The sequence below is a fragment of the Nicotiana tomentosiformis genome, chromosome 10, assembly GCF_000390325.3.
Source record: "Nicotiana tomentosiformis chromosome 10, ASM39032v3, whole genome shotgun sequence".
In the NCBI taxonomy this organism is placed as follows: Eukaryota; Viridiplantae; Streptophyta; class Magnoliopsida; order Solanales; family Solanaceae; genus Nicotiana; species Nicotiana tomentosiformis.
In genome coordinates, this window is record NC_090821.1 from 79,514,446 (window position 1) to 79,574,588 (window position 60,143).

A 60,143-nucleotide genomic window follows, 5' to 3' on the forward strand; every position below is an offset into this window, starting at 1 on the left:
TAAATCATCGAATGATAGTTGCACAAACAGAGGACAAAAACGCAAGAAAAGAGTCAAAGGCATCAAGTACCCAAATCGTGCTACAAACCAGGTTTCATGAAGTCTATTGCCAGGTTGACCATACTATAGACCAGGATTCGCAAGGTCTATAGCCAGGTCGACCGCGCTATAGACCAAGCTTCGCGAGGTCTATAGCCAGGTTGATCGCGCTACAGACCATGCTTCGCGAGGTCTATAGCACGGTAATTAAAAGTCGCGGGTTAAAAGACCCCAACCCGGATTTGGACCGGGGGATTGACATAAATACTCCCCAAACGAGTTATTATAGGGTAGGACATGATTTTGGAGGAGAAAAGGGCTGCAAAGCATTGTGGAGCAAGAATCAAACGAGTTTCCCTTCCTTTATCTCTTTACTTTGTAGTTTAATGTATTTGAACATTATGTTAATGTTGTTGTATTTTTGAGTAGCTAAACTCTCTTATCTAAGGTTTGATGGAACCTATTGGAGGATGATTTTCTACTGCATTTAATATAGATTTGCCTTTGATTTTTCTCTACGTGTTCAACTATATTTTCATTGTTGTTAATTGAAGAGCTGTCAATTAACTGAGCCTATTTAGTATGTATATTACTGAAGAGAGAGTACATATTTAGGTAATTGTTGAACAACACCACTCCTAACGTAGTTGAGAGATCGATACAAAGGGTTTAAAGGCGGTATTAGAGATAACGAAGCCTTTGTGCGATCGTAGTGAGTGGTAAATTAGTGCCAGCTGGTGTAGTTCAAGAGAACACGTCTAGTAAATTATCGTAGTTCTTCGAAAGAGAGCTACGACAATCAAAGTACTCACAATTGGTAGAGAATATTTAGGCAAATTCATAGAAAACGTAACGGAAAGAATCTGACAATAGGGGAAATCATAACCTTAGACTTTTCCAAATCTTGTCTACAACATTTGCTTTGTTACTTATACATTACTGCATTTTTAATTACTTTGATCTTAGTTAGTAAACTCTCAAATCGTTATATAATATTTGTGAAGGTTGATTACTTGAATTCATGCAAAACTATTGGTTGTAATTAGTATGTTATTTCCCTAAGGGATTCGACTCCGGACTTGTAAACCATATTATATTTGCAATGACCGCTAGACCTCTTAGCAGGCATAGTTAGGCGTGATCAAAGATCCTTGCATTTGTTTTCTTGCCAAATGTGGTAGACACCTCTTGCCAAAGTCATCCTATAAATCTCTTGGCTAACGTGTTTTCCTTTTGCATGCTTGATTGCCCATGTCACCTCATTCTGCCAGTTACTAGCATTTATGATAATCCCTTGAAATATCTAAACTTGAACTTCGATTAATACATGTTCATTTAGTAGAATCTTTTTGACTAAATTCGATTGGTCTCAATTTTCGTAAGTCCATTAAAGACAGTCTGGTGACCAATACTTATCACTTTACCATGACTTTCGATTTCATTTTATGGCATATTATGGTCACGCAATATGAATTTATGATTATATTCACTTTTTGTGTGTATTAGTACGTGCTGATCTTGTATAATTTTTGACGGACTCCGATTGGTCTGAAATTTTGTAGGTCCATATGAAACAACTTAGTAATCAATATTCATTACTTTGCCATGACTTTAGAGCTTATTTTATGGCATTTCAAGCTCATGCAATACGAATTTATGATTATGTACACTTTTCGTGCATATTAGAATATGTTGATTTTGTAGAATTTACTAGACGGACACTGATTGGCCTAAAATTTTATAGGTCCGTTGAAAATGGCTTAGTGACCAATACTCATTGCTTCACTATGACTTTAGAGTTCATTTTATGGCATTTCGAGGTCATATAACACGAATTATGATTATATACAATTTTTCATGTGTATTAGTACATGTTGATTTTGTATAATTTTTTTGACGGACTCTAATTGACCTCAAATGGACCAAATCAACCCTCCAAAACCTTCTTTTCTTTAGAAACCACTTTCGATTAGCTTGAATCTAGCAAAAAATAACTCAATAACGTTAAGCAAAGCCATAGGAAACAACCCCAAACAATAAAACTTTGATCTTTAATCAAATATCCAAAAGTCAACAAAATTCAACCCGTCCCCACACGATCAGAACCCGATTTAGTGGGTAGATCCCGACTATCCATAATGTCACGAGTCCAAATATATGATTAGATTTCAAATTCGAGTCAAAATAAATTCCTAAAATCCCAATTTTATTTTCTTAAATTATAGACACAACCCCCAAACTTTTCTTTAAATTTTCAAGTTTTAGGTGTAGAAATCCATGAGAAACCAAAACATAAAGTCAAATCCAAGTGAAAATTGCTTACCTACAATGTAGTAATGAATTTGCTCTCCAAAATCTCTACCTCTCGAAGTCTAGGGTATGAGAAGATGGATGAAATCCCGAAATTATATCACTAATGAGTCTGCCTAGTGATACACTTTGCGAACGCGGCCACTGCCTCGCGTTCGTGATGCACAAAAATATATTGCCTCAAATAACTCTTCGCGAACGCAGCCCCAGCCAGCGAATGCTAACACGAAGGCCAAGCCTTGGCCAAGCCCCCAACTGCCTCAACTCAATGCGAACGCGACCACTTATAGCGAATGCGGAGACCACTCTGCCTAACCCATCGCGAACGCGACCCCACTGTAGCTAACGTGAAGAAAAAAATCTTCCCATCACCAAAATGCCCTATGCGATCGCGATACACCTCCACGATTGCGAAGAAGGGCCTAACACCAGCAAAAACTTGTAACGCTCAAAATGCTCCGTGTGGTTTGAAACTCACCGGAGCCATTCATGACCCCGTCCAATCATACTAAAAACTCCATAAATAATACCCAGACTTATCCAAGCCTCTAAACACATGCGATATGTGATGCTCATGACGGAGGACGGGCCGATGTGTGTGGGTCAAGTAGGACTGCCAGGCTTCTAGGCTAGCAAACTTCTGAAGAAGAGGTGCATGTCACCTTAGACAAATCCACATCGGAGTGGGAGAGGAAAGTGAAGAGATATATAAGACACGAGTTAAGTTCATATGGTACGCGCGCCTTTTGGGGCTCGAGGTGGCGCAACCCAAATATACAAATCTGAGCGGGCCTAGGCCCAAAGCGGACAATATGTGCCATGGGCTTGGGTCGCGACAAATATGGTATCAGAGCCGAATCTCCCTTAGTACGGTGGTGGGAAAAACCTCAGTGAGGACGATAAGTCTCAAATGGGGGTGAATATGATGCCCATGAAGAGGGCGGGTCAAGCCGGATGTCACGACCAACTGGAGGGTCATGACTAGCACCCGAGCCATACTTGTCGAGCACCAACGTACATTTTATCTAACCTTCCTTATTCTCTTTAATAGCCGACAAGACCAATGCAAATGGTAGACATGGATCATGAACATCCAACAATGAAAGATAATGTCATGAACATACGTAACATGGGACGACAAGATTGTCAAGAAACTATATATAAGGTACGAGCTACCATGTTGCCATAAAAGACTATACAACAAAAAAATCAGCCGACAAGGCATTCCAAACCATATATGATTCGACACCTGTCTATGAGCCTCTAAATGAACATAAGTTCTACAATATTGCCGGAACAGGGCCCCGACATACCCATAGTGTCTATAACAAAAATGCATACCAAGACCACGGCAAGTCCGAAGAAGGGATCTCGCCAATAACCGTTGAACTGGACAGCCTACTGTGGTGGGGGAGCTGTGTCTACCTGTCTATCAGGACCTGCAGCACGACATGCAGCGTCCACAAATAAAAGGGACGTCAGTACGAATAAAGTACTGAGTATGTAAGGCAGGAAAGCATAAGTAAGAACAGTAATGTAAACAGGGATAGGGAATATACAACATGTGACATCTGGGTACCTCTGAGGGCTACTGACATGAAACACATGATACATACATATATATACATAAACTTTTAAAACATATGCCTTTGTGGGCATCATCATCATCATATCGTACCCGGCCGTAATAGGCTCGGTAAAACGTACCCGGCCATCATAGGGCTCGGTAGAATCGTACCCGGCCACGTGAAGCTCGGTAAAACCCAACTGATCAGTGGTTGCACAATAGGTGCCATACCCGGCCGACTATAGCGCGGCTCGGTAGAGTAAAATAGATACATATATATATATATAATGCATGCTGGACTCATTGGAGTGACATTTTGAACCTTTCGGAGTGACGTAAGGTCGGTATCTTTCGTACACGTTATTAGGATTAACTCTTCATCAAGAATATTATAAGAATAAGGAACTACCAACAACATTGATAATATAAGAATAGGAGAAGTAACATCAATATCAATCGTTTCATAAGAAGGGCAGCAATGTAAGTACTGCTAGCTTCTAAGAGTAGAGTATCTTTGGGAGCTCGTTCATTACATTATGTACAATCAGAGTCGTGCAAAAGAATGAAGGGGGTAGCCACACATACCTTGTATATACTGCCCAACCTCAAGCTATGCAAATGTCACGACTCCTTAGTCTACAATAAGATAAATGACACTATCATTATCGTTTAAGCGTCGTAACTATTATGTATCGACCACAACCTATTTTACGATGAAACGGACAGCACCTCCCCTATTTATATGACTTCCCACAAGTCAATACAATCATCAAACAGCCCAAACAACATCACTAATAATCATATTGAGCCTCCAAAACAGTCCACCAACCACAACATTACTACCAAGCCTTTCGATATATATTTCACAAGTTCTAGCTTCAATGACTTAGCTGCAACTTGGATAATCTTAAATATATATAGAGTAAGAGGTTCCTTACCTTTAAACAGAAGGAACAACTCCAATTTGACCTTAATATTCCACGAAATATCCCTTCAATTCTGACACAAGAACAAGGAAGCGAAACTAGCAATTAATTCGGGTTTTTCGGCACTAGAATTACTTTAGAAGACTTGAAATCACCTAGGGTTGATATTAAAAACTTGAAGGTGTATTTACAGAACATAAAGCACTTAAAACAACCTCCCACATGAGCTGGAACAACACAAAAATCAGCAACAACAAGAAAAATAAGAAACTTACTAGCACCACGGGATTCCCGACATTTGATTTGTGTTGTTTGCCCTTTGTTTGGGTCTTGGATCATGAGAGAACCTTGAGAGAATGTTTTTAGGGTTATAAGGTCTGAGTATAGTGAAAAATAATGACTTAAAACGGGGTTGAGTTATCTTATATATGTCCAAATGTCTTAAACCGCCTTTGTGGGCCCCATAGAGAGCAGCTTGGCGCACTCTCGCGAAAACGCGAATATCTCTCTATTCCGAGATCGTATCGACGAACGGTTTAATGCGTTGGAAACTAGACTCATAGATCTTCAATTTGATAGGTAGATCACCCCATAATTCCAAGCACATTGGGAGAAAAATGCAGCAACATTTGACCTAAAGTTTAAGTAAAATTATTAACCTAAGTTGCGACAACTTTTATCGACTTTTGTTTCATAACTTGCTTGACTTCAAGACTTATGATACGGATATTATATGATTCAAATACATTAAAACATGACCTCTTGGGACAATTAATCACCTCTAGTGTTACCCAAAAATACGGGTTACAACATCCTTGATTCATTTAACTTCTAATACTTGTTAACCACTCTTATACACTCTTGTATCGTTTAAGACCAATAGGATTAACTTCTTATCATCTCAAAGATAATCTCTTCTTGGATTTACGTCGACTAACTTACGGCGTGATCTAAGGTACGCGAATTTGGGTTGTAACATCCTCTCCCCCTTAGGAACATTCGTCCTCGAATGTAAGGGTTTATGGGGTGTCTAACCCATTGTGGATTCCGACGGAGATTTCCAGCTGAGTTTCCCCTATAAAATGGACACTAGCCAAACTTGCAAGCAGTTAAACCTAACATATGGCCTTACAAGACTATACAAAGCATTGTGGATATGTACATTATCTGCATATTACCATTTTGTATTAAAAAAAAAGTATTCACAAGCTATTGCTTACCTCATAGAGCCGTTTCACCTTATAATGCATCCTTCTTTCCCCCGGTATCCTCGTTATCTTCACTCTGGAATAGGTAAGGGTATTTAGACTTCATCTCCTCTTCTGCTTCCCATGTCATTTCTTCTATATTCTTGTTCCTCCATAATACTTTCACGGAAGCTACATCCTTTGTTCTTAGCTTGCGGACTTGTCGATCTAATATAGCCACTGGCACTTCATCATATGATAGATCCTTTGTAACTGGTACATCTTTGATAGGGACGACCCGAGAAGGGTCTCCAATACATTTCCTCAACATAGATACATGGAATACCGGGTGGACAAATTCCAATTCAGATGGCAATTCTAACTCGTAAGCAACCTGTCCAATTCGTCGAAGAATTTTGTACGGCCCAATATACCGCGGACTCAACTTACCCTTCTTCCCAAAACGCATAACACCCTTCATCGGCGAGATCTTCAGGAAAACCCAATCACCAACCTCAAATTCCAGATCACGACGTCGGACATCGGAATAAGATTTTTGCCTGCTTTGTGCCGTCCTCAGCCGCTCTTGTATCAGTTTCACCTTCTCAATGGCTTGGTAAATCAAATCTGGCCCATATAATTCTGTCTCACCGACTTCGAACCATCCAACTGGTGATCTACATCTCCTCCCGTACAGTGCCTCATACGGGGCCATTTTAATACTGGAATGGTAGCTATTATTGTAGGCAAATTCTATAAGTGCCAGATGGTCATCCCAATTCCCCTTAAAATCTAGAACACATGCTCGTAGCATATCTTCCAGCGTCTGGATGGTACGTTCAGCCTGTCCGTCAGTCTGCGGATGGAATGCAGTGCTGAGATTTACTTGTGTGCCTAAACCCTTCTGAAAAGACCTCCAAAAGTTAGCCATAAATTGAGCTCCTCGGTCTGATATAATAGATACCGGCACACCATTGAAGCCTAACAATCTCCTTGATATACAACTTCGCATAATCTTCAGCCGTGTAAGTTGTCTTAACTGGTAGAAAATGGGCAGATTTTGTAAGTCGATCAACTATCACCCAAATGGAGTCAAACTTATGATAAGAGCGAGGTAATCCAATAATGAAGTCCATATTAATCACCTCCCATTTCCAGGTCGGAATCTCTATATTCTGAATCAATCCACTGGGTTTCTGATGCTCGATCTTTACTTGTTGACAATTAGGACACTGGGCTACAAATTCTGCAATAGACTTCTTCATGTTGTCCCACCAATACTGCTCCTTAACGTCATGATACATCTTTGTCGAGCCAGGATGGATAGAATATCGGGACTGATGAATCTCAATCATAATCTTCTCTCGCAACCCTGCCACACTAGGCACACATAATCGGCCCTGGTATCTCAGTGTCCCATCTCCTCCGATCTTGAAAGCTGTAATCTTACACTGCTGAATTCCCTCTCTCAATCTTACTAAGGTAGGATCTTCATATTGCCGTGCTTTTACCTCGGCTACCAAAGATGATTCTGCTGTATTCTGTACAGTAACACCTCCGTCATCAGAGTCCAACAATCTGATTCTCATATTGGCCAGCTGGTGAAGCTCTTTGGTCAACCCTTGTCTACCTGCCTCAATATGTATTAAGCTTCCCATTGACTTACGGCTGAGAGCGTCTGCCACAACATTGGCTTTACCGGGATGGTACAATATCTCGACGTCATAGTCTTTCAGTAATTCAAGCCACCTACACTGCCTCAAATTCAACTCCTTCTGCTTGAAGATGTATTGTAAACTTTTGTGATCTGTGTAGATGTCAACATGGACGCCGTATAAGTAGTGCCGCCATATCTTCAAAGCATATATTACTGCAGCCAATTCCAAATCATGAATCGGGTAATTCTTTTCATGCTTCTTTAATTGTCTTGATGCATAAGCAATCACCTTCCCACGTTGCATCAATACGCACCCCAAACCTATACCTGAGGCATCACAATATACCACATAACCTTCTGTTCCTTCTGGGAGAGCGAGCACTGGCGCGGATGTCAATCGATTCTTTAGCTCCTGAAAACTATGTTCACAAGTATCAGACCACTGGAACTTGGTAGTTTTCTGTGTTAACTTAGTCAATGGTGCTGATATATAGGAAAACCCTTCTACAAACCGCCTATAATATCCTGCTAGCCCTAGGAAGCTGCGGACTTCTGACGGTGTTGTAGGTCTCAGCCAATTCTTCACTGCATCGATCTTATGAGTGTCGACACTAATACCCTCATCAGATATCACATGGCCAACGAATGCTACCGAGTTCAGCAAGAATTCACATTTAGAGAGCTTAGCATATAACTTATGATCCTAAAGGGTCTGGGCATAAGCCTGAATACGGGAAATATCCATGCCCTCTACTAAGGAGGTTGTTGTGCACTCATTTATCAGATGTGGTCCCAACCTGTTCACGAACAGGTGCACCCTATCAATCATCTCGGCCACCATATGGGGAGTATACCTTGCTAAAGAATCAAACTGTATACTATACTCTCGTACACTCATATTACCCTGTCGAAGGTTCAAGAACTTATCAGCTCTAGCTCGTCGTATCTCAACTGGCAAGTAGTGACGAAGAAAGGCCTCAGAAAATTCCTTCCACACGGCTGGAGGAGCGTTCGGACCCCTAGATCTCTCCCAACTATCATACCAGAAAACCGCTAAATCCCGTAACCGATAAGAAGCCAACTCTACTGCCTCCGTATCACTAGCATGCATAACCCGCAATGTACGATGAATCTGATCAATAAATATTTGTGGGTCCTCCTTGGGGTCTGATCCGGTAAACACTGGAGGGTCTAGATTAATAAAATCACGAACTCTCGCACTAACCGGTTTATCAGCAGCACCGGTATTCTGCCTCTGAGCCTGAGCAGCTACCAAGCTAGTCAACAATTGCACCGCACTGCACATATCGTGGTCTGTAGTGCTAGACGGAGGAACTGGATGTACTGGGTGCCTCCTAATATCCTCTGGAGGAGACAGAGAGGTATGAGACGGCATCTCACTCTGAGCCTCACTTTGGCATGCTCTGGCTGGAGGCACCTGAATGTTACCCTCTCCCACAACTGTATCAAGCCGTTTACTAATCGCTTGCGTCCTAGTCGAAGGCATCGCTAAAAGAAAGCAAGGTGAATATTAGATATGAACACTTACGACTCAACTCTACGCACGATCTAGATTCAGGAAGAAGGTAACAACCCTAGATGTCACGTAGCCTCCTGATTATAAATGTGGCGCGCTACACATCCATAATTAAAACTCTACTAGACACGGCTCATAGACAACCCCTAGGACACACTTGCTCTGATACCAAGTTTGTCACGACCAACTGGAGGGTCATGACTAGCACCCGAGCCATACTTGTCGAGCACCAACGTACATTTTATCTAACCTTCCTTATTATCTTTAATGGCCGATAAGACCAATGCAAATGGTAGACATGGATCATGAACATCCAACAATGAAAGATAATGTCATGAACATACGTAACATGGGACGACAAGATTGTCAAGAAACTATATATAAGGTACGAGCTACCATGTTGCCATGAAAGACTATACAACAAAAAAATCAGCCGACAAGGCATTCCAAACCATATATGATTCGACACCTGTCTATGAGCCTCTAAATGAACATAAGTTCTACAATATTGCCGGAACAGGGCCCCGACATACCCATAGTGTCTATAACAAAAATGCATACCAAGACCACGGCAAGTCCGAAGAAGGGATCTCGCCAATAACCGCTGAACTGGACAGCCTACTGTGGTGGGGGAGCTGTGTCTACCTGTCTATCAGGACCTGCAGCACGACATGCAGCGTCCACAAATAAAAGGGACGTCAGTACGAATAAATTACTGAGTATGTAAGGCAGGAAAGCATAAGTAAGAACAGTAATGTAAACAGGGATATGGAATATACAACATGTGACATCTGGGTACCTCTGAGGGCTACTGACATGAAACACATGATACATACATATATATACATAAACTTTTAAAACATATGCCTTTGTGGGCATCATCATCATCATATCGTACCCGGCCGTAATAGGCTCGGTAAAACGTACCCGGCCATCATAGGGCTCGGTAGAATCGTACCCGGCCACGTGGAGCTCGGTAAAACCCAACTGATTAGTGGTTGCACAATAGGTGCCATACCCGGCCGACTATAGCGCGGCTCGGTAGAGTAAAATAGATACATATATATATGATGCATGCTGGACTCATTGGAGTGACATTTTGAACCTTTCGGAGTGACGTAAGGTCGGTATCCTTCGTACACGTTATTAGGATTAACTCTTCATCAAGAATCTTATAAGAATAAGGAACTACCAACAACATTGATAATATAAGAATAGGAGAAGTAACATCAATATCAATCGTTTCATAAGAAGGGCAGCAATGTAAGTACTGCTAGCTTCTAAGAGTAGAGTATTTTTGGGAGCTCGTTCATTACATTATGTACAATCAGAGTCGTGCAAAAGAATGAAGGGGGTAGCCACACATACCTTGTATATACTGCCCAACCTCAAGCTATGCAAATGTCACGACTCCTTAGTCTACAATAAGATAAATGACACTATCATTATCGTTTAAGCGTCGTAACTATTATGTATCGACCACAACCTATTTTACGATGAAACGGACAGCACCTACCCTATTTATATGACTTCCCACAAGTCAATACAATCATCAAACATCCCAAACAACATCACTAATAATCATATTGAGCCTCCAAAACAGTCCACCAACCAACAACATTACTACCAAGCCTTTCGATATATATTTCACAAGTTCTAGCTTCAATGACTTAGCTGCAACTTGGATAATCTTAAATATATATAGAGTAAGAGGTTCCTTACCTTTAAACAGAAGGAACAACTCCAATTTGACCTTAATATTCCACGAAATATCCCTTCAATTCTGCCACAAGAACAAGGAAGCGAAACTAGCAATTAATTCGGGTTTTTCGGCACTAGAATTACTTTAGAAGACTTGAAATCACCTAGGGTTGATATTAAAAACTTGAAGGTGTATTTACAGAACATAAAGCACTTAAAACAACCTCCCACACGAGCTGGAACAACACAAAAATCAGCAACAACAAGAAAAATAAGAAACTTACTAGCACCACGGGATTCCCGACATTTGATTTGTGTTGTTTGCCCTTTGTTTGGGTCTTGGATCATGAGAGAACCTTGAGAGAATGTTTTTAGGGTTATAAGGTCTGAGTATAGTGAAAAATAATGACTTAAAACGGGGTTGAGTTATCTTATATATGTCCAAATGTCTTAAACCGCCTTTGTGGGCCCCATAGAGAGCAGCTTGGCGCACTCTCGCGAAAACGCGAATATCTCTCTATTCCGAGATCGTATCGACGAACGGTTTAATGCGTTGGAAACTAGACTCATAGATCTTCAATTTGATAGGTAGATCACCCCATAATTTCAAGCACATTGGGAGAAAAATGCAGCAACATTTGACCTAAAGTTTAAGTAAAATTATTAACCTAAGTTGCGACAACTTTTATCGACTTTTGTTTCATAACTTGCTTGACTTCAAGACTTATGATACGGATATTATATGATTCAAATACATTAAAACATGACCTCTTGGGACAATTAATCACCTCTAGTGTTACCCGAAAATACGGGTTACAACATCCTTGATTCATTTAACTTCTAATACTTGTTAACCACTCTTATACACCCTTGTATCGTTTAAGACCAATAGGATTAACTTCTTATCATCTCAAAGATAATCTCTTCTTGGATTTACGTCGACTAACTTACGGCGTGATCTAAGGTACGCGAATTTGGGTTGTAACACCGGACTTGCGGGCTTTTAGGCTAGCAAGCTTCTGAAGTATCACATGTCATCTTAGGCAAATCCCAAGTGAGAATGAGAGAGAAAAATGAATAGCTATATAAGACATGAATTAAGTTCACATGATACGCGTGCTTTTGGGGCTCGAGGTGGCGTAGCCCAAAAAGACAAATCCGTACGGGCCTAGGCCTAAAGCGGTCAATACGTGCCATGGGCTTGGGTCGTGACACGATAACATAATAACAACGAATCAAAGGCCAAAACGCAAATTGAACTTCTCTTAAGTTCAAGAACCTTCATACTTCAACCAAACGTCCAATTTAAGCCCAACAAATTCAGAATGAACCCAAACTTGGCACACAAGTCCCAAATGACAAAACAAACCTATTTCAATTTTCGGAACTAAAATTCGAATCCAATATCACCAAAGTCAACCCTTGGTCAAATTTAAAAACTTTTCAAACTTTCAAATTACTAACTTTTGGCAAATAGTACCAAAACACCTTAGGAACCTCCAAATCCAAATCCGAACATACGCTTAAATCCAAAATCACTATACGAACCTATTGGAATCATCAAATCACTAATCCGAGGTCGTTTACACAAAAGTCAAACCGGTCAATTGTTATAACTTAAGTTTCCAACAAAGTAAGTGATCCAATTAACTCCAAAAACTTTATGGAACCAAACCAACTATCCCCGCAAGTCACAAAATAACAACCAAACATATAAAAAGCATCAAATGGGAAAATTGAGCTCAAATACAAAAAAAGATTGGCCGGGTCGTTACATGAAACTTACCCGTGCTATACATTACCACTTGGATCCTACCAGTGCTAAAAAAATTAACGGACTACGATTTACCTGAAATTTGATAGGCCCATCCAGAACGACCTTGTAGCAATACTCGCCATAATTAACGTTATCTTTTTGGCATTTTGGATAAAATTTATTATTATGTCTAATTTTTTCGTGTGTTTATAAACATGATGTCTAATCAAATTGTTTGTGTCTTTCTTTTTTTGGTACAACTTATGTAAAAAAATAACTTTATAACAAAATGGAATTATGCATCTTTTTTTCTTTTTATTTGAGAAAATACCAAATTATTCAGAAAGGGTAATATGCAGCAATACCTTTCATTTTCTTGAAATGCTGAATCAAAAAACGCAAGCGGGGGAAGTCTTGTACACCAAAACTCTGTGATGGACACGCATACATAGAAGACTTGAGAATTGAATGTTCATATATCTTACAACAAACTAGCACTACGTCCCTACTGTTACCTACTTTACAAAGCAAACCCACAAAGTGATCAACAAGATCCTTTTCCCCTTTGTTCAACCTTAATCGATTTTGCCATCAGGGTTTTACAATATCATCCACGAAAATCGAATTTGAAGCCTTGAAAAATTGTGTCTTTATATTTTTCCGCAGGGAAAAAAAATTTGCATCTTGAAAGGTGCAAATTAAGTTCTGGTGTTATGGATGATGATGTGGTGCAGCGAGTATTTCAAGAAGGGGGCCGCGATTACTACCAACAGCAGCCTTCCACTTCCTCGTCTTCTCCTTCCATTCTTCAATCCCTTCCTCTTCATGTGGTATACTTTTTCCTCCCTTTTCCTCTTTTCATTTCCATGCTGATAAGCTTGGACCCTTGGAATCAAATGAGTAAAATGTGCAGAAGGGTGTCCATGTATATAAAATTATGGAAATTCTTTGCTAGTTTAGAGCTGTATAGTTTCCAATTTGTTGATTCTTCCATTTTAATTCAGTATATTTTGGTATTCGAAAATCATGAATATAAAGGAGATATTTTCCACTTGAATACCGCAGTTTGAAGTGGAGCTTGGCGTAACTGTAAAGTTGCTGCTATGTGACAAGGAGGTAAGGCTGCGTACAATAGACCCTTGTGGTCCGGCCCTTCCCAAACCCCGCGTATAGCGGGAGCTTAGTGCAACGGGCTGCCTTTTTTGGATACCGCAGTTTGGAATTTGTGGTATGTGTGTCTCAATGACATAGAAATGGTTATCTTTTTGCAATTTTGCAGTCCTTTGATCATGGCTATTACTTGTTGGTAAAATCTGTTCAAGAACTTCGTTCTAAGAAAGAGGGTGTTGTAACTGTTGGCATTGGTGGCCCAAGCGGATCAGGTAAAACGAGGTAAGCTTCATTTACAGTCCTCTGTTTGCATGCCATTGAGAATGGTAAATTCTGAGTGGAGCTTTTTCTATTGCTAATTAGTTACTTTGCTTGGCTTATGTGAATTCATTTGTTTCTGAAGCTTGGCAGAGAAAGTAGCATCTGTGATTGGTTGTATTGTTGTGTCGATGGAGAATTATCGCACTGGAGTGGATGATGGAAATGATATGGATTTAATAGACTTTGATCTTCTCGTCAAGAATCTTGAGGTACAGTGTTTTTTTCGTTTTCCATCTTTATCTATTAAAGTTGAATTTAACTGATGTAGTATTAAATGTATTAAAGCTCTTTGCTCTGAGGTCCAAAAATAGTTTTACTTTTTTTTGTGGTTTAGGATGGTAGAATTTTTGTTAAAGTCAGCTCTCTGTACATTTCAGTGCCAACAGCCTTGGAGTATGTTAGTCTCCTCAAGAAATTGTTCAATTGGCCTAATAATGTTAGAACAGTATTATCTCTTTAAATCTGTGTTGTGGTCCTTTATCTGCTCACTTAAAGTTCGTTTCCTGTTTGGGTAGGACCTGATAAAAGGTCGTGATACATTTATCCCAGTGTTTGATTTCCAAGGACGAAGACGCATTGGTACTAAAGCAATAAAAAGTAGCTCATCAGGAGTGGTGAGAATGCTTACTATTTGTTTCCCATGGTCCTTTTTATATCTATGTTTTAATGATCATCGTTTCTATAGGTAATAGTTGATGGTGCTTATGCTTTGCATGCAAGACTACGGTCTTTGCTAGATATACGGGTTGCTGTGGTAAAATTTCTATTTTTCACACTTCAATCTGTTTAACCATGGTGCGATTACTTCTATGTGACTCATACAACTATAGTATACTTTGTGCCTGTCACTTAGGTTGGTGGGGTTCACTTCAGTCTTCTTTCTAAAGTTCAGTACGATATAGGAGAATCTTGCCCGCTGGATTCCCTAATCGACAGTATTTTCCCTCTGTTCAGGAAGCATATTGAACCAGACCTTCATCATGCTCAGGTAAAATTTGAAGTCTCCCATTCTAATTTGTCTTCCTAAATCTTACTCTTGATTCCCTATATTTATGCAGATCAGAATTAACAACAGTTTTGTGTCATCATTTAGAGAGCCAATCTACAAGCTCAAGTGCAAAAGTGAGGTTTGTAAGATTCAGCACTAATTTCTAAATATTACTCCATGGAATTTAATAGTATGAGTTTTTACTTTCATGTGATAGATTGTCTAGTCCACACTACCTTAATATGAAATGTCATTTTGGCATGATTGTTGACATTTGTGCATTTAGCGTTGCTGGTCCTGAAACAATTGCAATTTCTAACATGAAGCAGGTGTTAGATGCTAGTTTTATCCTCTCCAGTGATAATACTACTTTTACTTGAGCTGATTTGTGCTTTTTACCTGGGATGTGCGCAGGGTTTTTTGAGTAGATTATACATTTGATCATTCTCAGATATGTGTTCAGTTAATAGGCTTCTTCCTGAGAATAAATAGCTTTTTTGCTACATATGGCCTTTTAGAACTTTTATAGTTACTTGTTAAATGTATAACCTATCCAACTTAGGGGATTAATCTTACAACTCAGGAGGCAGAGTTTTGTTTGTATAATAAACCCCCAGTTTGGGAGAACACTATCTCCAAAATAAAGGTTTGTGCTGCTTAGAATCATTCAGCGACCTGTACTTTAACATGAACAAGTGTATCCTTGTTTGATGGTGTAATCCAAGAAAGGTTCCTGTTTAAATTGTTTCTACTTGTCATGGTTCTTCAGAGTACTCTACCTTTATATATTGGCGGTGTTATTTGTATAAGAAACATAAGTCTGGCTCTGAGTTGAATTCCCTTAATGCAGCAATTAGAAGATGAACATGCATCTCATGTATTCCATGGAAAGGAAGCACAAGTCGACAAGTGAGTTCTAGACTCTAGGTCTTCCTAGCACTGTGGCATTGTTGCCATAGCAAATTCTGTCAACTATTCCTTCCATTGTGCTTGTAGTTTTCTTTCTAAGTGATGGTCACAGCTGACTTTCTGGAGCTTTGTTCATAGTTTTATTGAGATGTACCTGAGACCTCCATCTGCCAGTGAAGAAGCACGCATTAATGATTGGATTAAGGTGCGTCAATCGGGTATCAGATACTATCTCTCTTTGGGTGATCAACGGATTGTTGACAAAAATTTCATAATTCGGCCCAAAGCTGAATTTGAGGTAACTGGTCTCTTTTGATATTCAATAAGTGAACTATTTCTCAATTTTAAACTAGTTTAGTTATACAAATCATCTATATTGGTTATGCTCTATCTAGATATAATTGAATTGAGTTGTGAACGTGTGAGACTGTTTTTTATTTTTTATTATGGGATTTTTGGCTACATAAAATAAAGAAATCATAGATTACATGAACTAAAGGAACTTTAGACTAAGGATAATCACCGAAATTCCTAATATTGCGCGATCCTCTGTATCAATATTTCTTACCGAAGTTTAGACTGATGATCTAGGTTCATTAGTCGCGTTAATATTTCATACCGTTGTTTCTTAGCGTAATTCTCTGTGAGTGACCTAAAAGCATATGTCACTCGTTTTCCTCTTACCATATTTTAAATTTTTGTAGGTTGGACGGATGACCCTGGGTGGATTGCTGGCTTTGGGATACAATGTAGTAGTAAGTTACAAAAGGGCATCAACATCAGTTATTGAGGGCAGCTTCTCAAATTCGTTGGAAACGATCGACACTCTTGGCGAGACATATCTGGTTTTGCGGGGAATAAATCGGAAAGTATGTATTATTTTTATCTTGTTCTCTCAAGCTCTTGCTTCTAGGATGGTTAACCCATTGTATTCTTCTTCTTTGTATTCACGCTATCTTCTATATGTCATTTTTCATCTTGTTAATTCTGGACAATGGCATGAAGTCTGTATCAAAAGATTATTTTATAACCTATTGCAATTTGTGCTAGTCTATCTGGTTCCATGTTTATTTGGTGACATCTCTTTTTTGTAGATGGTTGGAGCTGAAGCATCAAGGATGGGTATTAATGGACCTTGGATTACTAAATCATATCTAGAGATGATTCTGGAGAGGAAAGGTTGTCTCTTGGATGTAGTTTTCATTGTTATTTTGATTCTTCCACTGGTTTGAGCAGTCATTGATTTATCAGTTGAAATTTTAATTGTTTGAACTCTTGGTCAGTTATAGTAATGAATCCAGCTTTACTGCTGAGAGAGTGAAATCTGAGTCCACAGTGCTTATGAATGTATAAAAGATTTTTGAGTTTGATTATGGTGGTTAAGCTATTGATTTTAAAAAATATGTTATAGATAGGGCTTTCTTAGTTTTGGGTTCTGGCTAGCTTTCATTTGCAATGACAAATTGACAAGCTACATATGTCCATTTTTTTTAAGGGAGTATCTTAGGAAAGTAATGGTGGGTAAGGGAATGCCACCTTCTAATCTTTTGACTATTGCATGCTTATGGTCGCATCAAGAGCTCTTTGATATTTACTTCATAGATGGAATGATTTTTAGAACCCTACCTTTTTCAACCAGAGAAAGTTAGTGGCATGACTTTTGTTGGGAAGGAGGGGGTGATGACATGTATTCTCTACTATCCCTTGGCAAGTCTTTCCAGCGGTAGAAAATTTATATTTCTCTCAGGGAGGGAGGGAGGGGGTGGTTAGTAGCACAAGAGAAAATGGCGAAAAAGGAGAATTCATTGCGACAATTGGCTAGTAGAAGCAAATTCTGAGTAGCTAGCATTCCTGATATTATCACAGGCTACAATATCATGGATAGGGCTAATGCGTGTTGCTCAATTATTGTTCCTCGGATCCACAAAGTTAAAACATGGGAAAAATTCACCTTCATAGGTTCTTCACTAACTTTACGATGACTGTGAGACGCTTGCACAAAATTCATGTTGATGTGACTTCTACAATCAGATATTCGTGTTCTGATAAAATTATTTTTCTCTCGCAGGTGTACCACGTCTGAATACACCACCGTTGTCTAATCCGCCTAATGCTGTTTTAGCTAGCAACCAAGAGAGGCTGATCACAGCTCCAAAGCCGCTTCGTGTTAGTTCAAACTTGGTCAACCGGCTAGAAGATTTATCTCAGCCTTGGACGCGTTCCCCCACAAAGTCCAAAATGGAACCTGTCTTAGCAACATGGCATTTTCTCTCACTGGATCCAGCACTAGCTCATGGCTCTGTTACAGGTATGTTTGTCTTACTGGGAACAAGCAGTGATCTACATGTCATCAATTGTCCATTTGTTTCAATTCCGCTCATAAAACAGCAACAGATCCTACTTCTTCCAGGGATGTCCTGCAGCTTGCTCCTATGCCTGATTCATATGATTTGGACAGAGGATTACTTCTTTCTGTTCAAGCAATCCAGGTTCATATTCTGTGATAGGCCATTTTTATATTTTCTTCGAAATCTGAGAATCTGCTCATTCTTGTCACAAACAGAAACTTAGTTTCATTACTTTTTTTTTGGCAGGCTTTACTGGAGAACAAGGGTCTTCCAGTTATAGTTGGAATTGGTACAATGCAACAAATTTCTCTCTCCTCCCCCTCCCCCAAAATATGTACTGAAATTCATCTTATCTGAAGTAACCTTGATCTTTAATTATCAAAAACTGTTGCAACTAAGAAATTTTGCTTTAAGGACCAAGGATAATATGCAGTTCAAAAATACTTGTTAGTGATACTTTTTTGATAACCTACTTGTTAATGATACTTAATAGGGGGGAAAAACCGCCGTTACCCCTATACAGCTTTTGGAACTTCCGTTTTACCTCCCTATGCATCCCTATGGTTGAAGAATAGGTTAGTTTACTTCTAAAAATCATGTGGTATATCTGTCTGACCAATCACATGCATGTTACAATTTTTTTTCCTCTAATACCTCATTGAAAATGTCTCGTATGCCCTTAATTCTTATGTATAGCAACTCCATACATGAAATTTGACTATGATGGTAATTGGTTCCTGCTTATTCCTAGTAACTATAGTTTTTGCTATAATGCAAATGGATCCTTTGGTTAAGAATAAATGTTGAGAGATGATATTTTCAGTCCTAATAGTCATTAGGTATCTTAAATTAAACAAAAATCAAGATATTTGTAAATTGATTAGCATCTTATTTAACCACCCTTTTCCCACTTTTTGTTTCCACGATAGGAGGTCCGAGCGGATCTGGAAAAACGAGTTTGGCTCGTAAGATGGCAAATATTGTTGGCTGCGAAGTTGTTTCCCTTGAAAGCTATTACAAGTCTGAACATGTAAAGGACTTTAAATATGATGATTTTAGCTCTCTTGATCTCGGTTTGCTGTCAAAGGTACAAAACCATCCTTTCTTCTCTTCTGCTCTGTACTCTTTTCTTGAAACTGCAGCCTCGTTTGTTTTGGAAGGTAAATAAGTTACCAGCAGAGTCCTTTTTTCTTTTCTCCTTTTTCCCCAGGAAAATCCATCAAATAGATTGATTAACTGTGTTAGGAAATTCAAGTCTTAGCTTTTTGCTCTGGGAAATGTCATGTGGATGCTAACTATTTACGCGGAATAAGAGAAAAAAGGAGAGAGATAGTTTACCTGAACGCTTATTTCATTGTTATACACCTTTTAGAGTTTGGAATTGAATCACATACTTATCATAGGGATATACTGGGTATGTTTTTTTTTTTTTTTGATAAGGTAAATTGTATTAATCAAAAAAGGGAGAAAAAACTCCCTTATACAAGTGGTATACCAAATAGTAGAGAATTTACATCAGAACATGATTCTCTACAAAAGACTCCCAATCTTCTACACAAGTAGGGGCTATATGGGTGCACCAAAAAGCGATCGAAGATAAAAGACTATTCTTAAGATGTGAAAAAGGAGATTCAATCCCCTAAAAAACTCTCCTATTTCTCTCTCCCCAAACTGTCCACATGAGAGCTAACGGGGCGAACTTTCACGCCTTTTGCTTGCTTCTTCTATGGAAACCGGCCCAGCTATATAGCATTTCCTTTACAGTGTTTGGCATCACCCATTGAACACCAAAAAGATTCAGGATTGCCCTCCACAAACCCGAGGACACAGGGCAATACAACAGAAGATGATCAATTTCTTCCCCAGAGCTTTTACACATGTAGCACCAACTAACAAGTGTAATGCCTCTCTTTCGTAGATTTTCAGCTGTCAAGATCACCCCCTCGCCGCTAGCCATGCAAAAAAGCACACCTTTGTGGGCGCCTTAGGAATCCAGATCGAGGAGTATGGAAAAGTAGCCTCCTCTCTCACCAACATACTCTGGTAAAAGGACTTTACGATGAACAAACCATCGTCACGCAACCCCCATCTCCAAGAATCGCAAGATGGATAGGGCCTGTCTTGCCCGTATAGTAGTGCTAACAAATTTTGGAGCTCCGCAATCTCCCAATTTTGCATGTTCCTTCTAAAAGAGAGGTCCCATACTACCCCCATCATGCTCCTTGCGAATCTGTTAGGCCATCCATTCCTTCTGGTTTGAAACTCTGAAGACGTGGGGGAAAAAGACTCTCAGAGTATCCTCTTCCCACACCTTGTGATTCCAAAAGTTGATTCTCCTTCCATCTCCCACCCTGTAAGTGATGTTGCCATAGAAAGCTTCCCAGTTCTTCATGATGCTCCTCCACATGCCACACCCGAACGGTGCTGTGATTGCCTTGGTCCTCCAACCCCCTCACGTGGAATCGTACTTTTCTACTATGACCTCCCTCCATAAAGCATGCTCTTCTACCCCGAATCTCCACAGCCACTTCCCCAGTAAAGCTCTGTTGAATACCCTAAGATCTTTTACTCCAAGTCCACCCCACTTCTTTGGGGAAGTGACTGTCTGCCAATTCACTAGATGAAACTTTCTAATTCCAGCTGCCGCATCCCAAAGAAAATTCCTTTGAAGCTGCTCCAGTTTTTTTGTGATGCTCACAGGAGCTTGCAACAGGGACAAGTAATAGGTAGAGATACTCGACAAAGTGCTTTTGATAAGCACTTCCTTACCGCCTTTTGACAAGTACTGTTTTTGCCAGCCTGCTAATCTTTTTTCAACCCTTTCAATGACTAGATTCCAAACCGTAGTATCCTTATGCAAAACGCCCAATGGTAGACCCAGGTAAGTAGTGGGAATAGAGCCCAACTTACATCTGAGAACATTAGACAAAGCATCAATGTTAGCGACCTCACCCACCGGGAAAATCTCACACTTGCCGAGGTTGATTTTGAGTTGTGATACTATCTGAAACCACTGCAGGACCTGCTTCAGGCAGGTCAACTGGTCTATATCGGCATCACAGAAAACCAGGGTGTCATCCGCAAAAAGCAAATGAGAGACTCTTCGGGCACTAAGCGCCCCGATTGGAGCTGAGAATCCTCTCGAGAAGAGGAAGGAGCTTGTATTGTTATCTCAGCACAGCTAAGCATAAGGGGGATGAAGCTGGGTCTATTAGAGGCGGGAGGCCGTGGAATAACACCACCAGCTTTAGCCGGTGCTGTCCCTGGAGCAGCGGCCCAAGAGGGGCGCAAGTCACTAGAGCTTGGTGAAGAAATACCACTGCGTGAAGCACCATTGGCAGAAGAAGAAGGAGTGACTACTCCCGTATGCTTAGGAGCCTTATCAGACACAACTTGATATAATCTAGGCCCCTTGGGATCAATTCTAATAGAATTGGGAAAAGTTGCTGGGCCTGTGTGGAGGCCCAAGCTTGTACTTGCTGAAATCTTGCCTGGCCCTATGATAGTTAAAAGAGGACCGGCCCATTCTGCCTTTCCAGCCCGCATCACTAACCCAGGGGCATTCACGTCTTTTCCTCCCGATAAAGTTTTGTCTTCTTCTCCCAAATTCAAACCCCCCGTTTCTTCTTGATCTAACGTCTGATTCCGGCTTAGTCCACTGATCCGGTGAGTCCTCCCCTCCCTTCAGAGACTGATTTCCCCTCCCCTTCCTTCTATTTGACCTTTCCTTTTCTTCCGCCACTACCACATGCATAAATATAGGGCGAAATTCAGGGCTCAACCAAACCCTGTAACTCAAGTAGCCATCTTCCACCACAATGGAGACAAGGATTCTGCCCCCTTTCCTCACCACAATCCTCACTCGCGAGAGATCGTGTAGGCTGCTAGTGACATCAATAAAACCCCCACAGATTTCCCCAATCTTCTTGAATAGGTCAAGACACCAAAGATGCACCGGGAGACCCACCATGTTGATCACCAAAGTTTCGCCGGGGAAACGAGGGTCGTGACACCCATCGTGCTCCACCTATCTGTCTAGCTTTAAGAAGTTCCCATCAAACCACATGTTTCCTCTGAGAAGAATTTCTGAAGCTTGAGACTCGTCGACAAATCGATAGAGATATTGTGTGTCCCCCATTTGCGATATTTTCAGTCCGTCCTTGATGTTCCATACCTCTGCTGCCTAGTTCCTAACAGCCTCTGGAGAACCAACCCATTTGGAGAAAGACCCAATCAGACAAGATTCCAAGAAACCCTTCTTGTGCCTGAGGGTGTGCTCCCGAGACAGCGAGAAGTGCGACTCCTGCCCTACGTCGAGCTTTCGATGGCATCTTCCCCCAAGTTCTAGGGCTGGCCAAGAGGCAGCTTTGATGAAAGACATGTTTTCCAGCTTTCTAGATTATAAAGAAAAGTAGGAGCTTCTCACTCTAGAGTCCATCATATCTAAATTCGGCTTTCCCAAAATACTATCCGTATCTCCGGTGCTGCATGATGTCGTAAAATTCCTAGAATGCCACCTAAATCTGAAGATTTTTGCCGGAAAATAGGAGAAATCTTCTGATTTAGGAGGAACTGGGATGGGAAGGCTCGGAAAAGCCTCGCGAAGAGGCTGTCTGAAGAAGAAGTAGTGAGGTCTGGTCGGAGAAAGCCTCACCCGTCGCCGGAAAATAGTAAAAGTCGTCGGAATTTGGATATTTTTTGACTGGAAGGCTCGGAACAGCCTCGCGATGAGGCTGTCTGAAGGGAAAAAAGTGAGATCTGGCCGGAATCTGCCTCACGCGCCGGCGCGTGGCTGAGAGGTCGCCGGAACTGGGCCGCGCGTGAGGGCGCGTGGGTGGTCGTACGCCGGAGGTTCTAGCTGGGTTTTGGTCGCGATAGGCTTGTCTCTTGGAGGGTGGTGGTACAATCCTAGGATTCATGAAGGATAATTGTCTCGGGGTAAGTGCCTGAGAGCTTTTTACTGTAAATCATTGTCCATTTTGGGAGAGCATCTTCTAATTATTTCATTTCTGTCTTTACTTTCCTCTTATATCTCACTTCAGAACAAATGGGATTTCCAATCCAGGTAGGATTAGGGGATCAGTACCGTAGAAAATCCTTGTGTGGCTGCTCAGTTAATTTTATTAAACTAGTTATAGAAGTAAACAGAAAACAACTCTTTCATCTGCCATTAAGTTGATCATTATATTGGTAGAAGTGGTTTACGGTGCTACACATTGATTTTTCGTGGTGATCATTTGGTTGGGAAACTTCAGCTTTCTTATCCACTCTGATATTTCTCTTTCCCATATGCTAATGAAGAGAATGGATGACCTTTAAATCCTCTACTATATGCTTTTAAGGGGGATTTGTTAGGGGATCCGGATTCATAGTTGTCTTAGTTACAAAGATATCTTTCTTACTTTTTTTTCCAGTTTATGAGAGTTTTATTTGGTATGCAGAAGTTCGTCAAAATCAAGACTTTCATTTGGTTGTCTTTGTGATAGATCCAATACCTAAGGCCAAATTTAGTTTCTCAGCAAGACCTACTTTCTACTGTCTCTGAGATTCTCTTCTGCACTGAGATCGTCTAGTCCTTTCAGGAAGCTTGTGATTTGTTATTCACTTTATAGAATCCTTTGCAGGTTCTAGTTATATTGGAAAAAAAATGTTTTACTTATTTAAAAAAAGAAATGATAAGAGCAGATACTACACTTGATCTTAGTCAAAAGGCCAAAATTGTATTACTTTCAAAAAAGAGCCTAACATTTTGTTAAGATGAGTGCGCCTCAGCTATGGTAATATGTATGTAACTTGAGCATAAAGCAAGAACTGTCAATTTACTCTTTGGCGTAAACCTATGAGTCTATTGCAGTATCTGACAGATCTGCATCTATATTGGAAGTCTTACTTTTGGGGCAATAACTTTGTACTACTTGTATTTGGCATAACTTGCTGTATGCCTTTCCTTCTGATAATAACTTTGGACTACTACTTGTATTTGGCATAACTTGTGCTATTCCTGTATGCCTTTCCTTCCCCGGCCATGTTTCTCTGTTCCTGAATCTGTTTGTCATTTGTAGAATATCAGTGACATCAGAAATTGCCGAAGAACGAAAGCACCTATCTTTGACCTTGAAACAGGCGCTCGTAGTGGCTTCAAGGAGCTTGAAGTTTCTGAAGAATGTGGAGTGGTATGATTAACCCCCCCCAAAACACATACACACACACAAAAAAAAGAAAAAGAAAAAAAGAAAGTAAAAGCCACGAAAAAGGTAAGTCTTTGCACGATCTAAATAAGAAAAGAGACGATGTATGTTGAATTAGGTAAGTAAAGTGAAGACAAAATTGATTTCCTTCTAAAAGTTGTGAAGTTTATTGTTGGTATAGCTCTTGCTTTTTGCTGTTTAATCTTCTACAGTAATCGGAGAAGCTGAGTAAGGTTTGCTTTTTTGGCTAGGTCATTTTTGAAGGTGTTTATGCTTTGCATCCTGACATCAGAAAATCACTGGATTTGTGGATTGCTGTTGTAAGTATGATGATGTTATACATGATTATCTTGAATTTGCTTCACTTTGTTTGTGAAAGTATTTAGGTAAGAAATTTATCACCAATGATTTTATTGCCTGTTTTGGAACAGGTTGGAGGTGTGCATTCACATCTTCTTTCCCGAGTTCAAAGAGACAAAAGTAGAGTTGGCTGCTTTATGTCCCAAAATGAAATTATGACAACTGTGTTTCCAATGTTCCAGCAGTACATTGAACCACATCTTGTTCATGCACATGTTAGTCTATTCTGGAAATATTTTTACTTTTCGTATTTCCTATATAATTTTCACTAGGTAGTTCAAATTTAGCAATAAATTGGGCTTTAGAATTTAGCGATCTTCTAAATCAAGCAGAATTTGCTACTAGAAATTTTAAGTAATTGTTGTCATCTCTTAGTAATGTTTATTTTGCATGGCTAGTATGTGGAAGTTTGTGTAATTACTTAATGATGCAAACCGCTTGATATTTTGTAACAAGTAGCGGTGCATGAGACAAGCTTTGTACAATATTGTGTAAATCAAAACTGCTTTTGACATAAAGTGGCAATAGAAATCCATTACTAAAATTGCAGTCATGGTAAAATCTTGGTTTATTTAATCATCAGGGACTCCCAAGCACACGAGTTTTCTACAAATAAAAATAGACTCTGTTATTAGTAAATTGCTAGTAATATTTATGGTGGTTTGGGATGGAGGAGAATGCACTTTGGAGGGGGTTGGTAGCGGAAAAGTATGGTATTATGGAAGAGGGATGGAGGACTAGAAATATCACAACACCGTCTAGATCATATTTCTTTCAGGGTTGCGGATGGACGCGGGGTTAGTTTTTGGGCACATGAGTGAAGCCTTTCCTAACATATATAGAGTATCTAGCCAAAGAGAGATGACAGTCCAACAAATCCGTAAGTCTCACGTTGAGATATTGTAAGGTGTATGGAGATGGCGAGAGAGTAGACATGGATTATTCTCTGTTAAATCTTATTATTAGAGGTTATTAGGGAGAGAGGAATGTATCTTCCCTCGTTACTCTGTTTAGATTTCCAGGGCACCAAGAAAGGTTTGTTTCTTCGCGTGATTGGCAGCAAGGGGAGTGATTTTGATAGCGGAAAATTCGAGAATGAGGAGGATCACCTATGTTGGTGTTTCATGTGCAAAAGTTCGGGCGAAGATGTAGATCATCTCTCATTGCATTGTCAAATAGCTAATTGGTTATGGAGGGTGGTCCTTAATTTGTTTGGTATGCAATGGGTGATGCCGGGCACAATAAAGGAGGCATTGTATAGTTGGGCTCATAGAAGGGGAAGAAGTCCAAGGGCATGGAATATTTCCCCCTTACAATCATGTGAGTTGTTTGGAATGAGAGAAATGGGAGAGCATTTGAAGGAGTGAAGCAAGATTTTGTAAAGTTGCAAAATAGTCTTTTGTTTCTAGTTTCTTTTTGGTGTACCCATGAGGTCCTGTATAGAAGATTGGGTCTCTTTTGTTGAGAACCATATTTTGATGTAGGCTCTCTTCTTTTTGGTCAATGGCTTGTGTACGGGGTTTCCCCCAATTGTTAATAAAATTATTTACCTTATTAAAGACCTTTTTAATACCATTCTGCAGCTAAAAATCAGGAACGACTTTGATCCTGTGCTCTCTCCTGAGAGTTCATTGTTTGTGCTGAAAAGCAATAAACAGGTCAGTTGCTTCCATTATGCTACTATGTAGGACGCAAAACGAGTCTTTTGCTTTTGTTGCTTTAACTAGAAAACTGTTTACAGGTGGCATATCAAGATATCTTGAGAATTCTTGACCCTACCAAGATATGTAGTTCTGTCCAGAATTTTATTGATATATACTTGCGGCTTCCTGGAATACCTGCCAATGGCCAGTTAACTGAGAGCGATTGCATTAGAGTCAGAATATGTGAAGGAAGATTTGCATTGCTAATACGCGAGGTGTGTGATTTGACATGCATACAAATGTATTTATCAAAGGACATGCTCTACCGTTCCTTTTTTTGAAACTTTTGTGCAAATGCTCGACCATAGTGGCTTATATTTTCTACTGCTACATCTGAAGCCTATAAGAGAAGGAAATTATATTATTCAGCCGAAAGTGGACTTCGATATCAGCATTAGTACTGTCGCCGGCCTCCTTAATCTTGGGTATGTGAAGTATTTGACAATGGAGCTGGTTTTTATTAGGCCATTTCTTGCATCATCCATCCTTTTATTTCCACGCTTCATAATTTCATTTACTTTCGGCAGATAATGTGTATGATTCTGTTGTATCAATAATTCTTGCTATTCAATTGCATTAGAAATTTTTCTTGTGTATACTCTGCTGTCTATTGCATGCTTGGCCTGCCTTGTATGAAATTGATCTCAAAGTTCGTGAAATAGACTAAAGGATGTACAACTGAAAATTTTTGTATGAGAACAAACATTGCCTCTTCTATGTAGATTCTGTAAATCCTTCTGAATTTGACATGTCTTGGATAGTTGATTGCTGTATTGCATGTTGAGTTTGTTTTCTTGTTATAAACAAGTAATGGTTATGAAAGGATAAAATGAAAGAAAGGGTTGCGGGGAGATTAGACAATATCTGGTACTTATAAAAGTTGAACACCTGCAGAGTTTAATTCTCAGCAAAGACAAAAAACACTAGGTGGTTTCTTCTCATCTCCCTAAGTTTTGGTGGACAGAGTTACCCTGTACCTGTGTTGGTGGGAGCTAGCAGGTATCCCGGTGGAATAGCGAGGTGCACGCAAGCTAGCCCGATCCTACCGTTATCAAGAAAAGAAAAGAAAAAAGAAGTTGATTGCCAGCTAGTGAAAGCAACAACCAGAATGGCTAGTCTTTACATAATAGAAAGACTATGGCGAGTTTTTACATAATAGAATGATTATGTTTGATGTCCCAGAATGGGTAGTTCAGATGGTTTTCATTGAAGAGGAGGAAGAGAGAATGCAGGGGGGGTGGAAGGGATGAGTCATTCTGGGGCTACCAACAACTTTAATGGAGAAGATGAGGGAAGCACCAGCAAGATGATGGTTGTAAAGGCCAAAATGGGTGGGGAAGTTCTTTAGAAGTCTGGCTTGGTTAAATGCATTTGTATGGACAAAATAAGATTCAGAAGCCAAGTACAACATATTCGACTGATATATGTTGCAGAAAATACCAAGTCTTTTCGTTTGATGGGTTTAACTTTTTCCCTTTAGTTGGTTTTTGGCTATGAAAGGACAATTGCTGGATGCAGCGCATTAATCTACCTATTCCTCACTAATAGCTGGGCCAAGCTTTGTCCTAACATTTTTTCCTCTTTTGGTGATAAGTAAATAAAATATTTCTTTCCCACATAGGACGCAGTCTGAGGGCAACCTACTTACTTGATAACCCCTAAAAAAGCCACAAAGAAAAAGCAAGAAAAAATGAGATACAGATAAAGGATAACAATCCCAGGCATGCTTTCCTCAAAATGACCCTAATGAAAAATACTGAATGTCTCTGTTATTGCTGCTTCTACGCTTTTTCTTTTCCATTTAACACTTTCTTATTCCATATTATATCCATCCTTTCTCATAGTATTAGTAAACATAACGCTAATTCATATGTGACTTGACTCGTCATCTGCATTTATATCTTTTCTACGTTCTTTCCTTGTCAGTATATTTTGAATCAAATTCGTTATGCTTCATAATTTCTGATTTCAGGTATCAAGCAGTCGCGTATATTGAAGCTTCAGCTTATATCTACCAAGATGGGAAGGTACTCTCAGTTTTCTTGATACTTTTTTATCATACTGAGACACACGAAAGACTTGTCGACATTACTTGAATTGTAATCTATATCATCTGTGAGGAATAAGAGAAAAGGAATTCAAGACACCTATTTCTAGGTGTTGTACAGAATTCATATCTTAAACCGACGAAAGACCGGCTTAATAAAAACACTTAATGCTAACTCAACCATTATAACATACCAGCACTTTACTTCTAACTCGTCCCTTAAACTCAAAGTGGAGAGTCAACTTGAGTTTACTTATCCAGAAACAACAAATAAATTGTTGCTGGAATGGTTTATAGAAGGCATGTCGGAAGGTCATTGAAAAAGTTTTGATTCGCTAGAATCTCGCCAAAATTATGATAGATGGGATTTCGGCAGAAAAATTTTGGTCACTGAAAGAGAAAAATGGCTGGAAATATGAAATGTCGCGGAAAGTGGTATGCTGCCAATGCAACTGTCACCAGAGAAGAGGCACGATTAGTCACGGGTAAAAGGTACTGCTCATTTGGAATTGTCACAAATAATTGGCATGGTATTGTTAGAACGTTCATCGAAAAGAAGCACGGCTGCCACTGGAATGGTCACCCAAAAGAGATTTATTCCGGAAGAGCAGCCACTGAGATTTGCTCAATACTACTCCTTATTCAAAAAGAAATAAGAGTGGAGACACCAAACTGGTCACCATAAGGAGGAAAGACAGTACAATCAGAAGATGGAAACAAAGAGGACTTTCGGAGATTAGAAGAGAGGAAGAAAAAGATCTTGGTAGAATCAAAGAATTAACAGTAATTGAACAAGTGGAAGATTTCTGAGATTTATCACAAAAAGGACCTCTCAAGAAGGATTTCTTTAATAGGGGAATAGGAACAAATAGCTACACGGAAGAAATTTTGTTGGGGGCAGAAATCATGATGCTTGTGGTCAAGTGAAAGAGAGAAAAAACACCAGATTTTTCCACCGACAGTACAACATCATTGTCAATTTGCTGGTAGAGAGGGAAGTAGCATATAGTATACAGTCATGATCCCTATTTGACTACTGATAGGAGGCTTTTCAGTTGCACTGCAGGTTTTCAGTAGTCTTCCTAGGTGTTGGTACGAATCTGTTTAACCTTTTATCGATGTGCTTTGGTTCTGATTCCTGATAATTTTTGTTTTCCTACTCATATGCTGCACTCTACCTCCTCCTCAATAATGCATTACGTCTTATGTGACTTGGTTTCGGGGAAGTAAAGGGTTCTTCTTTTTAGATTCTTATAGAGGTTGATCATCTACAAGATGTACCTAGCCCTTACATACAAATTAAAGGGGTCAATAAAGAGGTTGTGGCAGCTGCTGGTTCAACACTCAAATTAGATGGTTCATATACGACCAAGGTTTTGACATTCATCTTCTTTTTTCTTTCTGATTTGACATTACTATTACTATCAGAATTCTGTCTTACATCAGAAACAGTCCAAACCGATAGCTTACTTTTTTGAATTTCTTAACAGAGTTATCTTCAAATAATTTTAGAAAGGTTGCCTGCATTAGAGAGAAGTTCAAGTGGTATCCATTCTCAACAGGCAGCAAGGTTGCAAGAACTTGTGGAATACATACAATCTCAGGTAACCTTATTTGGTGGGCTGGCATACCTCAGTTTTGTAGTTTATCATTGATATATTGGTATGAGATGAAGGTAGAAGGGAGCTTCGGGAACGCTGACGCTTGGTTTTGCATATACCGACATGATAATCTACTGCTCTATCTTTCCTGTTATAGTTTGATAACTAGATAGAAGTGGCTGAGGGCCAATATTTACTTCAATAATTTGTCTTTCAAGTTCCTCGTTGTTCATGCGTTTGCTGAGAACATTTTTGTTCAACATGCTTTTAGTGTTATTTTTCACTCTTACAATTGAAATCCGAGATTGGCACAAGATAGCATTTGATACAAATATAGGAAGCATATAAGATTTGGCTTAACCTTCAACCTGAAAACTTGATTAGGCTGTTCAATTAATGATGGTAAAGCCCACTGGTCGACTTGGACGGTAGTCTGGACATGGTTGTTTAAATTGCTTTTTCTAATTAAAGAAGAATGGTTGTTGAAATTGGTTTGCCCTAGAAATTCTGCTTATAGTTCTTTCTTCCTCCAAGCTTGAAGTTCTTCAAGGCTATCTATGAGGTTTTCATTTTCTTGTTTTCTTTTGTTTTATTTTTTTCTCTTTTTCCTTTAAAACTTATAAAGCTCCTTCTTGGTTAACTTTTTCTTTTTCTTTTAATATGGAAATAAACATTTTTGGTCAGAAGAAACACATTTTCCAACAAATGAGGAAAAGTGTTTTCCTTCACAACATCTCAACTCTTAATTTCATATCACTGCTCCTACCAATAAGTAGACATTATTATGGATTTTAATACTCAAATTTTTTCATCAAACACTACTGTTACCCTTTTTAAAAAAAAAATAAAAAATCATCAAAACACTCTCCGGTTTGTTAAAGTTATCATCTATCTTTAATAGTATTTTCTTTGGAAATGTTTTCAACTATCAAACCAAACAGCAGAAAACATTTTCCAGAAAGTCATCTTCCAGAGAACATTTTTCAAAAAATATCTTCTGTCGTACCAAACGCATAAGATAATTGCAGGAGTACCAAGTTTTGACAGCGAAGGCCATATGGCTGACAGTGTCCAGTAAAGGAGTTTTTTTGCGTGCTTCCCATTAATTCATGAATCATGTATGCCTTCATGTGATACACCACCGATTTCCCTCAGCTATACATACTAGTTTGACATTATGGTATGCTTCTACAGTGTTATAGTATGTAGATTGAGCTCACTCACATACTACTTCGACGTTGTGGAATGTTGGTACACTGTTATAACATCCAGGTCGAGCTTACTGCATGGTATCAAGTCTAATGGTTAGTCAGCCTCTTATTGATTAGTGTTTTGTGTATTGCAAGCAGGGAAGCAGTTCATCTTCAGAGTCCTCGCCCAGAAGAGAGATTTCACCATTGGATGGTGTAATTGAAGACATGCAGTCAAGAATTAAAAGGCTTGAACGATGGCAAATGATCAATACGGTATTTCCATTCCTTTCTTGTTTTCTTGACTGCCTCTCACCGTAAAAGTTTGAATTCTGGCTTAAATTCTTTCATGTAATCACAGGTTCTATGGACATTTTTTATGTCTGCTTTTGTTGGTTATTCACTCTACCAGAGGAAGAGGCAATAGAAGGGTTAAAGTTGATTCAGCAAAGCTAATGCTTGACCATCAGTGACTGGCTCCTTTGAACAATCTCATAGCTTCCTGTGATCGTCACATTTTTATCGGGTGATTGATCTACTTCTAATTGACTTTCGATTTTATGCCCTGAAATGTATGATGTGTGGCTCCACATCTGTAAATACTAATCTGCAACTGCTCAAAGAAATGCGAGTCATCCGTAATCAATGTTGCAAAAGTTTTCTTAGGGATTGTTTGGTAGGATGTATTAGCTTTGGTATTATCAATCCCTTGTTTGGTAGTGTTTTTCAACCCATGTATAACTAATACCTATATTAGTTATACATCCTATTCAGGACTATTCTTATACATAGCAAACCATGGCATTAGCAATACCATGGTTTTCAATACATGGATAAAGCATGTATAAAGGCAACTGCTCTTTCAAATCCTTTTCCAAAGAATGTGAAGGGTATTTTTGTAAATAAATAATTTTAAAAAAAAATTATGCAATGCAATGCATGTTATTTTTAATACGTCAAACCAAACAGTTAATAAGAAATAATTTCAGCATAACTAATACCATCATTACTAATCCCAACATTAATAATACACCTATTCAGTACTATTCTTATACACCCCTATCAAACGTCCCCTTATAGTTTTAAAAGCTGAGGATCCATGCACTTCGTTTATTTATAAGGTAGAAATGCTGCTAATTAACTAGATAAAGTGGCTGTGATGGTCTGAATCTCATGTTTCTAGCTGTTTTGGTTGGTCAAATGCTGTTTGCTAGACGAGAAAACTTGAATAAGAAAGGTGAAGGGAAAGCAGAAAGTAACTTTATTTCAATTGCTTCTTGGCCAGATCACATAGGACTGTTTTGTTTGTTGTAAGTGAATAAATATAATCTGGCATAAAATTCTGCAATGTTAATATGACATTTGATTTCCCATATTAGACTTTCATTTCTTATTCTGCATATAGTTTCCAGTATAAAATTTCTAGAAATAATACTTGCATAACAATTCATGTGTTATTATTATTACTTGTTAAGTGTGGTAAAAAACATTTCGATGATAATAACCCTTGCATAGTTGTGCGAATAAGTGTCCTCTTATTTAGAGCGGTGATTTGGATAGCTTTGAGGGAATGTCTACATTACAGCAACGACCAGTGCAATACCACAAGTGGGGTCTGGGGAGGGTAGTGTAAATGCAGACCTTACCCCTACTCTGAAGGAGTAAAGAGACTGTTTTCGATAGACCCTCGACTCACGACGATGGTAAAGGACAGTGGAGCAGTAACATCAAAGGAAGTAAGAAAGATAACACCAGCAACGTGGCAACCAGAAAGCAGAAAGAAAAACAATAACAATAAGCAGTAACAATGACACAATACTATAGACACAATGGAAGTAATATGGACACAACAAGAGCCTCTAACATTCTAAGATAAAACACTATCAAACTAGCCTCCTACAACCTAACCTGCAACCCTAATGAGGTAATATAGACACAACAAGAGCTACTAGCAGTCTAAGACACAACTCTGTCATACTAGCCTCCTACCTCCTAACTTACAACCTTAATACTCGACCTTCACATCTTCCTATTAAGGGTCATTTATCCTCGAAAATCTGAAGCTGCACCATGTACTGCCTGATCACCTCTCTCAAATACTTCTTAGGCTGCCCTCTACCTCTACTCATACCCGTCAAAGCCAGCTGTTCACACCTCCTTACCGGGGCATCCATGCTACTCCTTCGCACATGCTCGAACCATCTAAGCCTAGCTTCCCGCATCTTGTCTTCCATGGAAGCCACGCCCACCTTCACCCGGATATCTTCATTCCTTATCCTATCCGGCCTAGTGTCCCGCACATCCATCTTAACATCCTCATTTCTGCCACTTATCTTTTGAATATGAGAATTGTTGACTGACCAACACTCTGCACCATACAACATGACCGGTCTAACCACTGCTCTGTAGAACTTACCTTTTAATTTTGTGAGACACCTTGTATTCTTTCGTTGAAATGAAAAAGTATTTTCTCAATCGCAAGCTCAATTCTACTCACTTCTAAATGGCATTATTAAACTATCTATTTATTTTTGTGAAACTTTTGTATGTGAATAGAATACTCAATTGAAAATATTTGTATAGACGACACTAGTTATTTAGTATAAAAGGTGTATTTATTGCTATATTATACTAGTTTTGGTCTTTGTTAGAACTTAGAAGTCCTTTATTCTGCATATGGACGTGTATGCTGGTGTAGTGATAAGCATGGTGTTAAAGAACCTCTAGTTTTTAGAGAACTTATAATATGCCTTAAGCAACAACAACAATAGCTCAATATCAAGAAAGATGGTATAGGATATATGAATTCTTGTTGAACATGTCAATTTTGTATTACGAGGATTCATCATAAATTGATTAATATGCTAATAGTCAGCATTGTTGTACTACTCCTTTATTCGAGTTAGACTCGCAAAAGTGGAGTTACCTTAAAAGACAAGGAGTATGTCTTCTCCACTTCAACTGTAGATGTAAGTTGTGGAAGAGATTGAAAATATAACGGTTGCTTGATAATGCTTTCTTAAAAGTCAACAATTCTCTTAGCTAATTTTGCTTGTACAATTCAATGATTGCATATCTAGTGAACCTAAGGGGAAAATAGGTTATTTTTTATGCTTTTGATTGAGTTCTTAATCAACCAAATAGAATTACAAAGGTAGAGATGAAAAAGCTAAGCAGCAGCAGCTGAATTTATCTTATAGTATGTCAAACATTGTCTGGTATTTGATATTTTATTGTTGAGGAAAGTGAAGCTACTGCTTCTTCGACTGTTAAAAAAAGGCAATCTGGTCTCATCATATCTTTAGTTTCATCAGCCCTCTGTAATTTTTCCAGTACTTCTCCTAGTGGATTCACCAATACAAACTGCAATGCCAAAATCATTAAGGAAATGAATATCAGAATAAATAAAAAAGAAAATGGTCTTGAGGATTTTGACTTCATCTGAAAAGAAATAGGGACTGTAAAAGCTTGTACACTTGCCTCAAGGCCTTTCTTTTCCAGTGCCATACTCAAATCCTTGAATAATGAGACTCCACTTGTATCAATGGCAGTCACAGCTGAAGATAAAAAACAAGCCACAATTACTTGTCAAGTTGAAATTAATTTGTTTTATTTGTGGGAATTTCTTGATGTCCTGACTGTTTCTTGGTATTATCTAAAAGGAGAGGGGGAAGGGTAGCCCGGTGAACTAAGATCCCGCTATGCGCGGGGTCCGGGGAAGAGCCGGACCATAAGGATTTACTGTACGCAGCTTTACCCTGCATTTCTGCAAGAGGCTGTTTTCACGGCTAAAACTCATAACCTCATCGTCACATGGAGGCAACTTTACCAGTTACACCAAATTGGGAATAAATGACAATATTTAGAACCATGTCTCTATGAACTTACCAGACAAATCAAGGACCACAAATCTAAGCCCTGATTGTTTCTTGTTTTTTCCTCCCTCTGCATCGTAGTCTTCTATCCATCTTGAAATCCTTTTTTTTTCCGGGGCAAATAAAAAGACCTAAATAAATATGGAAAGAAGAAAAAAAGAAGAAAAATGAAAGATAGAATGGTCAATGCAGCAGTTCAACTAATACTAACCTTTCTTTAAGATAAGTTGCATTGGCAAAGTTGATTGGAGCTTCAATACTTAAAATGAGAAAACCAGGAACACTCATAGCCTCCTTATAATGATCAAGATTTCTATAAATCCCAGTACCAGGTATATTTCCTAACATTACTGTTTTGGGCCTTGTAATTTGCAGCAACACCTTTAAAATTGATATTCCAATCTGAAATTCATTATAAAAGAAAGTCAAAAACCAAGCAAGTACAACAACAACATACTCAATATAATCCCAAAAGTGGGATGTGGGGAGGGTAGTGTGTACGCAGCCTTGTGCAGGCAGAGAGGCTTTACAAAAACAAAACAAAAAAGAAGAAAAGATGGAAACTTGAAGAGGGAGCTTACTGCAATGGCAAGACCATTTTGAACAGAAATAAAGATTACTCCAAAGAATGCACATAACAAGACTAGGAAATCGAATTTATCGATCTTCCAGATTTGGTAAGCAGCTGGGATGTCGATTAGGCCAACGACAGCAGTGACGATTATGGCTCCGAGCACAACATTGGGAGTATATTGGAAGAGGGGCATTAGGAAAAGGAGTGTCACCATTACTGTCACTGCCATTACTATGTTAGAAACTGCAGTTTTGCTTCCTGCATTGTGATTCACTGCTGACCTAGAGAATGCACCTGAAAATGTAGAGTTACATTTAAAGGATTCTGCAGTTTTAGAGATTCTACATCAACAACAAACAAACCCAGTGTAGTCCCACAAGTGATGTCTGGGGAATGTAATGTGCACACTGAGCTTACCCCTACCTTTTAAAGGTAGATAAACTGTTTTCGATAGACCCTCTGCTCGAGAAACAGTGAAAATAAAGCAACAAACAGTTTTAGAAATTCTAAACTGTTGAAAGGTTTATTGTACCAGTTGTGACATAGCAGGAAGTTGAGGAACCAACTATGTTCATGACCCCAATAGCAATCATCTCTTTGTTTCCATCCACTTGGTAGTTCTTTAAAGCAGCAAAAGTCCTCCCCACTGCAATCCCTTCCTAATTTTTTTTTACACAACACATTAAGTAAGCGTTTGGATATAAAAATTATAATTTTGAAAAAAAGTACTATTTGGAATTAAGTTGAAAAATGATATTTGAAATTTGAAATTATGTTTGAACATACATTTCACTTGAAAAAATATTGCAGTTTTGTGAGTGGAGAAAAAAGCTTCTCCCAAAAATTTGGAAAAATTCATTTTCAAAAAATCTCCAAAAACTTTCAAAATTTTATGGATAAACATATTTTTTTTTTAAATTCGGAAAAAAAGATTTATGGACAAATGGGTCCCAAGTTTTCTTTGTGTCTAAAGATATTAGTGCCTGCTATGAGCTTTATAGTCATTATTTATGGATGTTATATTCCAAAATCATAATTTGAGTTCTTTTCCTTTTTTATAAAAAGATAGGTAAAAGAGGAAAAAAATTACAGTGAGTGAAAGGATGCCAGTGACAATTCCAGTTTTGATTACAAGTCCCAAGTAGCTTCCACTGAAATGTAACATGTTCCATGAAGGAGGGTTCAACCCTTCTTGTAATTTGCCAATCTACCAAAAGACAAAAGGAAAATAATTACATAAATATAAAGATTTAGAAATATAGTAGTAATAGATATTAGAACTTAGAAGTATAGATAAATTTTCTTGGGTTTAGAAACATACAATGCTGATACCATGCTTTTGACCTTTCATTGCAAAGACCAGAAGTGTAGAGATAATGACAGAAAGAAGAGGGGCTCCTGCTGAAACCCAAAATAGCTTTGGCTTTCTCATGCTCTGCACCCAAAAGTTTATCATGTTAATACCAATATATACAGTCAGATTTTTCTGTAACAATATCACTATATAATAACCATTCACTATAAAATTCAACTTTTTTTATGGAACTAATTTTCATGCTATGTTATAATATATGTTCAGTATAACATCATTGCGCGATAAGAGCTAAAACAATTCGGCACAAATAAGACTATTAAAGAGATGTTTGACTGTATAAAAAATGTTCATCCCAAAAACAGAAAGAAAATGTTTGTAAGTCAAAAGTATTAAGTATTTTTCTCTCATGAGTCTATGATATCAGTTACAGATTTTCTTAAGATTATGGTCATGTTTCTTTATTTCAGATTATCTAGTTAACCAATTTTTAAAGTTATAATTAAATTTTCATTCAAAAATATATAGAGATTTACAAAGAACATGAAAAATGCACAGTTTGCAGATTCGAAAAATGGTTAGAACTTAGAAATGTCTCCCGAAAGGTAATATAGTATAGGACATCTTTCCTTTCTACTAATTGGTAAGGAATTTAAGAAATTCGAACTTATCTATTGTGCAACAAAACTTTGAAACCACAGTCAATACATTATTACGTACTTAATTGTGAACTATATAATGACTTTTGCATTTAGAATTCAGTAAATTACGTCAACTAAATATGACTTTTCCTTACATTTTAAAAGTGAAGAAAGAAAAACAAAACTGGAAAAGAGCACTTACAATGTGTCTGGTCAATAGGAGGAACACCAAGAAGCAGAATGCCATTAGTATAGTTTGCCAAGACCACTGCATATATACCATATAAAATGTTACTATTTCAGTTAAGCCCCTCAAAGTGATAAACATGCTCTCGGGTTTGTAGTCTTGAAAATAGAGACGCCTTTAAGAGGAAGCATGTTACTCCCAAATTAGTAAGATCCAAAAGTGACGGGGTAAAAAAAAAAAAAAAAACATAACATCATAAGGTCAAACACTCAAACCCTTGGCTGCCTTGACTTGAATGTAGTCTAACTCAAATTGAAAATTAGAAGGTGTGTGTGGATGTCTATTATAAAGTTTCAATAGTTAATAAAGAATTAATTTTTGTCAAACTATTTTGGAAGAAATTATAAAAAGATTCGGTGCATTACTAGCTTATAATATGCTAGATTGGACAACATTTTTTCTTGTTGACTACATGTTTCTCATTCTACAACACCATTAAATTGCTATTATTTGTTTTTCTACAATCAATTATTTTCAGATCGTAATCACCTTTTTAGACGATTTTACATTATAATGAACTTATCCACATCAAAATTTGTACAAACAAATTAACAAATGGGGAGACAATTAGTACTTGATTTTAAGAATCTTGAATTCACATGATGGCATCGAAAGCCAAGTCAGCACGTGAATATTCTTATAATCCAAATGTAGAAAAGACACAGACAAATACAATTCTCTGAATTTGCTCCAAAAAGCTGAAGACTAAAGACAAATTTAGTTTTATATAATGCCAAGAAAGGAAAATTAAAGTATAATTATCAGTTACATTTACATACAATACAATAGTACATAAGAGAGGGTTAAAAAGAAAGTAGTAACCTCATTAGTTCTATGGAAAACAGAACTTAAAACAGGGACTATCGCCATTTGCTTGGTAAAATTTGTGATTCCAAGAAGACTCTTAAGTTGCTGCAGTGACACTATAACAGCAGCTCCAGCCATGAATCCAATCAGTGTTGCTTTTGAAAGAAAATCAATAATAAAACCGAGTCTGCAATTTCCCAAAAATATATATAAAAAATAGATTACTAAAATGGATCTTACACTTGTAATTACCCTTTTTCTTTTTTAAGTAATAGTAGAAGGGAAGCCCGGGAACAACGATATGTTTGTCTTCGCGTGACATATAAATCACGAGTTCGAGCCGTAGAAGTAACCACTAAGTATTAGTGTGGGCTACATGCATTATACCCCTTGGGTGCAGCTCGTCCTCGAACCTTGTGCACCTCCTTTGTAATTTGTAATTCAGAAGAATGAAATAAAAAAAGTGGGAATTACCTCAAAAAGCCTAAAGAAGCTTGGAAAAGGCCAGCAAAGAAAGTAGAAGAGAAAGCAAGTTGAAGGAACAAGATTGGATCTTTAGTTGGGGACACCACTTCTCTTAGCATTGATCCTAAAACAAGTGATGCAATTGAAACTGGCCCTACTGCAAGATCCCTTGAACTTCCAAGAACAGCATAAACAAGAGGAGGAACAAAACTTGAATCTACACTCCAAAAGCAAATGAAAAGAAAAAAAAAAGTTACTTAAGTACCCCCAACAAATTAAAAAATGAAAAAAATAATTGCATGATGACAATGAAAACACTCACAAAGACCAACAATTGGAGGTAAGTTAGCTAGTTTTGCATAGCTAATTCCCTGCCAAAAAGAAAAAAAGGAAAGAGTTAGCAAAGTGATAATATTAAAAAAGAAAATTACCATAACTTTAGAAGACAAAATCAAGAAAACGGTTAGGCCTGAGACAAAAAAAGAACCAACCTGAGGAATTGCAAGGCTAGCAATGGTGAGGCCAGAGATTATATCAGATTTGAACAACTTGAAGCTGTAATTAGGACCCCATTCTAGTATGGGAAAAACATACTGAGCACCAAGAATTAGCTTCTGTTTCAATGGCTGACCTTTGAATTGACGTAAAGGGTCATCAGGAAAAAAGGTTTCCTTAAGCCTGTTTTTGAGTTTTTGAAAGGTGCTTCGATGGGGTGGAGAAACAACTTTGTGTACCTCCATTGCTGTTATGTCTATAACTCTGTTCTCATTATTTGGTTCCATTTTGGTCTAATTAATGAGAATTGGTTTGGAATGCAAAATGTCTGTGGTTCCTTTCCTCCTATTTATGTTTCCATCAACTTTCAAAAAGACAGCTACCAAACAAACTAGTACTACTCCACTTGGTAATTGAGTTGAAATAAAAAGAATAACTTCTAAGAAGAGAGAGTGAAATGGAAATGTAACAGTACTTGTGTTGAATATTTTTCCTTGACTAGAGACTTTGGGCTGACTAAATTTATAGGTAAAATATGGACATATATAATCTAAAAAGGAGATCACAAAATCTACTTAATATCAAACAAGTAAACTTACTAATGACTTGGAATTTGATGGAAGGTGACAGTAAGTGTTACTGTCCAAAAGATGGAGAAAGTGAAGTTGGATAAGATTCTGATGAAAATAAGGTGAGATTTTGCGATAGGTACGTATCCAAGTAAATATGTGAAATGGGAAAATGAGAAAATTAATAGAGAAATTTCATTAAATGGAAGGGTGCACTTCTCTAAGAAGGTTATGAAATTTATACAATAAATATAGAGTAAGGGTCAAGATTATAAATGAAGAGTACTCAGAGTTTCAGAGGGATAGTTTTAGATAAAGTGATATGTAGAGGTCGGTATGGCGGCAAACTGCTCTTCACTATTTTTATTTTTATCTTATTATATAAAAGATTTTTTGTAGAAATTTCGCAGTGGGGAAAATACAAATAAAATACGAGAAGTAACGTATTCATCGTAGTCGGCCTACTCAAACTTCACGATCACATAAGGCTATGCGTAGTAATTCTCTTACTAATGTTGGGAATAGTTCAAGTTTAATTTCACCCTTTAGATCAAATTATTCTTTAATAATTATATATCTTCTAATATTCAAGATCTCAGTGTTGTCAAACCAAAAATACTCATAAGTTGAAAAGTCATAAGTTCTGGATGCCCAACTTAACTCAACTTAATACTTTGACTAATTTAGTTTATAAGCACATAAATAAGTCAAAATTATCTTATAAACTTAGTCAAACACCCTCAACGTTATTACAGTGAAATAACAATAGGATTGATCAAATAAGATTTATGTCAAGAAAGGATCTTTTAACTTGCTCTGAATAGATTATGATAATTAGATTTTCAGGGATTTCTGGATGAAATTTCTCAACAAGATCTACATAGGAGTACTTTTATTGATTTTGCATTAAGTAAATGTACCTTCTTATGTCATTATATGGTGATTGGTGCACAGTTGCAAATTTCAGAGTGCTAGAATGACGTCGGTTTACTTAATTTTACTTTTGAAAATGAAATACGAACAAAATATTGATATGAATTGATTATATCTGTTTCTTTTATATTTTGCTTTATTAATAAGGTATGAAATAATAATACTTACACAAGTCTTAATACTATGCACAAATAGAATGTTCTCAAATTTGTTAGATTTTTACTGGCTTGCTTATTCCTCGCTAAAATCACACCAGATAAAGAAGTACTTGTGGATATATTAAAGGAACACTAGAAGGTAATTACCTACAAAACTAACACACCCGTTTCACAACAAAGATTGTCCTAGGTAGGGGCTGATCCAGAATTTGAAGGTCAGTGCTCCACTTTTGGATTCAATCAAAATATGCTTTGTATATAAGGTGTCTACTGCCACTACAAGAAATTAGATTTTATGTGGTAACTTTTACTAGCAACCACTTTAGTTGCCACTATTGATATCGTTTTAGCCGCGACATAGAAAAATCGCAACAAATAGTGACAGCTTTAGCAGCGACAATTGTAGTCGTTACAGAAAGTAAATTTTTAGTGGCAACTTTATTAAAGTCGCTTCTAATACACATTAATTTTTTAATATTGTAGCGACAACAGTTGCCACTGAAACTATAAAGGTTGTCACTGAATCTCAAACTATTGTAGCGATAAGAGTTGCCACTAAATCTCAAACTATTGTAGTAACAACAGTTGCCACTGAAACTATAAAGGTTTTAGTGGTGACTGTAATCGCTACTAATTCTAGTCATACAGTGGCGACTTTCCTAAAATTTATTTTGTGAGAAGGCATATTTATTAACTATTTGTAGCGACTATAGTCACCACTAATGTGTCTTTTTGTGGCGACCCCAAGGAGTAGTCACAAAACACATTCAGTAACGGTTGTACTTGCAGCAACCCTAAGGTCGCTACTATATGTCTTTAGCAATGACTTTGTGGGCTGTTGTAGCGACTTTTGTCGCCGTTAAAAGTCTGATTTCTTGTAGTGTACTAATATATCACTATTTTCTAAAGACATATATATCTATACATAGAGTTTTTGCCAAATTATACGGGTGTCGGTAACCCCTCTCAATATAGTATATGTCACGACCCAAAAATCTTACCCGTCGTGATGACACCTATCTCTATACTAGGCAAGCCGATATCATTAATAACCCACAATTTTTTTTAAATATTGAAAATATAATAATTAATTTAAGGGGAAAACTCCCACCAATACTGAATATAAATTTACTCACAAAATCTGGTGTCACTGAGTACATGAGTATCTATACATTACAAGTCTGGAAAACACAATCTATAATAGTCTAAGACCAATTATAGTAAACAAAGAGATAGGGAAAGATAGACAAGGTCTGCGAAACATAGCAGCTACCTCTAAATCTTCGGAAAATCAACTGTGTGAAAGAATCAATACCCACTATGTCCGGGATCACCTGGATCTGCACACGAAGTGCAGGGTGTAGTATGAGTATAACAAACTCAGTAAGTAACAATAATAAATAAAGAACTGAAAGTAGTGACGAGCTTCTTAGTTAAGTCCAAATACAGTACTTTCCAATATAAAAGGGTAGGCATGCTCTCAAGTTCAACATTTAAAATTTCACAAAAATTTTATATCAAATTTGACTGACACAGAAAATAGTATTTTTCCAAAATTTTCAAAAAGGGATATATGACAGCTGAAATGCAGCAAATAATGCAATCAATGCATCCTCTCAGAGTAATAGTCACTCAGTCCTCCCATTCACTCCAACCTCACAGTCACTTAGTACTCGACACTCACACTCATTAGGTATCTGCACTCACTGGGGTATGTACAGACTCCGGAGGGGTTCCTTCAGCCCAAGCGTTATATCAAGCCAATCATGGCATAAATCAATAAAACATGTTGCGACGTGCAACCCGATCCATAAATATCCTCACAATTAGGCCCTCGGCCTCACTCAGTCATCAATTTCTCCAGTCTCTCGGGTTCTCAAAAATCATGATAATCAGCCCAAAATTGATAATATGATGTTTTAATAAATAACAACAGAGACTGAGATATGATATGAATTGAATACACATGACTGAGAGTGAAATTATAATTTGTACATATAATTCAACAACAGAAATGACCCCAATGGGTACCAATAGTAACATCATATGTCTAAGCTTGATTTTTAATACGAGTCTCAGCTCAAGTTTCCTTAACACGTAGAGAATGTACGGATATCAACAAATAATTCAACTACACAGTTCCATGGAATTTGACCAAGTCATAATTCCTATGGTGCACGCCCACACGCCCGTCACCTAGCATGTGTGTCACCTCAAAACTAATCACATAACACATAATCCGGGGTTTCATACCCCCACGACCAAATTTAAAACTGTTACTTACCTCAAACCGTGAAATTCTTTATTCTACTATGCCCTTGCCACGAGAATTGGTCTCCGAAAGCCTCGTATTTAGCCACAATTAATTCGATTCAGTCAATACCAATTATTGTAATTAATTCCATAAGAAAATATTAATTTTCCATTAAAAATCCAAAATTAACTCAAAAATCACATGTGGGGGCCACATCTCGGAACCCGACAAAAGTTATAAAATATGAACGCTCATCCAACCACGAGTCCAACCATATAAATTTTACCAAATTACGATATAAACTCGACCCTCAAATCTTCAATTAAAGTCTTTGAAGATTTCTACCATTTTCAACCCAATCTTTACCCATTTGAACTCAACAATCTTTCCATAAACCTTATTGATACATATAAATAATACTCTTACACACAAGAATTATACTCTTAATAACCCATCTTTACCCAAAAATCGAAATTGAAGAATTGGGGGAAGAAATTCTTATATCTTTGAAGCCCAAACAAGATCCTTATGAAATCTTCAACTCTTGAACAAGAATTGATGTACAATTGACTAAGTCTTCACTTTCTCTCTCTAGAACACTCTCCCTTCTCTAAAACAATGTCAATTTTTTGCTCCAAAATGAGCTTTAAGGGCTATAAATCAAAATTGGGTCGGGTAAAAAATTAGAAAGAATTGAAGTCGCGATGCAGATTTGCGATCGCATAACACGTATGCGGTCCGCAAACTGACCGCATAATTGAAGCTCCAAAACGAGGGTCACCTGTTTAGGTCTGCAGTGATTATGCGGCCCGCATACCTATTCTGCGGTCGCATAATGCACCACAGATTTCCTCAAATCTTGCCTCACATCTGCTTCACTTTGCGGCCATTATGCGGTCCATATAGTGATTCTGCAACCGCATAGTGGACCGCAGAAATGCCCTCTTCTGCTGAAAAATTTTCTTTACTCCTCAGTGCATTGTTCAACCTAAAAAGTTCGAGCCGCGAGAAATTTCTATAACCTTTGTACTAATTGATCTACCTCGGCACCACAAAACTTTAATTTCCTTAGCAAAAATTCTCCGGGGTCGTTACACATAAGTCCACATTCGGTCAATCTTTTCAACTTAAATTCTAAACCTTGGAACTAAGTGTTCCAAATCATTACAAAACCTCACCGGACTCAAACCAATTACCCCCGTCAAGCCAAATAACAACCGTAAATCACAATTTGAGCAGTAAATGAGGGAATGGGGTTGTAATACTCAAAACGACCGACCGGATCGTTACAATATAGGTTCGTCTCTGATCCTAAGTACTTTTCCATACTTAACAAATTATTTTTGACGGGAGCCCTTTATTTTCAAAAGTTGAATTTAGCAGCGCAAATTAGATTAGTTGAACCTCAAAATGGATCTCGAGTATCGGGTGTCAAATGAAAAAAAGACTATCAAGATAACTAGTCATTTGAATAGAACACAAATATCCTAACCAACTCCTAGGAGTTTACCATAATTTTTCAAACTATAGAAGTCATTGGTCAAAGATGAGTAGATTAAAGCTATCTCGAATAAGATACTAATTACTTGTACCTTTTTCAGTCACGAGTTAGGAAACACAAATACATCATTTTGAATAAGACCATTATACCAAATAGGCACATATTCTCTATACTTTCTTGTTCAATAATAATTAAGGATTATTTTAACTGTGAAAGATTTGCATGATACATCCAACCCTACATATAATAGAAAAGCTAAGTTAGGTGTCCAAATCTGGAAGTAGCAATTAGAGAATTAATCACGCAATTGGAAGGGAAGTAAGAAGGAATAAACTAATTGAGCAAAAAGGCAGGAAAGAATAGAGAGGCTTGGTTCCAGAATATCACATGGGAACAGATTCTTGATGTTCTGCAATTATTTGGATGTACCAATCAAATTTTGATATAATTGGCAGGACCCTATATTTTGAAATGCAATTATTCCTATCCATGAGGTTGGTCTGCTACATAAATTAAAATAGAACACCATTCTTGAATTAAATCTGTCTTGTCATTAGATGCATAATCTCTGGTTCAACACAGTTCCCTACTTCGCATAATCTCTTGTCATAAAGAGTCAACTTGGAATTTGGTTTTTTCCTATCATTTTCTGTCTATATTGGAGTTTTTGTTCAAGTGGCAACTTGGTTTCCTCCCGTGATATTTTCCTTGTTTTGTACTGTGCTTTTCCTTCTCCGTTTTTAAATCCTTTTGGGTTTGGGAGATGTCGGAGATCGTACAAGTTTGAAGTGTGTGGTCATCTCATCTAAAAACTTAGTTGTTAGCTAAAGAGCACCCCTCTCACGTACGAGCTTGATTCTTTTTATGAGCCAAACACATAAAAATTACTTTTGATAGTGGGAGACTTGAACCCAAGACCTCTACCTGCTCTCATACCATATTGAATTATTGACCGTGTCATTTAAAAGCTAAGCTTTTAGAGAGCAAACTTCTATTTACTTATTTACCTGTGTCTTCAACACCGGTTACAATGTGTTAATTGAAAGAGAAGTCGAAAATGCACTATCGAACTAGTATGCTTTATATTGACAAATTAAAATAAGGAAAAATATTATGATTTATGACGTGGACGACTATTAACATTCTTTTTACTAAGTAGATATTGATTGCAATAAGAATACCTGTGTTATTAAATGTATACTATCTATTGACTATTTTGTCACGTAATATGTATCCGATTGGTAAAAATTAGCAACCGTTTACTATTATGCTATTGGAGAAGAAGGCTGTGGTTTTGTAAGATAAAATTAAAAAATTAAGATTTGCAAGCAATCTGCATAGTAAGAACAACATTTTAAGAGCCATAATGTACCGTGTACGAATGTTATAAATCCAAAACATATAGAAGCATTCCTTCTCTAGTTTAGTTTGTCTTTTCAAACAAGCAAGTATAAATCAGAGACGTTATATACAAGAAATAAAATTCCCAGGAATCACAGCCCTATTTACTCAACCTCTCACGTAAATGATGGATACACTGCATAGTATATGGATGAGTCGATTCTGACATTATTCTCCACGGCCCTTCCTATTTTTTGTTGGTCTAATTAATGTGTCATGTCCTTCTCAGGTGTGTATATATATATATATATATATATATATATATATATATATATATATGTTCAAATTGGTTCAGATTCTTTTGGTAACATCGTTCTGAACCAGATATGTTTGGAAGGAGGTGCACTTTTATAGCCTGATTGGCCAAGTTTATGTAAATCAGCTTATTTTGATAAGTGTTTTTTTTCAAAAGTACGTTTGGTGAGAAGTAGTTTGTGTTTGACAAATTAATTTGAAAAGTATCTCTGACCATGAATTAATATTTGGCCAAACTTTTAAAAAGTAATTCTAAATGTATTTTTTCAAAGGTGTTTTTCTAAAAGTATTTTTGGGGAGAAATTACTTTTTTTGTATCTCCAAAACCGCTTCTGCTTCTCCAAAACTGTTTCTACTTCTATTCAAAAGTACATTTTTTCCTTCTAAAAGCTTGACCAAACACTCAATCCTTAAAAAATAAAAATAAAAATTGCCTTAGGAAAAACTTGGCCAGACAACCTATCAGTCATATCATTTCATCTCCTGAAATAAGTGGCGGAAAGTATTTTTCTTCACTTCTTCTAACTTAACTTACATAAAATTGAATTGCTATACTATATGGGTATTTATATCTATATGTGTTCTTCTAAGATGTACCTAGTCAGCTAGTATATGTATCATAATTTAATTATTCTATACTCTTTTCTTTAATTCCTTAGTTCACGAATAAAAGCATACATGCATTTTACATTTTTTATTCGGTTTGGTTTTTCAATTTTTCTTGTATACACCTGTATGAATGAGTCGAATTCTAATAAACTATTCTCCATGGGCCATTCCTACTTTTTGCTGGCCTAATGTGTTATGTCTTTCTTTTGTTGGTTTTTGACCTCAAAAAGTTTTTCAGTCAATAGTGCCACTGTACATGTCATGCTTATCCATACAATAAGCTCAAAATTATCAGAATATAAAAAGTAGCTTTTTAAAGACACAAAGGTTCAATCAATTACTTACCTAAACCTCAGCAAAGTAAAGGCTCAAAACTGAAAGAACAAAAGATAAATTGGTGTCAAACCACAAATGACACAAAGTAAAAACAAAAGGAGAAAAAGTAATGGTAAGTAGTATGTTGTGGTTCAGGAGAACCAAACCAAAGTAAGACAAAGAAACATGGTAAAGCAGAATGGGAAGGACCAAAAGAGAATGATGATGAACCTATAAGGAAACTAAGGTCCTTATCTTCTCATATTATCTTCAAGAAAATTGATTGTGCATATAGTGCACTTTCGGTTTCAATAATGTGGTTTCTGTTCACTGCAGTTTCTCTATCTTCTTCTTCTTCTTCTTCTTCTTCTTCTTCTTCTTATGTTTTTAGAGAAAGAAAATAGAAAAAGGTAAAAAGAGAATGTACTTGGTATAGGGATCATGCCAAGTATTAATCAATTTCTATCAATGGATTTTATGGGTTTTTTGTTTTTCGAAAAGGAGAAAGAAAGGAAAAATAGATTCCGTAGTATCAGGGGGAAATTCATAAATATAGTCGGGTTTATAATTGCTAATTAAAAATTAGCCACAATTTCAAAAGTAAATTAAATTTAGTCATTTTTTCATGTAAAAATAAAATCCTAATAAAAATACCCTTAAAAATAGGAAAAAATTTCAGTATAATATGTTAGAATTCGAATCTTTTACATATAAGATTCCAATATAATATGTTGGAGTTTCCTAATATGCTAGAATTCTAACGTAATATATGTTGGAAATTTCCGTGTTTCAGCTAGAGTATTTTTGCCTAAATTTTATCTCCGCATAAAATAGTGAATATTTTTCAATCAATTTATAAATACTAGCTATTTTTCGATCACTAGCTCGAAAATGGGTTAGCATGCTATTTTCACTCGTATTTAGCATATGGGGAACTAGCTATTATAGCTAGCGAAATATCATATCTATGGATTATCTCTATGTTCCAACTTTAGTTGTTTAACCTTTTCGCCTAACACGAGACAATATTATCGCTCAAATTGATTAACTTTTTAGATCAAAATATCCGTTAACTTTGTCTACTAAAGTCAAGTTAGAGCGACTAATTTTGAGAAGTGGAATCATAATTAAATATTAAAAAGAGAACTACTTTTATAGAGAAAAACAAAGAAATAATAAATGAAATGACATTGCGAATACAAGATATTTGATCGTGATTAAATTATAAAAGTTTATCATAAAGATGTATATTATACATTTGTTAGTTTAATACGAATATTGCGTGTGTACATATTAAGAATATTCTGGTTATACATTTCTGGTATATTTTGTAAAGGGACCCGAAAGTATTTGTTAATAATGGAGGCGGTAGATCCTTTTTCTTAATCACCTAAGGTCCAATAGCAAAGGAACTACAGTAAAGTCACCTATAAGCGCACTATAGTGACTTCTCATTTATCTTTTTAGATTGCATGTTATCATACTATATATCATTTCCGATACCTATATAAAGCTAAAGGAAATTATTTTGACACATTGTTTCAAAGTGATCTTGGTCAACAAAATGTTTTATATTTAGACGCAAACAGAGAGAAAATTAAGTAAAGAAAATGGATCCCCTTTTCTCAACAAGTGGAATTTTCTTATAACATGTGGCAAAGAAATAAGAAACGACGCAAGCTAGGAAAAGTACGTTAAATCGTAAGATATCTTTGTCTACCACTTTAGCAAACTCAAGATGAGGGCAAATCTTGTTTTTTTAGGTAACACCATATAATGATTTTCTATTGTCATCTTACCCATGATATTACCTATATCTGGAATACTAGCTAGTGAAAAGCGAGATGATGGTTTACTTATAAATCTTCAATTTTTTTTTGAAGTAAAATTCAACTCAACTTCCAAATATTAATTTTCTTAAACTTCAAAGTTCATAAACTTTTTTCATTTAACTTCAACAAAATATTGTCTGAACTCCTAGCTGCTTAATTTTCTAACAAAGATGGACGTTTGGTTATCGGGAAATGACTAGGGATGGAACGCAAACGGTGCATGGGAGAAGAAGAATTATTTAAATTTTTTATTACAACTTTGAATTAGTCTTTCAGCATGTTTATAGTGTTTAGTTTGTGATTATGCAATTATAAATCAGGACTAATTCGTACTATGTTAAATCTGTTGAAGTTTTATTTTTTAAGATGTAATATTCTTAAAATGAGGGTGAATGAGAAATGGAGGGAAAATGAAATTTTGAGTAAAATTTTAAGTTTCCCCCTCTTAACAATGAGACATTGTCCCATATTGGAAGTGGAAGATATTTTTGGTGGGTATATATATAATTGCTTTTCTTGTAGCTCTTAAAGAGTTAAGAAGAAAGCAAGCCTCGCGCCGTCGTCGTCGCTCGCTCGGCTTCGGCAACGGCAACGGCAACGGCAACGGCAACGTAAGATTATCTGTATTTGTAAACGGATATTTTCCAATCCGAATATGTAATGCTTGATCCACCATGAAGGGTGGACGTTTGGTCTTGCACTCCTTCTTGGCTGCTATATATATGAGCAGCAAATGTTGAAGAAATACTCAACTCAACATACAATTCGCTCAACAAATTGGCTATACATTGCATTCCTTCCTCTCAGAACTTCCATACGTTTTTCTGAGTATATACTCCTTCGTTCTGCATTGTTTTTTAACTTCAAACAAAGCAACTGTAAGTGTGATTTGCTACCGAACTTTGTGTTCGCCGAAACACTGGGGTTTGAAGTACCGCTACACCAGTGTGTTATTCGTTCTATCCTGGGAGGAAATAATCCATTACCTTGGGTACTAGGAGGGGATTAAATTCCTTAAGGAAACACTGTGAATTCAGTGGGCTCGAATTTATTATTATTGTTTCATTACGTTAACTTATATTTTGCAGAATTAATATTTACAAATACAGCAATATTGACCGGGAATAACAATCTTAAGGAATTTAATATTTATTTCTGTACTTGTGTTATTCTTATTATTCTGCAAACTAAAACCTTTGTGGTTTGTGTACTCCCGTTTTGGAGAGTTAAGCCTTCGTGGCGTTTTGTTGGATATTAAAATCTACGTGATTTTTACTCCAGTTTGAAAACGTGTATTAAACGTTTGTTTGTGTCATTCTTTTACAGAAAAGATGATGACTGAAAACGAGAACCAAGCTGTTCCGATGGCAACTGCCAACGCAACGACAAGCCGAACACCGGCGTTGGCACCGGCAGAAAAACCCGGAAAATTTTCCGGGATTGATTTCAAGCGCTGGCAGCAGAAGATGTTCTTCTACTTGACTACGTTATGTCTACAGAAGTTCATCAAGGAAGATGTTCCTGATCTGCCGGATAAAACTCCAGATAATGAACGCTTTCTCGTGATTGAAGCGTGGAAGCATTCATAATTTGCAAAAAGATGGTAGTGGAATAATCAGTCCACCCAACTCAAAATTTTGTACTAGTGGTTGGGACCATGTCAAATGTTGGACTATAACAAGACATAACTAGAAACTTTAATCCCCGAACTATATAAGTCATAAAAGTTCTACTAAGATATACATTTAATTTATGGTAAAATTTATAGGATTCCTTGTTATTTGTTTTCTTTTTCTTCCCCCCTCCCTTTTAATTCTTTCTATATTTATTTTATTTTTATTTTGGTGAACTTTTAAGAAGATATAAATATACCATCAGTACAGCTCATCTATGTAAGTTATTACTATACTTCATGTATATAGAAGACTAGGTTCACATTTCCACAACCTTCCCTTTCAGTTCCATTTTCTTTTTCCTTGTAATATTGGATGTTAGATCATTATATATGGCTAGGCATCAAGTTAACTTAGAGCCATGTTTCTGTAATGTCAACCAGGAATCATATCACATACTCACAAAATCTTTCATGTTGACTTTTTTTCATGATTGGTACTGCCCCTTTTTCAGAACACCTACAACTATGTGAGGCTTACAGTGATGAAATCACACTCATGGCTGAAAGTGCTAATTGGCCTAAACAATGAGAATACCCAACATGTCCGACTCTTTATTATCTTACAAAACTAGTACAACTTTATTTCTTTATTATGGTTATATATAACATATCAAACAAAACAAAAAGTTTAAAAGAAAATTTTGATAAGATTTCTCACGAGTCAATCTGGGCATGTTAATAAATGAGCTAGTTATTAAGTAGCCCAAACATGAGGTGGCTTGACGTTCCTGTTTTCATGAGTTAGTTTTGCCACCCTTTTATCTGATACACCTTCTAGAATCGAATATAGTATACTTCAATCACAAATAAATTGGTGTCTAGCTATATGAATCCTAATCTTTTTTTAAGCTCAGCTCATATAATTAATTAACTTTTTAGAAATATAAAATATATCTATAGTACTAGTTACTCCCAGCTATAGTTCATGGAACTATCTCGGTATCTCAAGCAAGGAGACTGGTGAGCTTGATCAAACGTCATACTTCTATTCCTAGCTAGAAAGAGGAAGGAAAAAACACGTAGCGGGGAAGTAATTGAATTTTCATCCATATCAAATAAAAAGGTATAGAATGCAACATTTTTTTGTTAGTTTAGCTCAAACAATCTTAGTTTCTATAGCTTAAACAATCTTAGTTACAACTTAGAAAGAAACATACATAGGATCGACTGTCTAAATTACATCTCACACATAAACTTTGTTTTCCTTTTTGGTCGAGCATGCCAATATAACCGCATGAGGTGACATAAGACCGCGAGCTTGGTTTCAAGTTGATCTACTTCAGGATAAGATGGTGCCTGATCTAATATATACACACACATAAATATTAACGGAGGTGTAGCTAGATTTTGAGTTTATTGGTTCTTTGATTCTAGAAAAGACGGCTTATGGGTTCTGGATAACTTATTTAAATATATTAACTAAACTTTTCAAACAAAATACGACGTTTAAGCCAAAGCTAGTTACTGGATTCTACCAAACACGTACGCAGTGCACTAGCTTCGTCCTTATATATATATATATATATATATATATATATATAGAACCTTTCTTGAGGATTCATGAAAGTGAGTTATAAAGGGAAAGAATATGGTGATGATATGGGTGGACCCACCCACCACAAAGAAAGGTGTTAGCTTTTGGAGATGCCAAGTTTCTATGTACCATTCTTATTGCAATGGAGAGGTGGTGATGATCAATTTGATCAACGTGACTATACTTCTCCAAAGATTTTGGCTGCTTTCTTTTGGAGGTTACGTTATCACAAAACAAGTCATGATATGCTTTGAAACTTGCCCATGCTGAGGATGTAATATGATTAGGAAAAAGAAGAATGTGGTCCGAGAATGTGAACTGCACATTGAAAAAGTAAGCGGACTTAAAAAGTTATGAACCAAATAATTCTTGAAAAGAAGAATATATCATTTGAATATGTAAGTTCAGTTACTAGTAAAGAGTTTTATGAGATGGTGGAACTTTAGGGGTCACAAAAGTCTCAACTGATGAACTATGGTTTGAAAAGCCTTCTTCTTCCTTTGGCTTTGCTGTTTAAACACTCATTCTAGTCGAATTTCGAGAAAACTTTATCTTTTCTTTTTAATAGGTGAAGGAAAATATTTTATTATAAATCTCTTGATGAACTCTATAATTCCTTATTTTCTCCACACAATTCCAACGACTTAAAATAAGCTTGTAATGGGTAAAATATATTACGATACGTGGCCATCAAAGAAGGGGACTCGTGGAATCAAAGCCAGGAGGACAGAAAATCGGGCAAATCTACCTCGTGTGTCACCGAGAAAGGCAAGTCCATAAAGGCATTAAGCATGTTGCACCCGCTAGCATTTAATGAAGAATATTTTACAGCGTTAAAGAATAACGACACATTACAGGAATTCAGGCATTTATGTTTACCGTTAGGTTTCCATTATCACACTTCAATAATTGTCATTAGTGGTGGGCCCAACCATTAAATTTACTGAGCTATAAATAATAGGCTCAATGATCATTGTAAAACACGATTTTCTAGACATCAAAAGATACATTCTAATACAACATCTTGATACTATTTTTCTCTCTCTAGCTTGTTGTTCTTATCATCATCGTGCTCGAAAATCCTGTCCCTGGGCTATTTGTATCTATCGTTTTATCTATAGTTGAGCTAAGTATCTTGCATCCAAATTAAATGATTCATTATCTTATGGGATCAAACTGATTCATCTGTCTAGAAATGACGAACAAATTCAACTATACTATTTTTCGGGTAAATAGTTTGGCACTCACCGTGGGGCCTAAACAGTCATGTGGTTAAATCGATCCTTACATCTTTCACTCACAAGCTTTGATCGTTCTTGTTTTAGCAAAATCTCAGAAAATGGCAATCAATACTATTAATAACACTCGCAACCCTGAGGTTCAAGGGGAACACCCCCATCTTGAGGACTCAATCAACGACACTCGCAACGAGGAAGAAGATGTCACGCTGGTGTATGACGGGCGATACCCCAGACGAGTACGGAAAGCAATTGATCTCGCCCAAATCACACCTCAGTTTGGGGTTGTGAAGCGGTCGATTGTAATAATAATACCCAACTAGGAGTCGGGATCGAATCCACATGGAGCATAGATGCGATTAGGTATATATTTGGATTAAGCATATAAAGTGTCTAAGATGCACTTCTACAAACTGTGTTTTGATTCTACTTCTAAATTATGCTACGATTTGCAAATGTAAAGCTAGAGAATAATATTTTTGGTGTTGTTTTTCAAGTATGTAAAAGATCTAGGGCTGCGACTTCCACCTAGGTGTTTTCCTAACGGGTTGTGGGTTTTAGGACATGTTTGGTAGGTCGGGGTATAATATAACAATCGACACACAATTACCCATTCAATACCTCTAGGTAATAGAGTGGTTTTGTCCAATTTGGCTTTCTCAAGTCCAAATGGGTAATTCACAAAACAGTTGATAGATGCTCAGCTCGGGTTTTACTATCTCTAGAATAAACCCTTTAATTGGGACTATCAATTTCTTGAGTTCACCCCAATTTCTTGTTAGCCAAGTTTTCCTAGATTCGATCTCTCTTTCTCAAGTAGAGACTAAGTCAAATAGGCTTGAATCAATATTTTTAACCATTAATTCTACAATTAAAGCAAGAATTAGGCTAAATATTACATACCCAACCATAAATACGCCCTAAATCAAACACCCATTAGGTACCCACACTAGGGTTGGGTCACAACCCTAGCTAGAAATTTAGCTACTCATAGATGAAAATGAAGAAATTAAAGAAGAATAAAAGATTAAACTCATATTCAATGATAAAGAGATAAAATTCCAATGTAAAATAGACAAACTATCATAAAATTTTCTAAAGCAGTAAATAAAAAAGGTACCTAACTTTTAGATGTTCAAACTTAACCTAATTTTGTCAAAAAAGACTATTTATACACACCTGAAATTTTCGGACAAAATTTTCCTTTCGAAGGTTCTGAGGCCGCACAATTCTGTGTGCGATCCGCAGTTTGATGCAGAGCTTGACAGGAGGGACTTCTGCGGCTGCACAATTCTGAATTGCGGCCGCACAATTCTGAATTGCGGCCGCACTTCTTCAGATTCTGCGGACCGCACATTTCTGAGTACAACCGCACTCTTGAGTTTTGCGGCCGCACAATAATAGTGCGGTCCGCACTTCTTGATGGACTTAAAGTTGGGACGCTCTGATCTTCCTCTTCTGTGGCTGCACAATTATTGTGCGGTCTGCACATTTCAAAGAAGCTCTGACAAAAATCCCTTCATGATCTGCGGCCGCAGACAAAATTCTGCGGTCTGCACTTTACCCTTTTCGCTTTGTTTTAGTCCTTGTCGAAAAATACTCATTCTTGAGTTGAATTTCATTGCTTTGGCTCATTTTTCAATACTCCTGCAAGAAAGTATATTTTATCAGTTTTCGGGAATACCTTTAAGCATTTTTTGAGCTAAAAGAAAGTAAAAATGGCGCAAATAAGTAGTCAAAATTCTCACTTATCAACTCCCCAAACTTAAGCTTTTGCTTGTCCTCAAGGAAATAAGGTAATTCCCACCTCCACAAGAAAAGAGCTATTTTAGCTAGCCTAAGGTGAATCAAACACACATCAATTGGGACCAACAATTACCCTCACACTCATGAATTATCAACAAGGCATTTTTTTAAAGGTTAAAGCACGAATAGCTCTAATATGACACTTCAGCATCAAGAGTTAACTTTACTCATCAAGGAAGTTCGCACTTTCATGTAGGTCACTGTGGATCCAAACTCCTCCTATACTCTTCGCTTGCTCATCTCACTTAAGAATGTAGCACTCAATTCAATGACTTGTGAAAAGTTCGTTCATCACTCTTAAAAGAATATCACAAGTACGGCTCTAAGTACCATATGCTTGCCCTTCATGTAGATCACCACTAATGCAAGCTTACTCGGCTTGAAATCACGTAAGGATTTTTCGGCATGTAATGAAGGGTTTTGGACTAAGGTGGGAAATGTTGGAATAGAACGAGTTCATCTTTCCTTAAGCACTCTATTTTCTCTTTTTGGCTCATGAAACTCTTTGAGTCACTTTCTTTTTCCTTAGGGGAACTAGAGAGACTTGACATCACTCTTTCTTGGTCATGATATTCACTTTCTCCTTCTTTGTTTTCTCCATGCTTTACACTTTTGCTATTCTTTGAATCCCATCAACTCTTCATTTTATTCACTTTCTTTTTGTCTTTTTCTTTTGTTCTTTCTTTATTTTTATTTTACTTTGCTTTTCTTCATTTCTTTTCTCTTTTTGTACCTTGATACCACTTTCAAACTCCTCGTCTCTCCCCCAAACTTATATTTTCGCCGTTTGTTTCTCATGAGTGCTAAGGAAAGCTCGGGTGCCAAGAGGGGTCACTATCAAACGGGTAAAGGCTTATAATATAGTTATCAAATGAAAAAGTCTTTAGGCTCAAATGGGTTGACTAGGGATAACATCATTGGTAGGCCATGAAAAGTTTCAAACGGGTCAAGGAGAGCCTATAATCACTTCTCAAGCCAAGAAAAACTTAGAATTCTGCCTAGAGACATTTGGGGCAAGTTCTAGACCATTAGCACAGGTACTTGGACTTGTAACAAAACATATCACCTCTCACACAACTAGATTGTTAAAGAGGATAGAGTCGAGGTCCCACAACAACCGTATTCAAGATTGAAAACCGCTAATGGTTCAACTAAACCACTCGATGATTGCCTAAGTCAACACAAGAGTCACAAGGTCACTCACTAGAGCCATTTCCTTTTAAGAGCTTATTTTTAACCATAAGCGTGTAGTTAAGTGTGTTGGTACCAAATGAAGCATGCTTGACCTTTTTATTCATTATTATTACTACTGTTTTTACCTAAACATAAAAAATGGACTCAATCCCTTAAGAAGGTTGTCACTCGATCCATCATTGGGAAGAGCCACCCGGTTCACACAAAACCCACCTTTGGAAAGAACTATGGCATTAAGAAAACCAAAGCTTTATTGATCCCTTAAACGTAAAAAGAAGCTTCTAAATAAAAAAGAAGCTATTAAAGTAAATAAGAAGCTAGACTTTATAGTTATTACAGGCCAATGTCAAATGATATATCAAATCAAAAGTATACCACCCCTTGAATAAGAATAAGCGTTATCCTCAATGCTTAATAAAAATCAAAATAAGGAGGGTGAAGAGTAGAGATAACTCCTATGTGGTCTTGGTATCCATAACAGCATCACCTCCATCAGGCTCTTCCAACTGGATCTCATCATCCTCTACTCGGGGAGCAGCTGGGTTGGTGAACATCTGTAGCACTGCCTCAGCAGTGTGAGTAGCACTGTCTAGAGCCTCAGACTGGCCAGTTGGTGCCACTGCTGTTGTTGAGTCTGTCGGTACTAATGGATACGTCTCCATCAGTAAGTCAAATAGAAGATCCGCAGCGGCTGCTATCTTGGTCACTTCTTGTCTCAACTTGTCCATTGATTTTCTTGAGGCCTGTGATTTTCTCATCTTTTTTACATGTTTACCCAACTCCTCACTAGCTCCCCCATGTGCCACCAATGTATCCATGTTGGTCTTCTTATTTTCCAAAATCTTCTTCAATGTTTCCTCCACTGACAGAGGAATCTGGGGTACTGAGGTAGAGGTCTGAGCTGCAACAGCATTGGATAGGTCAGATAGCTTTGCAAGCTGCATCCAGTTGTTGAGACTCGCCAGCATCTGGGAGACTCGCAGCACAGAGAGTGGATAAGTTGAAGAGGAAGGCACTGATACCGATGTTGATGACCCAGAAGATGGACGTGGTGGCATGACAGTTGTCTCGGTGGAAGGCCCGGTAGTTGTGGAAGGCATGGAAGTTGTAGAAGGCATAGCAGCAGAATCTACAACTACCACCGATGGCTCGTCAGACTGGCCTACGGTAGTAGTCGACTTACCCTTATTTTTTGGGTTACTTGGGTTCTTCAGAGAGTACCAAGAGAAGGGCTGCTTAGCCTTTACCTTCGTATCAAAGCTCTTGTGCTCCACCCCTGTATCTGTGAGATACTCCGTGATAGTGTTGGGATACAGATAGTAGCTTTCACCCTGCCTAACAACCATAGACATGTTGGCCGACATGATGGCACCCAGATTAATTGGGAACCCGGCCATGATAGATGCAACTAAGACTGCCCGGGGGATTGGAAGGTTGTTTTCATTCCGGCTTGGGTCTATACGACTGCATATAAATGTTTTCCACACTTTTGCTTCAAAGTTGAGGGTGTTCCGCAGAATAGGAACCCCTGCTGTGATCCATGGTGGTGGTGGTCCTAGAGCTGCCAGTATCTCAGCTAGCCAAGGGTGAGCTGAGTCACCAAGTGCGAACTTCTGCAAATACTGCACCGGCTCCATATCTTCAAACCCTAAATAAGTGTTCAGGGTGAACTGATCAAATTTTACTTTCAAGTTCCACACCTTAATCACCTTAGTCCCCTTCTTGATGTGCGCCACATTGGTGTAGAAATCCCAGATTAAGTGTTCCTTTCCGTCCAATACGCTTTTCGTGAACCATTTCCACCCTTTTGTTTCCCGAAATTATCTTAACATAATCGGGTTGTATCTATCCAGATATTTCAATACAAACTACCGCTCAAGAGTGAGTGATCTCTACGGCCACCACTCACGGAACCTATTAAATAGAGTTAGGTTCACAAACCTATTTTCCCAAAATTCCTTCTTCTTTGACCTCTCTAGGCCTGCAACTCTGGTATCACCCCCCCTCGACCGTCATCCGAAATATCATCATCATCATTAACTATGATGGGTGTGGTGGGGGCATGGGTAGATGAAGGCTCCGTAGCTTGACTGTTCCCTTCCGATCCCTCAGAATTACTCTCAGAAGAGGTAGGATCGTCTCTCAGTCAGTATCTATCCTGGGGCATCTGTGGCTGTGTTGGCACAACAGGCTGCCTTTGCACTGAGTCTCCCTCCGATGCTTCCCTAGACGGGGCATATGAACTTGATTCGGAGGGCTCTGGCTATCTACCTCGGCCTAGTGTTTCCTTCTTACTAATCACTCTTTGCACGGAGAGTGGTAGGGTACCCCTGCCTCGGCCTCGGGAGGGTTCACCCCTCGCTTTAGAAGTATCACCTCTACCTCTTGATCGAACCATTTTCTGCAATATAAAGCAACATGAGTCAGTTAAAGTCCAGAAGCAGTGTGTTAATAGTTGCAGGAAAACCAATGTGCATATGTGAAAGTACGGTCCGCACAATATTGAGTGCGGTTGCAGACTGCTTTGTGCGGACCGCACAATTTTGAAGTGCGGTTGCATAACTGATATGCGGACCGCATATTTTTTTAGTGCGTACGCACAAGACCAGGCTCAGATTACTAGTTCTATGAAGTTGAATCTGCGGTCGCATACATTGTTCTGCGAACCGCATAATTTTGAGTGTGGTCCGCAGATTGCATGCATATATTGTTGCCCTAACTCAGGATCTGCGGACAGCACAATTTCATGTGCGGCCGCACAATTCAAAATAATACGGCACTCAACTTACGTTTTGCATTCTTTTCCATAGTTTAGACATGGTATTGGAAAATTAAACATGATATATGATTTACCCAACCCCCAATGAGTGCATATGAGATTACCCACAAAATTCTAAGCACACATGATGAACATTTGACATTTTAGGCCTAAAAATAATTATACTACTTAAAAACAAAAATTAAGAAAACTTAAAAAATCTAAACATGAATTGAACATACCAGTGATG

General features: G+C 37.6%; 2 protein-coding genes across 5 annotated transcripts; one reads left to right on the top strand and one right to left on the bottom strand.

Moving 5' to 3' along the window:
• Positions 1-13,053: 13,053 nt before the first annotated feature.
• On the top strand, positions 13,054-32,108 carry LOC104098876 (uncharacterized). Of its 4 annotated transcripts, XM_009605707.4 has the most exons (27): positions 13,055-13,510; positions 13,746-13,796; positions 13,960-14,072; positions 14,194-14,320; positions 14,627-14,725; positions 14,797-14,865; positions 14,965-15,099; positions 15,170-15,238; positions 15,950-16,008; positions 16,147-16,306; positions 16,713-16,877; positions 17,103-17,187; positions 18,077-18,316; positions 18,403-18,497; positions 18,603-18,645; positions 19,286-19,443; positions 24,419-24,529; positions 24,796-24,864; positions 24,976-25,119; positions 26,488-26,562; positions 26,646-26,822; positions 26,947-27,032; positions 28,580-28,634; positions 29,902-30,027; positions 30,145-30,258; positions 31,605-31,721; positions 31,807-32,108. In XM_009605707.4, the coding sequence occupies exons 1-27, from the start codon at positions 13,394-13,396 to the stop codon at positions 31,870-31,872; spliced, it is 2,925 nt and encodes a 974-aa protein (XP_009604002.2). In that variant the 5' UTR covers positions 13,055-13,393; the 3' UTR covers positions 31,873-32,108. The 4 variants fall into 4 exon arrangements, with proteins under 4 accessions (XP_033512691.2, XP_070043838.1, XP_009604002.2 ...); XM_009605708.4 differs by lacking the exon at positions 13,746-13,796; XM_033656800.2 differs by lacking the exons at positions 31,605-31,721; positions 31,807-32,108 and having other exon boundaries at positions 13,054-13,510; positions 29,912-30,027; positions 30,145-30,264.
• A 2,323-nt stretch (positions 32,109-34,431) lies between these two features.
• Positions 34,432-40,289, bottom strand: LOC104098875 (probable sulfate transporter 3.3). The gene is made up of 13 exons (XM_009605706.4): positions 39,858-40,289; positions 39,689-39,737; positions 39,376-39,583; positions 38,917-39,088; positions 38,050-38,115; positions 37,216-37,329; positions 36,985-37,101; positions 36,427-36,553; positions 35,902-36,188; positions 35,532-35,722; positions 35,334-35,422; positions 34,926-35,002; positions 34,432-34,808 (listed from the first exon to the last, which is right to left on the bottom strand). The coding sequence occupies exons 1-13, from the start codon at positions 40,146-40,148 to the stop codon at positions 34,650-34,652; spliced, it is 1,947 nt and encodes a 648-aa protein (XP_009604001.1). The 5' UTR covers positions 40,149-40,289; the 3' UTR covers positions 34,432-34,649.
• Between the last annotated feature and the right edge of the window lie 19,854 nt (positions 40,290-60,143).

Bases quoted from the DNA above. Each gene is read 5' to 3' on its own strand.
- LOC104098876 (XM_009605707.4), top strand. From the start codon at position 13,394: ATGGATGATGATGTGGTGCAGCGAGTATTTCAAGAAGGGGGCCGCGAT. The intron at 14,073-14,193 runs GTAAGCTTCATT...TTGTTTCTGAAG, and splicing joins AGCGGATCAGGTAAAACGAG to CTTGGCAGAGAAAGTAGCAT. The intron at 26,823-26,946 runs GTGTGTGATTTG...CTACATCTGAAG, and splicing joins TTGCATTGCTAATACGCGAG to CCTATAAGAGAAGGAAATTA.
- LOC104098875 (XM_009605706.4), bottom strand. From the start codon at position 40,148: ATGGAACCAAATAATGAGAACAGAGTTATAGACATAACAGCAATGGAG. The intron at 39,738-39,857 runs GTTGGTTCTTTT...TCTTTTTGGCAG, and splicing joins CTAGCCTTGCAATTCCTCAG to GGAATTAGCTATGCAAAACT. The intron at 34,809-34,925 runs GCAAGTGTACAA...TTGGCATTGCAG, and splicing joins TGGAAAAGAAAGGCCTTGAG to TTTGTATTGGTGAATCCACT.